Source organism: Diceros bicornis, chromosome 7, assembly GCF_020826845.1.
Source record: "Diceros bicornis minor isolate mBicDic1 chromosome 7, mDicBic1.mat.cur, whole genome shotgun sequence".
NCBI lineage: Eukaryota > Metazoa > Chordata > Mammalia > Perissodactyla > Rhinocerotidae > Diceros > Diceros bicornis.
This window is the reverse complement of record NC_080746.1, coordinates 13,099,521-13,171,609: the sequence shown is the minus strand read 5'-3', so window position 1 is coordinate 13,171,609 and position 72,089 is coordinate 13,099,521. Positions and strand designations below refer to the sequence as shown.

Sequence of the window (72,089 nt, the reverse complement as noted above, 5' to 3'; positions counted from 1 at the left end):
ATTCTACTTTTGATTCTGCCATTGACTAAAGAAATTTCTGAATCCAGTCTCTTAGCCTACAACCTGGTCCTTTGATGGAAGGTCAAGAAATTGGAGGAGAGAAGAAAGACAACACTAGTTGGAATTACATTTTAGTACACATTAGAGGAAAATTGTTAGGATAAAATTCAAGAAGACTTTCTAAATCATTTTACTTTTATAAGTGTGTATTAGTTTAGTGTTGCCATCTGTTGCTTTGCAGTGAGAAGTGGTAAAATGCTGAAAACAAAAAGTGTGCGTGTGTGCATGTGTGTGTGTGTTTAAAGAAGAGAAGAGTGGAAGTTGTAAAACATATGCCTATTTTGCAGCATCGGCATGCCAAAGTGGGAGTGCAGGGAAGAAAAAAAGGAGTGTTTGCATTTAGGAAGATGGAAAGCAATTAGCATGAATCCTTGGAGTCTAGAGGAAGAAAGAGGTTAACAGGCATGAATGCAGCTGATGATATCATGACAGGGCTTAAAGAATAGCAATTACTATTGTGTTTTTCTGTTAACAGCACATTTAAAATGAGAAAACCATTGCTATAATGGAAGTTGTTATTTTTTTGATGCTTATATTAAAGAGATAAGGCAAATTGAGCCATTAATTACATTTTATCCTTTAACATTTGACATTTAATATTTCCGTTCAATTGTTGCTTATCTGGAAGGATGTAACTTCAATGTAACTAATGTTGTGCTATCTCACAAAATTGGGGTTCTCTTGCCCAATGCACATAAACAGCCAATTAATTATGGTATCAGTTTTTGAGGGAGAAATCAGCTTTATTCTGCTAGATCGATCTGCAGGGAGACAGGTGGTGTGTGCCCTCAGATCTGTCATCCAAATTCAGGATTTGGGGCAAAATTTAAGGGAGAACAGGCAGGCACACAAAAATACTGGTGGGACAGGTTTTGATTGGTGTGCTTCAAGCATTTATGGTAATGTTTTAAACATTTATGACAGGTTCTAAACATTTATGATGAGATTCTAAACTTTTTTGATAGGGTACTAAACATTTATGATGAGGTGGGGAAGGAATTTTAACACTGAACTTTCCTGAATGAAGGGCCCCTCGCTTCTGAAAAGAGTCTGACATTTAAGTTCCAGTCATCTCCCAGGGTTTTGGTTCTGTGGGGAGGAAGACCTTTGGTTCTGCAGTCATTTCAGGTCAAGATTTCTTCTTCAGCTCATGCTGTGGCTACATGACTTTGCAGATTTTCTGAAAGGCAATTCTTAGTCACTCTGTTGATAAGAGATGGGGTCGGTTGAACTGGTCCTGGAGGGCCTGCGGTTACAGTTGCTTGAAATTGGACTAGTGTCCTTTTGGTTTCTAGCCACAGTGACTATCTAATTATTTGTAAGGTACAATTACAGCATCTCACATTAGAGATTCTTATACAGCAACCCACAAGGCACTGGTGAATGGCATCTCCTGTCACAGGAGCCCACTTAATATTTTCTAATAGCTCACTCCACACTCAGTGTGATGCTTATAGTTTCTACCTAAAGAACTTATTTTCAATCATCTGTGATGATAGGCAGGAACTGAAGGTAAGAGAAGGAAGAAAATAATCATTCCATTATGAAAAACACTGTTTTACTTCTAAAATACACCTTTATTATTATTATTTTGGTATGTTTTAGTGCAATATTAGTTCTCTGTTTCTTTCCAAAAATGACTTAATGTGGCCTACAAAAAAAAAGCCATAAAGAACTGGAAGGTAAAATATAAAAAGAAACAGAAAACAAAATCAGGAAAAGGAGAATGAGACTATGTTAGCTGTAAAAGTTAACACAGTTTCTATAAATAAAATTTACCTATTTTTTTTCTGTAGCATTATGGAACACAGAGATTAGAGGAATCAAAATAAATTATATAAATCTTATTATGAGAAAGGAAGAAACCGATTGTTTTCAATGGACAGGCAAATTTATTGCTACCTGAATGTAAATGAAAATTCTAACATGGGCTTTCTGTAACAGACAGAGATAAATCAATGTTCGTTGTTTTGGAAAAACATATAGTAACGTATTTAAACTAGATTGTGTTTCTTTTTTGTCTGTTTTCGACTATCTTTTACAAAACTAAAGCTGATTCTTTTAAGGACTAATGAGAAATGATTCAAGTTTATAGCCTTCCAGGAATCTAATAGTGCAGAAAGAATATCCAGATCCCAAAGGAATGTGCACACTAGAAAAATCTTTAAATCACACTAGACTACACACTAAAAAGATCTTACTTGAAACATTACTTAAGTTAGTTTGAATTTTGGTATTGTTTGGCAGAAAATTGGAGGCTATAACCTACAAAAAGAAAGGGTATTGAGTTCTTATATTCTGTGTTAAGCGTGGCTCTCTTGAATGTTTTTTCCGTTCTCCCTTCCCTCTATGTAGATATGCATATACTTTTAACTGAGACTATGAGCAAGAAAATATGTTCTCTTAACTCTTTTGATGACTGAAAGAACTAAGAAATGTTTGGGGGAGGAAGGTGGTGCTGGGAGAGCATCCATGCAGCATAAGAGGCAATTCAATATCTGCTAAGTGACTCTGTTAATCATATTTCATTATGAAACAGGGAAATATGAAAAAAGACATATATTTTAAAAGTTAGCAAGTTTAAGTGATAGATTGATTAAGAGTACATTTAATTTCAACATGCCTTGGAAACTGCAGGTGAGAATTTGTCCTAAGAAACGGAGAATCAAACTTTGTCCAGCAAAGCTTCAGATTTTCTCATTTATTCTCCAGAGTCAAACCTCTCGTGGCAAGTCCATTCCTCAGGGCTGATTTTACGTCCTTATTCCTCAGGCTATAGATCAGTGGGTTCAGCATGGGGGTTACAAGATTATTCAACATCTGAATTACAGCACCAAGCAAGGCACTGGGATTGGGCTGTAGATAGATGATGATTACCGGCCCATAAGCACAAAGAATTGCAGTGATGTGTGCACTGCAGGTAGAGAATGCCCGTTGCCTGCCCTCTGCTGAGCGAATTTGCGATATGGAGATCCCAATACAAGTGTAGGAAACAAGGATGAGAAAAAAGCAAATGAGAGACAAAAGACCAACATTTGTAAAACCTACCCTCTGAGCTAGAGCTGTATCGCCACAAGCTAGAGGTAGGATTGCAGGTATGTCACAGAAGTAATAGCCCACCTCATTAGAGCCACAGTAGGACAACTGGAAGGTGAGGGAGGTTAGGATAATGGCGTGGACAGAGCCACCCAGCCAGGTCCCTGTGGCCAAGATGGAGCAGACCTTGTGGTTCATTATCACCATGTATCTCAAAGGATAACATATGGCAACAAAGCGGTCATAGGCCATCACTGTGTACAGCAAACACTCAGTACAGCCGAGGAAATGGTAGAAGAAGAGCTGGGACACACAGCCCTGGAAGGAGATACTGTGACTCTGCCCTGAAAGGTATAACAGCATCTTGGGAGCAGTTGTTGAAGAGAAACTCAGGTCAAACATGGAGAGATTTCCCAAGAAAAAATACATAGGAGTGTGAAGCTGAGAGGAGGAGATGATAGCTGTAAGGATGAGCACATTTCCCAAGAGAGTACATGAATATAATGATAAAAACAGGAGAAAAAGGACAATCTCTAGGCCTTCTGTCTCAGGGATTCCCAGCAGGATGAATTCAGTCACCATTGTATGATTTCTCATTTTTATGGAAGAATCAACTCTTGGGTGTCTGTAAAAAGAAATTTGTGGTTAAATTTAATATGTATGCAAATGAGTTGTGTTTGAATCAGTGAAATGGAAAAGGAGCAAATGATCTAGATATACGCAGACTAGCGCTTCCTGTTAGAATTGTCTTGATCTGTTTCTTCTCTCCATACTGGATGTCTCTCTGCAGTGCAGTTTCTATTTACAGATGCTCCTTATTACATTCTCCCTAAGAGGCCTTACATGACCAATACCCTAGCTTCCATTCTTCGTGTACACTACTAAATTGCATTAATTCCAAACATGCTTTGTGATTCTAAACAGATAAATATGAAGACTCAGTGTCTTTATAACAAAGTCCCATCCAAGCTTCTTATATTCATCTAAGACAATTTGGTTACATTAAATCTCCAAAAATCACTTATGATCATATAAGCCATACTTAGGAAAGATACAGAATCTTTTCCATATTGTCTTCCTAGATGTGGCGGTCAATAATGAGAAACTAGCCAAAAGAAGGGTCTTAGCTCTTAATGAACAGAAAATTACGTTAACAGGCCCATATGCTCTGGATTTTAGTACACATGAGTAACTGGTAGTCTCCATTTTCCTGAATTTTGCACAATGTGTAACTGGTAACCCCCATTTCATTCTCCAAAATCTGTAATTGTCTAACCAGATCCAAGTTAAGCAATTGCCCAATTTTATGGCAAATCACAGGAGTAGGAGTAGTAGAGATTCATTTCCAATTTCCATATTTTGAAAAATTTTGATGCCATTTCTATTTTTTTTAACTTTTCCAACATAGTGAGATCTGTAAATTATAGATCAATCCATCAATTCTATTGCCTAAAATCCTATCTATATCTCTTTTTTTTTTTTGATGATTTTGAGGGGAGGGACTTAGAGCCAAAATAAAACAAAAGTGAAGGACAAAATTTGGGCACTTACATGGCAAACAGAGAACATATCTGGCTGGTGCTATTGAATGTTGTTTTTCTTTCCTTCTCCAGCAGAAGGAAGAAGCCCTTCCCTGCCTAAATCCCCATCAGTTTGCAGTCTGCAGGTAGATATCTTGAATTCTTGTCTTTTTCAATCACTTTCAAATAGAATGTCACAGATCTATATGTGCTTCAAATCCATTACAATAATTTGCTTTCCAACTCCAAAAACTGCAATAATAATTCCCAAACACAGAAGATTTTAAATAACCTTGGTTTTCCTTTGGGTAGTAATCCCCCAAGTCAGGAACCTGACTGAGCTAGGGAGTGATTAACTACTTGGTATAATTGGACCTTAGAAGTGAGAGACAGAGAGAAGCAAACTGATTAAAGATTAAACTTTTTACGATTTCCTTTGCAAAATATACTTCAGTGGGATAATAATTTTCAAAAAATTCACTTGGCACATATATCACATATATTTATATGTACAGTTTTATATTTACTGCTTTTTCTTATGTATTTGCTGTTTTATAAATAAGTTATGTTATTTTGCTACAGCGTACCAATATGACTGACTTATTGCAAGCAACAGTAACTAGGGTAGTTGAGATAATTAAATAAAGGGATGAAAAACTAAGTTTATTGAAGGGTGGGAACTAGGGCAGTTCCAGGGGCCTCAGTAGTAGGAATTTATGGAGCAGCCTCAGGGCACTGCCATCATGTGATTCAGCCTCAGATGCCTGTGGCTTCTGTGTACCCCAGTTCAAGATTCAAATCCAATTTCCTTGGCTGGGTTGCATGCCTACCCCTGTGGCCAGGGTTCAGGGTACAGTGGAATGGAGATGGGCATTTCTCCAAAGAGTAGGAGAAAGGCCTATTGGTAGGAGAAATGGGGGAGAAATATACAGAAAGGCCAAAAGGAATTTTAAGCTATCACTTGAAGTATCTGTCTTAGAGTAGTTGGCATGTGTTCAAGCTTCTAAGCTAAATGCCTTGCATACTCAAGAAAAATTTGGGGGGAGCATGGATTATCAAATTCCTCATTCAATGCATTCATTCATTTGCTTATTTATGCATACGTGGCTTCATTTATTCCAACAAATACTGAGTACCAATTATGTCAATCAGGGCATTGGCTAATTGCCAGGAGAGCCAGAAAGGTCAGGAGGAGGTGGTTAGGCACAGTCCCTCTGCTCAAAAAACTTAGACTCTCTCTGAGAGGAAAAGAGTATGTTACAGTCTTATTTAAGCCTCAAAGAACACTGATGGAGTCTTCTACAGATGAGGAAAGTCGGGATCAAAGAACTTAAATAACTTGCCCCAAAACATAAAGCTTACTCTGAAAGGAATTGGGATTTGGCCTCTTCTTTAGGACTTTTGGACATAAAGTTTCTGATCATCAAGTTTCAGTGTTTAAGGATTTATACTATTCCAAATACATCTGGAATTTTGATTTAAAAAGTAGACTTAATGCTTCTGTTGCTCAGTTAACTAATGATGAAAGAATACGAAAGTTAATAATTCTACCATCCTACTTATCCTTGACTATTTTTAGTGTTTTGAAGCATGATGACTGACTTGAAAAATAGTCTGTAGAAATAAAAACGATGATAAATACATTTTTGACCAGGAAGTAAAATACCATTAAATTTACCTTGGTCTGGTAAAAATTTATTCAGGTAAAAACGTCATAGATTCTTTTAGAAGTCCGACTTGAGCATTTTAGAATCAAAGTAGCATTTGCTAAATTAATGTCATGGTCACAGTGAAAACACAAACGTTCTACCTTCCAAAAGATCAGATGTTTTCAGTGATGATACTTCTTATAGAAAAAAATGATGATCAGGTCACAATGGGACAGACTAATAAAATAGATAGTTTTCTTATTTTTGTTTATAATTTCCTCCAGAAAGTGTAAAGGTGTTCCAGACTTATCATAAGCAACAAAAGTATAATTGCAAGTTGTATTTTATCTGTGCTTTTTAAGCAAAGATTCAATTTGTTTTTTACAAAAACAAATTATTTTAGATGACTAAGTTTTATGGTTGTATTTTATGCAGCAACAGATAACTGAAACATTAATTCTTGGCCTTGAAGCTGATCCCATAAAGGCAGCTTTCATCCATCCTTCTGTTTTTAACAGCTTTATTGAGGTGCAATTGACAAATAAAAAATGTATATGTTTAAGATGTATAACTTGATGTTTTGATGTATGTATAAATTTTGAAATGATCACTGCAGTCAGGTTGATTAACACATCCATCACCTCATAGCAATCTTTTTGTTTTGTTGTGGTGAAAACACTTAAAACCTACCTTCTTAGCAAACTTCAAATATTCAACGCACTGTTGTATTGTTAACTATAGTCACCATGCTGTACATTAGATTTCTAGAACTTCACCTTGCATAACTAAAACTTTGTACCCAAGTTCTTTGTGTTAAATGTAGAGTTTAGGTGTGTCTGGAATATATCACATATTTATACTTAATAAAGTATAACTTTTAAAATTAGTATTTTATTTACATTTTACTCAGCAAAGCCACGTATTCAGTATTTTCGTTTTCTTTAACAGATGAAGGGCACATTAAAGAAGTGATCACACATAAAATCATTTCATCCTTTAGGAAATTTAATTTACTAAAGACTAACATTTACCGAAAAAGGCTTGCAATGCATAAGCACTGTGCTTGATAGCAAAGGTCATATAGAAAACTGAATGATAGAATGATGTGCTTGATCTAGGTTTTCTGTGTGAGACACAGAAAGGGTGAGGAATAAGGAGCACTAGCGGGAGAAGACGCCGTTCTTCTCTCTCCTTGATTCAGCTTTCCTTCCTGTGACTGGGCTGATATATCAGGTGGCTTCTGTATGACAGGTCCTGCTGTGTCCACGTCAGCCAGGAAAGAGGAAGAGTCTCCACCTGGACTCAGTTTAAGCCACGTTTTCTACTCAGCTTACCAGACAACCCTGTGACGGGGGATATTAAAATCTTGCTGATCTTCTAGTCCTCAGTTTGCTAGTGAATCCGGTTTTCATTCTTTATGAGTTAGAACCCAAGGGTGGAGTAAAGGTCTTAGGCCCCAACCCCATATCAACAATCATTCCAATAGGACATGAAAGCCATTCCAATAGAGAAGAGTAACAGGATTGCTAGCAACCCCTTGAGGTAGGTGGTAATGAATTTACAGTGTTGCTAAACTGCCTGGCTTGTGATTTTTCTCTAACAAAGCCTAGCCAGATGGTGCAGGAAGGGAGCAGGGAGGTGAGTTCACTGAAGACATGACAGAGGGAAAGATTTGAGTAATTTGGAACTAGTTATAATAATGGTCAAAAAAACCTAAACTAGATAAGAAGCTAAGTAAAGACAAGAAAAGACTGACAAGAGGAGAGAAAGTGATGTGAATGAATTAGAAGTTTCAATGAGGTCATCTATTCATTCCTCAAAAATTTATTAGCAGCTGCTATGATGTGCCCAAACCGCTATGTTCTGGTGAAGAGAAATTAGCCATGGTCCCTGCCCTCAAAGAGCTCTCATTCTAGTAGAAGAAAGGCATTAATCAAATAATCATATACATGTTATAATTATTTAATGTGGTAAATACTGAGAAGAAAATTTCAATGGATTGAAAGTGATAATGAGAGAATATTTGTATCCCAAGTAGTTCACTCATGTTCCTCTTTCATGTCAGTAAACATGTATTCACATCTTGATTTTTATGGCTAGATCATGTGCCTGGAGGGTCCAAGAGGACTTTCCTGAGAAAATGTTATCCCAGCTGAGATCTGAGGAGTGAGTAAGAGGGTAGGGAGGGTAAGAAGAAAACATTCTAGGCAGGGGCAATAACATGTGTAAAGGCTTTGCAAAGGAGCACAGCACATTTGATGAACTTGAGGAAAGAAAGGAAAAGAATCGTGAGATAAAGCTTGAGAGCAAATAATTAGTCAGGGCCTGGTTGGTCACTTTCAAGATTATAGTCTCTATATTAGGAGTTTTAAGAAACTTTAAGAGGGTTTAAACAGCATTGTATTTGAGTGTATTATGGGAGAGAGGGATATGAAGAGATAATTCTAGCTATAGTAGGGAGGGAGCTAGAATACATTGAGGGGGACAAATAAGGAAAGATATTGGACTCTAGAATTCTGAGATGCTTGATGTGGAAAAAAGGAGAAAAGATAATCACTAGGTCAGGAAAATGCTACTTGGAATGTATGTGGATTAATGCCCTACTTTAGCCTAATCTGATAACATCAGAACAGAACTTTATTTTTTGTTTTTGTTTTTGTTTTTTTTTTTTTGGTGAGGAAGATTGTCCCTGAGCTAACATCCACGCCACTCTTCTGCTATTTTGTATGTGGGACGCCACCACAGCAGGGCTTGAGGAGCAGCGTGTAAGTCTGCACCTGGGATCTGAACCTGCAAACCCCAGGCCACCAAAGCAGAGGGCCCAAACTTAACCACTACACCACCGGGCCAGACCCTATTTTTTGCTTTTTTAAGTTTCTATACCTGAACATACAATAAGATCCAGACTTCGATTCTAATAATCAGGTGAGGCCCCACACTGATATCTTCTGGGAACACCTAGAAGATTAGAACCAACAAATGATAGTAACAAAATGAGGATGAGAATAATAGAACCTCAATCTATGGGAACTGAACATTTTATTACAAATTAGTTTAGGCATAATTTATAAATAACATAATACATACCATATCATTAGGTTTAGAAATGCCTACTCAGTTCTTTCTCCAAAGTAACTGTTCTCGATATTTTTTCCTTAAAACTTTCTAGTTCAGATAATTAGCCTCACTTGATCCTATACTGATATATCCTTTTTATTCTCTTGAAAATAGCTTTTTTTAAAAAGATAAATGTTGAGAGCCAACCTGGTGGCACAATGGTTGAGTTTGCACGCTCTGCTTCAGTGGCCCAGGGTTGGCAGGCTTGGATCCCAGGCACAGACCTACATACCACTCATTAGGCCATGCTGTGGCAGTGACCCACATACAAAATGGAGGAGGATTGGCACAGATGTTAGCTCAGGGACAATTTTCTTCAAGCAAAAAGAGGAAGATTGGCAACAGATGTTAGCTCTGGACCAATCTTCCTCACCAAAAAAAAATAATAATAATACATGTTAGAACCTCATTGCAAAATCATGAAAGTAAAACAGAAAAAATATAATGAAGAAAGTAAAAATCACCCAAAATTGGATTACTCATTTTTAACATTTGGGTGAATGATCTTTCTGTCATCCATTTATACATAGATACATTTATACATTTACACGGAGATAAAAAATATATATGGTATGAGTATTCACAATCTTTTAGTGCTTCCACCTGCTATGAGATTTCTGTCTTTGACTGCCATAGTCCCTGGGTCTTTATTTTATAGAATCAGTGTATTGGGTAAGGAGAGGACTAGAGAAGTTGGGAAGGAACGATAATTGAAAAATAGAAAAGGAAGAGAGTGACTTGTGGAAAATTAAAAAAAAAAAAAAGAGTTACAGTTGCCTAAAAGAAGAGACTTTCGGAGGACTTGAAGACAGGAATAGGAAATAACGTGGGATTGCTCCCATGCATTAGAGATACTGAAAGGAAGAAAATCTTGGGTAAGATTTTGAGGTGTGTGTGTATAAAAGGTCAAATATTTATTTTTAAACTTTCTGCAAAATTGCTATATTGAGTATAGCTGCATGAGGATCTGAGATGGAATTCTAATTCTATCCAGAAACAAATTGTGTGACTCAGAGAAATTTACCTAATGTTCCTAAACCTTGTCTCACTTTCTGTAAAATGATCTCAGCATCCTTATGTAAATAAATTAGGTAATATATGTAAAGCAATTGCAAAGTGCTTGGTAAGGATTAAGGGCTCCATAAATGGTAACTCCAGGCAGGTCCCCTCAAGATTACCTTAGGCTACATTTTTCAAACTCCTCTCTGCCCACACCAGACTGAGGTATTTAGCAATTAAACAGTAATTTGAGAAGATTCAACAATAGATGTAGTTATAAGAAAAAGGAGAGAACTAGCAAACTCAAAAACCAAGGTTAGGTGAAAACTGGATAAGCAGACATTTTTAAATTGTGATAAAATACACAAGGCATAAAATTTACTATCAACCATTTTTAAGTGTACAGTTCAGTAGTGTTAAGTATATTCAGACTGTTATTCAACCAATATCCAGAACTTTTTCATTTTGCAAAACTGAAACTCGACATCCATTAAATAAAAATATCTATTTTCTCCTCCCCTAGTCCCTGGCAACCACTATTTTACCTTCATTTTCCATGAATTTGACTACTCTAAAAATCTCATATAACTGGAATCATACAGTATTTATCTTTTTGTGACTGGCTTATTTCACTTAACATACTGTCCTCAAGGTTCATTCATGTTGTAGCATATATCAGTATTTCCTTCCTTTTTAAGTCTGAATAATATTCCGTGTATGTATATACCACATTTTGTTTATCTGTTCATCATCAATAGACACTAGGATTGCTTTTATCTCGGCTATTGTGAATAATGCTGCTATGAACATACTATGAATATGAATATCTCTTTAAAACCTGCTTCCAATTCTTTGGTATATATACTCAGAAGGGGAATTGCTGGGTCATATGGTAATTCTATTTTTAAATTTCTGAGGAAGCACCATACTGTTTTCTATAGTGGCTGCTCCATTTTACGTTCCCATCAGCAGTGCACAAGGGTTCCAATTTCTCCACATTCTAGCGAACACTTATTATTTTCTTTTTTTTTTAAACTGATGGCTATCCTAATGAGTATGAGGTGATATCTCATTGTGAATTTGCATTTCCCTGATGATTAGTGATATTGAGCATCTTCTCATATGCTTGTTGGCCATTTGTCTGTCTTCTTTGGAGAAATGTCTATTTATGTCCTTTGCCCATTTTTAATCAACTTATTTGTTTTTTGTTGTTGATACAGTAAGATTTTAAGAAGTGGTGTATGCATATGTCTGTACATGTGTATTTTAAATAAAATTTTACGTGAGTGCTTTGCTACAGTCTTAGATATACGAAATGTTTAAACTGTTTAAAATTTTTCTTTCAATGCCAAACAATCATTATAACACTGATTTAGAAGTGACCAAAAAAGTGGTTGGAGTTCATTCAGATTTCAGCTTTCATATATCTTCAATTTTACTTAAATGAGCATATATACTTAACTTAGTGCATGTTAGTGTTCCGTATCCCAATTATTTCACTCATGTTCCTATTTTTATATGCATAAATATGCAATTACATCCTAATTTGAAAGGCTAAGTAGTACCCATTTATTCATTTATTTAAATTTACGAGGGATGCTTACTATGTCACTGGGCTATGTCTTGTGAACACAATAGTGAATAAGACAAACATAGTCTCTACTCTTATGGAATTTTCCATTGTATAGAAAAGAAATCAATTGAACAAGTTTAATTATTAGCGTGGTCAATATCTGTCCATAAACACTATCCAGGCTTTACCAGATATTATAGCATGTGGATTCTTCTGCCAATATCCAGCATTAATATGACAGTAAACTAAGAGCAGAATTGCTTGAATCTAGCATATGATCAAGGAAAGGCATTCCCAAAGTGTGGAAATAAGATTCTGTGTGATCTCAGATTTGCTAGTCAGGTTAGGAGGGACCATAGAAACCTCATATTGCACCTCAAACCATTTATCAATGCTTAAGTGGGCTTCGTTTTGTCCTTTTTGTCTCATGTCTTTTGTCAAGGCAGCAATTTATTTTATTTGAGATTTTCACTTTTTTGTTTTGTTTTAAAAGTTTCAAATAGGATGGAAACTTTTGGGAGTAAAAATGGAATACAAAAACTACAAATCACTAAAATGTCATAGAAAATAAGGGCTGGTATGTCTGTAGGATCTTCAGAAAACAGTGCCCCTTCTTTCTCTCTGGATTCTGGAGAAAACTGAGAAATAATTATTAACTCCAGTATTATTGGGGGCCAAGTTGGAAAACGTAACTTGGTGAGAGAACCAGAAGAGTGTGGTCATTGAACATAATAATTAGGCCTTCATTTCTTGAAACAATGCAGGATAGAAGGCTTTCCAATCCTTTTCCACTGAAGAGTAATTTGGGATATTGGCAGCACGGTACAGTAGGAAAACCGTAATAGTAGGAGTTAAGAGGGTTTGGGTGCAGGTCTGGCTTTACCATAAGTAGATGCGTTGTGAAGGGCAGGACACTTATTGCCATATCTCAGTGCCACCATCAACAGATGGGTACAATGGATAGTGGCACAGAATAAATGGAGATAATCGTAAAGTCAATACATAAACATGACCTATGTTGGTGCATATCTTACTAGTTATTTATTGAACACTTTCCTTGTATCACAAGCTCTGGAGAGAGGTAATGAGGAGGAGTAAATTGCCAAGCAGGTCTTTTAGGGCAGTCATGTGGTAGAGGGATTAAGAGTAGGGGCTTTGGAGTGAACTGGATCTGAGTTTGAGGTCTGGTTTGCCACTTAATGTGCAACCTTGGGTCCATTATTTGAAGTTTCTGGTCCTCACAGCTCTTTTTACAAAACGGAAACTCTACTTTATGAGGAGTGATGTGAAGATTAAATAAGATGGCATCTGTGGAAAATTTATCATAGTGCCTAGAAAACAGATCATGTTCTATAAACGATAGTGAATACTATTCTTAGCATCATGGAGATACTGAAATGTTTATAGGAAGAAAAGGGGAATAATTACATTCTAAATGGAGCCAGGAAAATTGGCTGCCTATTATATGGATAAGAAATCCCTCTCCAGCTGCTTTCCATACTCCTTGGATTCCTTCCTCAGGGATTAAGGCACTGAGGATAATATTAGTTATAGAGTTACAGGAGTTAGAGAGACACACAAACATACAAAAGAATATTAGGCAAACAAAATATGATGCTTTAGAGGAAGCATTTTCTATTATCTGTTTATCTATTTAAGAAGAGGAAATAGGAGGATAATATTAAGAGACAATAATTTTCTAAAATCCATTACAAAACCCATAATTTATTCCACCACAGTAAATACTACATTGTGGAACACCCTTTTTAGGGATCTTTTCACTTCCTTGTTCCTTAAGGAATAGATTAATGAGTTCAACATGGGTGAGACTATATTATTTAATATTTGCACCACAGCACAAATCAAAGGGTTGGGTGTGGGCTGCAGGTAGATGATGATTACAGGTCCATAGGCACAGAGGATTGCAGTGAGGTGGGCACTGCAGGTAGAGAAAGCTTTCTGCCTGCTCTCTGCTGAACGGATTCTCAAAATGACAATCCCGATATGCGTGTAGGAGACACAAACACTGAACCAAAGCATTAAAGCCAGAAAGCCAACAGTAATGGAACCCACTTTCTGGGCCAGGGAGCTGTCAGCACAAGCAAGGGGCAAGACAGCAGGAATGTCACAGAAGAAGTAGTCCACGTGATTGGGGCCACAGTGGGTTAACTGGAAGGTAAAGGAGGTCAGGATGGTGGCATGAAGAGAACCCACCAACCAGGCTGCCATGACCAAACCAACACAGACTCCAGGTCTCATGATGAGCATATACCTCAGTGGGTGACAGATGGCAACAAAGCGATCATAAGCCATCACAGAATAGAGGCAGCCTTCACTAGATCCCAGGAAATGATAGAAGAAGAGCTGTGCAACACATCCCTCATAAGAAATGGCTCGGCTTTGGCCAGAGAGATAGAATAGCATCTTGGGACAGGTTACAGATGGAAACAACATGTCAAAAATAGATAGGAGTCCCAAGAAGAAATACATGGGGGTGTGAAGGGTAGAGGAAGAAACAATTGCTGTAAGGATGAGTAAATTTCCAAGCAGGGTGAAGAAGTAAATTAATGAAAAGATGACGAAGAGCACAGTCTCCAGTCCCTCTGTCTGAGGTATTCCCAGGAGAATGAACTCATTCAGCTCTGTGTGATTTCTCATATTTCTGGAAGGGAGGTCTGGGCAAAGAGAAAAGATGTGAGAGCATGAATGTGGAGGCTGATTTGTGACAGACACAGTGCCAGAACATTCATAGTCAAGAATGTTTGTTTAAACATAAAGATGATGTTGAATGTCAGAATTAGGAATTCTGCAAAAGACATTTAGGGGTCAGTAAAGCAAATCTATGCCTTCATATCTGGAGATATATTCCTTTACAAATATGAATAAAAAGCAAAATGAAACGTTAACGTGGTGAAATACTGGGTGGGCTAAGAGAAGAAAGATCTTGATACTGAACAGATGAATACAATTCAATTAATGTCCACAACCAATTATACAACAGTAAATGCCCTAAAATAGATCAACCCGGAAGCCTGATCTTCCTGATTCCTTTACAGAGTGTGTCTACAATTATCCAAAGTTGTGGTCAAATACCCTAAATATCCACCAAAGGCCAATTTAGGCACCTATACCTCTGAAGAGAATAATGGATTGTGATGGAGTGCAATGAGCATTGGAATTTGGATTGTATTAATATCATTCTAATTGGATATAGTCCTTAGTTTGAGCATCTTCTTATTTGACAATGTTTATTTGATTGAAAAATTAGTAGTGACAATTTGGATATTATCCCGGGGTTTTAAATTGTTTTGAGGCTAGCAGCTAAGTTGTATTATGCAGATGGTAGGTTTTAGTGAAGTCACATCATGTATTAAGATGTAGTATGGGATATGTAATCTTTGCTAACAATTGGAATTTTTGAATCCTTAGTGTAATGAAAGTACTTCAATTCTGCAACTTTTTGTGTGTTTTATGCTTTAAAAAAATTTTTATTTTTATTTTATTGTGGTAAGAAAATGTGAGATCTACCTTCTTAGATTTTCAAGTGTATAAAAGAATATTGTTAACTATAGGCACAAAGTTGTACAGCAGATCTCTAGAATTTATTCATCCTGCATTACTGGAACTTTATACCCTTTGATTAGCAACTCTCTATTTCCCCCTCCTCCTGCCCCTGGCAACCACTGCACTCTGCTTCTATGAGTTTGACTATTTGCTTTACTTTAAAGGAAAAAGTAACATAGCTGAATACACTGAGAAGATGAAATGACCGCTAGGGTGTCCTGTGGTCAGCCATCTGTTACAACACTTGAGTTTAAAGGTGCTTGTGAATCATCCAAGAAGAGATGACATATTCACTTACAGTTTTTACTTTTATGATCTGGTTTTTGGAAATCCAAAATATATGAAAATTGTCTAATTATAATTGTCCTGACTTCTAATTACAATTCCTGATCAATTTCTCTGATCTCTTTTATAATTATTGGTTACTGATGATAATTTTATCTTCTAAAAAAATTGAAAGTGGTAACATAGGTTAATACTATCCATACAAACAAAAGAAACTCCAGTGAAACTGAGTTCAGGTTCTATTACTGTAAGGCCCCTGAGAGTAAACACTATAATTTGTCATTGAATCTGCAATATTTATCACAGTGCCTGTGAATAACAGGCATTTAAATATTTGTTACATAAATGAATGAATGAATGAATGAAAAGTCAGAAATTAATTTATGGGTATACTTTGACTGTACCTTCCTTGAAGAGACTGTGTCTATTCTTGTTTACCATTGTATCTCCGTGACTTAGGAAATAGTAGCACTCAATAAATGTGTTTATTTGAATAGACTTTTAGAATGCTCTGAAATGATTATTTTTGTCTTTAGACTATTTTAAGCCTTTTTTATTAACTCTGGAAAGCAATGGTTGTACTGAGCCTGCTTTTGGCTTGAGATTCAATGCTTAAAAAATGGAATTTACATATTTGCCCAAAGGTAGAGTATCTAATTCCTAAACTAGGAAAGACAGGATGAGCCCTGGTCATCTTCATAATTGCCAGTAACTGATAATTTGACTCTTGCTGGAGTAAAAAAAAATGTAAATGATAGGTGGAGGTAGAGGGCTAAGGAAGAAGAATGGATCTTCCTAAAGAGAAGGAAGAGGAGAAACTCGTGATTAGTGAAAAGCTCTGTAACAAAAAGAAAAGGATATGAAAAGGAATTGGTGTAAAAACACTTGAAATAGGACAACAATTATTCACACAACTATAGGTTCTCAATTTAGATCATGTATCTCAGTTCATTTGATAATAACAATTAGGATATCCTTATCACAATATATTAATGCAATCGATGTACTTTGTTATTATTGTCTTATGGTATCAAGTCTCTATAGAGATTCTGTTTATTGTATTCGGTTCTTTGAGTCTTTGGGTCCTTTGAGTTTCTTGTTAGAAGAAAGTCACTATCCTTCACTTTTTTCAGACCATTTTTGTCTGCTTCTAGTGAGGGATCATCTGGGCCTGAAGTCAGTTTCTACTCGTGCTAAAGTTGCTGAAGAAAGAGTTCATGGCCGCTGCTTGGCCCCCACAATATGGATTAACCATCTCTTTACATAGCCATCCCTGTAGGCTCCTGAACAATTTCTGTTAAGTGCAGTGAACAGCGGGCTAATAGACTAACTGCTATGGTGGAATGATGATAAGCAAAGACAATATTTTTGAGCCAGGCAGATTTCCTTCTAAATCTAGGCTCTTGCTTAACTATTTTGTGGCTTTGCTATGTTTCAGTTTACTTATCTCCAAAATAGGGATGGAGTTGCATTCTAAGGGTTGTTGGGTAGATTAAAGAGGATAATGCATAATGAGGCATCTAATGTGGTATCTGTCATATTGCAGGTACCCAGCAACTGTTATTTACTCCTTTACCCTGGCAAAAGTACAAACACATTTATAATGTACTGACTTACTATTAACATGAGCATAGCTAATGCTAAATAACTTACAGTTTGGGGGAAGTGTTTAGAAAATACCCCTGTGTACCCATGAAGGTCTCCTCTGAATTATGCTAAGGTCAAAAATAAAACACGCAATGGAGAAGACTGGGAACCATGATTTAAGTGCCTACTTTGGCCCCCACACCTACATGCAAGCACCCATCCCTCAAAACCATTCAAAACACAGTAAAATATGAATCATGCTAATGTGTGATGTCAGTGGTATGCAAGGTGAAACATGAATCACATTTCTATTGGTTCTAAAGCAATGTAAACATTATTCTCTGTAAGATAAAAACTGAAAGCAAACAAAAACTAGGAGAAATATCTCATAAAAATACCATTTTAGATTGAGATTTTACTTACCATTTTTTTTTTCAATTTTTGTCTATAACTTCAAATATTATTTTTTTAGTCTTAAACATTCAAGCTCCTCACCATTTCTAGGCTCACGACCAGATAGGTTCATAGGCATCAAAGATACACAGGAAAAGAGAATGATAATTCAAGTAGTAATTTCGGTTTACACCTGTAGTTAGAAATGGATACAACTTTCCCAGATGATTCAATTCAAATTCAAACTTTTGTCTGGGAAAAAGAAAACATGGCATATTAAAAAGAATTTGGATTAGAGGTCGAAAGACTCAAGTTCAAATTCTAATTTTTGGTGATGTGACTATGGTCAAGGAGTTTATAATCTCTGAACCTCAGCTTCTCATCTTCAAAGAAGCAGAAAGCATTCCCTGCACCAGTAGCCTCAACCTTAACTAATCAGTTAAAATGTATCATTCCAGTTGAGACACTTTTGAAAGTGAAAGGGGGCATTATTAATAATTAAGGCAGGACAATACGGGTAAAATACGAAAGTTCCTGCCAAACCACTAAATAATCTCCCTTGGTATTATGTCCCTCATTTGGGTTTCACAAACCTGTATTTGGACATGTACCACTATAGCTGTGCTCCTTGAAAATGTGTGATGTTCTTATAATTTTGCTTGGTAGAGAGTGAGTACCCACTAAATGCTTGTTTTTGATTAATTGAAATAATATTTACCTCATAAAGTTGCTATAAGATTAAATATCATAATGTTCATAAAAGATTTTTATACATAATAAGATGCTTTATAATGATTCATTATTATTATATTTGCTATAGAGAGCCCCATGCTGAAGAATTTGGGAAGTATTACCTGTACAAAGATTATAGTCAATGTTTAAGCCTGAGTGAGGTCAGTAGGAGAGACAGGGTAAAGTGAGGACAAAATAGGGACCAGAGGCCAACCCTTGAGAAATACTACATTTTAGGCAAAGGAGAAGGAAAGAGAGCCATGTTAGAAGAAATATATACATTCTTTAGAGAATTTGGAAGAGAACCAGGAAAATATCTTCCATATATGTTTCTATCATAAAGACTATTATTTTCTCCATGCCATAGAAATATATTTTCCCCATGTCAGGCAACATAGCCAACTAATATTTTTAATCCTAAGCAATGTAGGTTTGGTGCTTGAAACATGACAGATGCTGAATTCATGATTAATAAACCAAAAAAGAATAAATGCATTCCTGCATGCTGTTTGACAGAGTGAATGGAGGAAAGGACTCTAGTCATTTCATAGAATAAGAAAGAAGCCCTTAATTGTGAATTCTTCTGGCAATCCTTGCTACCCAGGACTGCAGAGTGAGGGTAAAAGTAAAAATTGAGAAAGATGGGGAGATGCTCTGAGCACTCACGTGGTCAAAAGTGTCATGACTGGCTCAATTAAGGAAAACAAATGTTTTTTCCCCTCCTCCTTTTACCTTCAGTTTCTTCTATAGAGTTGCGAGGCTCTCCATTCCAAAAGTTTCTCTTCCCTAGGTTCCATGGACTTGGATTTGGGTACTCCAACTGCAGACCCCAAATGGTCTTTTTCATTTAGAATCACGCAGAGAGAAGATGCTATACATCTGATGGCTGCACTGTCACTTAGGGTGATTTCCTCAGAGTTAGCAGAGGTAAAAATATCTCCTACCTTTGTAGGATTTTAAATCATCTTATAGTCCCTCGGGAGCCCCATTCATGATGTATCCCAAGACCCAATAAGCAGGAGCCCTCTGAGCATAGGGAGCAATTAGATGCTGGATACTGAGAGAGTTTATGAGTGAGAAAATAGTACACAGTAGTCCAGATAATCTTTAAAGGAATTGGGAATCAAAGAGCTTGTGATTCCCCCTGGCCACCCTATTTTTCTATTCTGGGGAGACATCTGATGGACCCCTTTCATTCTTTATAGATCTCAGAGATTTGGCCTGATTATCTGTCATTTTTCCACTTTCTACCTATTTTCTTCCTTCTTATGATTGTAGAATACATTGTAACATAATGAAAAGAGTACCACCTTGGAGCCAGAAGGTTCTGGGAGTGAAAAACAAGTCTGTTTCTCGTTGACTTTATGTCTTTGAGGAGGTCAATGGTCCTCTCTGAACCTTAATATCGCTATTTGTAATTGGAGTTACAATAGTATTTCATAGGGAGATTGTGAGGATTAAATGAAATAATGCTTATAAATTTCCTGACACATACTACTTACTCCTATGATTTTTATTGAAATTGGATGGTACATAGATTTCTCTCCATTGTTAGAATCTTTCTTTCTTTTTGGAAAGAAGGAAAGGAAAGGAAGAAGGAAAGGAAAGGAAAGGATAGAAGAAGGAAAGGAAAAACTTACTCCTTACCTTCCCAATTTTCAGATAAGATTTTGTTTTTTTTGTTTTATTTTGTTTTTGTCTATTTGGTTGGTTTGGTTTGGTTTTAACCACTAGTAATTACAGTGAGAAACCAAACTAAACTGAAACAAATCTAACTAATATTTATAGAGTTAGAAAAAGTGTAAGAAATCTCAGAGTTCTTTTCATAACAATAACCTGTTCTCTATTGAATGTAAATAAGATTTTCCATATTCTCGGGATTAAACCAGGCCAATCCAAGAAAGGGAAAGTGGAACTAACATTTAAAGAGTGAGAGATACCCTTAAAAATCTTATTTTAGTTAATTCTCACAACATGTTTACAGAGTAGATATCATTAGTCCCTTTTACAAATAATGACATGGGTCATCAGAGAAGATACGTTGTTTTGTGTAATCCCAAAATGAGACAACTATTAAGCAGTTGAGGTAGGAATTGAGCCCCAGCTCTTTGAATCTAAAGCTCACAGACTTGATTCTATGGCAGAACCAAGTTGATCCTAATATATCAGAACCTGATTCCTAGATTTCTCTATAATTTTTGACCCTCTGGATGAGCAAAATGTGCCCTTTATAGTCCTCATAGATTTAGACCCATGAGCTTCACCTTGCCTATTTCCTTTTGCACTTATTTATGTTTCTGGTTTGCCCAAATCATGTTTGCTTGTAGTTGACGACAACTGTTAATCTTAAGCAATGATTAACATCTTCTAAGGAATTTCTGACAAACAACTAAGTGGCTTTGTGATGACAGCCATTATTGCTATCTGAAATTAAAGTTGTTTTTCTTACCATGTAAAATACTTAGCACCGGTTTCCAATAAGAACTGAATATATAGCAGCTAGATAGGTATTTTTTTTTCAACCCATCCTATCTCTTACCCATCCATCTAGGACAAATTTCTGCTGAACCCAGTTTTCATGTGATCTCTCCTTCTCAAACTATTCCAAAAAATAGAGGAAGATGGAACACTTCCCAACACATTCTACGAGGCCAACATCACCCTGATACCAAAGCCAGGCAAAGACAATACTAAGAAGGAAAACTACAGACCAATATCCCTGATGAACATAGATGCAAAATCCTCAACTAAATATTGGCAAACCGAATATAACAATACATTAAAAAGATCATACACCGTGATCAAGTGGGATTTATACCAGGAACACAGGGATGGTTCAACATCCTCAAATCAATCAATGTGATACACCACATTAACAAAACGAGAAATAAAAACCATATGATCATCTCAATAGATGCAGAGAAGGCATTTGAGAAGATCCAACATCCATTTATGACGAAAACTCTCAACAAAATGGGTATAGAAGGAAAGCACCTTAACATAATAAAGGCCATATACGACAAACCCACAGCCAATATCATACTCAATGGAGAAAAACTGAAAGCCATCCCTCTGAAAACAGGAACAAGACATGGGTGCCCACTCTCACCACTCTTATTCAACACAATACTGGAGGTTCTGGCCAGAGCCATTAGGCAAGTAAAAGGAATAAAAGCAATCCAAATAGGCAACAAAGAAGTGAAACTCTCACTGTTTGCAGATGACATAACCTTATATATAGAAAACACTAAAGAATCCATTGGAAAACTATTAGAAATAATCAGCAACTACAGTCAAGTGGCAGGGTACAAAATCAATTTACAGAAATCAGTTGCATTTCTATATACCAACAACGAACTAACAGAAAGAGAATCCAAGAAGACAATCCCATTTACAATTGCAACAAAAAGAATAAAATATCTAGGAGTAAATTTAACCAAGGAAGTGAAAGACCTATACAATGAAAACTATAAGACATTATTGAGTGAAATTAATGATGACATAAAGAAATGGAAAAATATTCCATGCACCTGGATTGGAAGAATAAACATAGTTAAAATGTCCATACTACCTAAAGCAATCTGCAGATTCAATGCAATCCCAATCAGAAACCCAAGGACGTTCTTCACATAAATATAACAAATAATACTAACATTCATATGGGGCAACAAAAGACCCCACATAGCTAAAGCAATCCTGAAAAAGGAGAACAAGGCAGGAGGCTTCACAATCTCTGACTTCAAAACATACTACAAAGCGATAGTAATTAAAACAGCATGGTACTGGTACAAAAACAGACACACAGATCAATGGAACAGAATTGAAAGTCTAGAAATAAAACTTCATATCTACGGGCAGGTAATCTTTGACAAAGGTGCTAAGGACATAGAGTGGAGAAAGGAAAGTCTCTTCAATAAATGGTGCTGGGAAAACTGGACAGCCACTTGCAAAAGAATGGAGGCAGACCATCTTCTTTTGCCATACACAAAAATTAACTCAAAATGGATCAAGGACCTGAAGGTGAGACCTGAAACTATAAAACTCCTGGAGGAAAATATAGGTAGTAAACTACTCGTCATCAACCATAAAGGGATCTTTTTGAATTCCATGTCTACTCAGATAAGGGAAAAAAAAGAAAAAATAAACAAGTGGGACTTCATCAGATTAAAGGCTTCTACAAGGCAGATGAAACCAGGATCAAAATGAATAGGGAACCCACCAGCTAGGAAAAAGTGTTTGCAAACCATATATCTGACAAGGGGTTAATCTCCATAATATATAAAGAACTCACACAACTGAATAACAAAAAAACAAACAACCTGATCAAAAAATGGGAAGAGGAAATGAACAGACACTTCTCCAAAGAAGATATACAGATGGCCAATAGGCACATGAAAAGATGCTAAACATCACTAATCATCAGGGAAATGCAAATCAAAACCACACTAAGACATCATCTTACACCCGTTAGAATGGCTATAATAACCAAGACAAAAACCAACAAATGCTGGAGAGGCTGTGGAGAAATGGGAACCCTAATCCACTGTTGGTGGGAATGCAAACTGGTGCAGCCTCTATGGAAAACAGTATGGAGATTCCTCAAAAAATTAAAAATAGAAATACCTTATGATCCAGCTATCCCACTACTGGGTATCTACCCAACGAACCTGAAATCAACAATCCAAAGCGGCTTATGCACCCCTGTGTTCATGGCAGCATTATTCACTATAGCCAAGACATGGAAGCAACCCAAGTGTCCCTCGACTGATGATTGGATAAAGATGATGTGGTATATATATACTGTGGAATACTACTCAGCCATAAAAAAGACAGAAATCATCCCATTTGCAACAACATGGATGGACTTGAGACTTGGAGGGTATTATGTTAAGTGAAATAACCCAGAAAGAGAAAGACAAACAGTGCACGATTTCACTTGTATGTGGAAGATAAACCAACACACGGGCAAATAGAACTGTTTGGTGGTTACCAGGGGCTATGGGAGTGGGGGGTGGGCAAAAGGGGTGGAGGGATGCACTTATATGGTGACTGATAAACAATAATGTACAACAAAAATTTCACAATAAAAAAAAGGAAAAAAAGAAAAGATGACACCAACCAAAAAAAATAAATAAGGGAAGCTGGGAAATGTCTTTATTCTGAATGACAATAGACTTGGCTAAGCTTGGACTAAACTTGAGAATGGATATTGGAAAATACTTAGTAACATTAAGTCACAAGGACAGATTTTTGAGTGGAGACACCTAATCTAAAGTAGCTTCTATTCATTCTCTATTATACTACTTGTTCCATTTTCTTTAAGCACTTTCACTATCAGATATTTTTTGTATATTTATTTTCTTGTTTATTTGCTTATTTGTTTATTGACTTTTGTTCCCTTGCAATGTCAGATCCAGGTGGGTAAGGGTTTTTGTGTCTTGTTATTGCCAAATGCCAACGTCTAGAACACTGCTTTGCGTATAGTAGAATCCCAATAAATATGTGTTGACTAAAAGAATGAATTACATGTTTCTCTTTCAGAAGTTTGATCATTGGGTTCATTAAATAGTTTATATGAAAAGTGTAAAATTATTTATTGTGTTTAAACAAAATATGAATAAACATATAAATAAAATGCACTCATATTTTTAATAGCTATAAAGATCTGTTTAATTGTGTGTATTGTGCCAGGTTCAGAGACTTTTCATATAATTGTCTTTCCAGTAACCAGCATCATAGGTATGTTCCCTGATTCAGTTCCTTCCAACCCAGCCGCCACGTCTAGCCTGTGGCAGACTTCTGGTTCTAGCATCCTTAGTCCAGCTGGAGCAGACGATGAACTCTGCCCACTCTTTCAGCTTCTGCCTGTTGTTGCCCAGATACTTTAGGCAACAAAAACGTTACAGCCAGGAGAAACAATTAACAGACAATTTCTACCAAGAAAAAATTATCATTCCTTCTCTCAGTAAGTTTGGTATATGTAAAGAACATGGTTCTAGGGCCAAATACTGATAAAAAAGAATTTGTGCTTTCATTGTGCTTTATTATTTATGTATATATGTGTGTGCATATATATTTATATGCACATCCATTAAGATCCATTGGATCTTTAAAAATAACCCACGGAGTTAGGTATGTCATTATCCACATTTTATAGATAAGAGAACAAACTCAGAGTGGGTAAATGTGCCAGAACAAATACATCGCAAAGACCAAAATCAAGCTGAGTTTGCCATACATATTATATATTCTTTACCCTATACGATTCTCAGCAGCAATTTAACTTTTTCTTTAAGCCTCAGATTTAATAGGTTATTTTGAAATAAAGAAAACGTAGGAAACGTGATCACTTCCAGTGTCCTTTAGCCAGGAAAATGAGCACAGATATTCTCAGTTACTTACATTGTTACCCCTCAAAACTTGGTTTTATGATCCTGTTGAAAACCCGGTAAGTGAGCCAAGACTGAAAGATTTGGTCTATTGCCCTGACTCCTCATCTTCCCCCCACGCTGTAGGGAGGATACAATCTTGGCACAAAAAACTCAAATTAGAGATGAGGAGTCAATGATGTAATGCCCATAAAGTTCAGGGCCTACCACACAGTATTATTCACGGGGCGTAACACTCAGTAAGCCCTTGGTAATTAAGTTTATTACAGAAATGTGTCGTTCTTGATGTCATTGTCGATGTTACTGTTACAGCATTTTCACTTGAAAAAAAATCCTTTCCCGTTGCCTATCCTCTGATTAGTGCTTGGCCAAGACCAGGCAAAGGGAAAAAGCAAAAGTTCCAGGGTGGAAGAATTTCCTTTCGATCCAGAGAAAGGCAAACGCTAGAATATTTGTTTAAGAATTTCCCGTCGATCCCTTAGTCTTGTAATCGCTACTTTATAAACGGTCCCTAGAAGGGGGTGGGTCGTCCTGGAAATTTTGCAGCTATTTTGTCTTTGCAGGGACTCGGAGCGCTGGGACTTACAGCAGAAGGTAGGGGGTCAGGCTGCCGGGGCCCGGACTGGATTCCACCTCTTACCCTTGGCGACTAAGACCCGCTTTTTCTTCCTTCCTTTCTCTGTCTCCAGATCTGTTGGGGCTTCTTTAAACTGCAAGCCCAAGGGGTGGGGAATTCAGTCTTGGAGTGCGATACGGGGGCTTTCTGCAGTTTTGGCATTTTAGGGGAAACTTTGTGGAGGCTGGAAGGGAGATTTAGCCATCTCCTAACAATCTCAAGGTTCATCTTCCTACTTTCCTTTCCTTTTGCTTTCATTTTCTTTCTTTCTTTCATGTGGACAATTGATGTTTTCTCGATTTTATGTAATTTTATGTTGTGGAAATGGAGCTTCAAGCCCCCCTTCCGCCAACCTGGTCGGATTGCAGCCCCTCAGCTCTTCTTTATAGAAATGCAAGGGACTGACTCTGATCCCATCTGTTAACACTTGGACCCTGAAAACCTAGGACTGAAAATTAAAAGATTAAATCACTCTCGGTTTCTATCCAAACCCCACTCCGCACCCAAATCGCCTGCTTGTTTGGATCCCGGGTTCTCCACTTCTCCCACGCAACAGGCTGCAGGGGTGTGGCCCACTGGGCCACCCTGCTCCTCCCTCTTCCGGTGTCGCTGAGCGATTAGGTCCCAGCACTCCTGGATCCCTGAGGGTCCACCTGATGCGCAGCCCTTCTGGCTCTGTGAGCTGCCCTCTGTTCTCCCAGCTGCCTCAGATTCAAGGCTTTGACCTGTTCAGCTGCTGTGACCAGTCTTTGCCTACCTGTTGCTAGGTGCATTTCTGAAATGCATCCTGAGGGACAGAGAACTAATTCTGACCCAGCATAGTTTGTCTTTGGAGTGGTGGGAGAGAGGGTGCAGAATAGCAAATTTTCCTCAGTGAGGGGTTTCTTCTGGGGTTAGAATCAGGAAAGAAGGCTGTTTCCTTGTGGGAGACACCGCTCTGCTTCTGTCTCCTTCACCTGAAAGCCACCCTTGGTGAGTACTGCTGAGCCTTAGAGCTTTGGTAGGCTGACACAGTTTCTTCAGCTGTTGTACTCCTGTGTCCTGTGTCCTTTTCCTGCTTTAAGCTCCCTGCTGGTGTTCTTAGAAACTCCTCCCTCCCCCAGCACCAGCCTGTTCTACCAGACAACTTACCAGTCAAGTGTCTGCATGGAAACTCTTCCTGAGCATCCTCTCCTCTCCCTACAGCTGCTACTGCCCTCAGTGTTTCTATCAAATGTGAGCCATTTTGCCACACTCAGTTTTTACTCAAATCCTCAAAATAAAAATAGACATGGAACGAAAAGCCTGATTTATTGGCGATGATTTGTGGGGACGGAGCATGGTGTATAAGAAACATGATTTCCATCAAATGAGTGAGCAACATGGACATTGCTTTGGATTGGGGTGGGGTGTGATGTTCTAAATGGTGTTTGGGATGAGCACAGAGGTCCAGAAACTAGAAATAGTCTTGCCAAAAGCTTCAGAATCCTTGATGGAGGGCATGTTCTAGGAAGGAAAGTTGCCTATCTCAAGAGCCCACATGTTTTTCTCGCCTGTAGGATGCTTAGTGCAGGTTGTGATTCCCAGTGACTCATCGGCTCCTGGGACTCTGGATAAGGAAATCAGTTTCACTTTTCTTCAACATTCTTTATGCACCAGGCAATTCCTTTTTAGCTCCTTAAGGTGTAAGTTCAATGAGAATACCCCTCATTGTTGCTGGAGGTTGCAGCTCAGGTCAGCCTTTGACAGGACAGGGAGAGGCAAGCTCACAAATGATTCAGTTCAGAATGGTCAGAGAGGAGCTTCTAGTGGTATTAGGGACAGTGACTAAGACCAGACCCACCTGCTGATTCTCTGGATAAAAGAATCATAATGTAAATCATAATCTAAGTACATAAAGTGTTTGTTACCATATCATGTGAAATGGTTGTCTAAGATTATAATAAAATTTGGAAGATATGTTTAGGATGGCCTGAAATAAAATAGAGGACATGTTGTATATGTGATATTTATATTTGTTGGAATATTTTCGACAGAGGAAACAGACAATGGTTGCAATTATGAGCCCCAAAAGAAAAGTCACAAGATAAATGATCTAAGTTGCAGGGGTCCATTTTGAATCAGGTAGCTTGTTGTGTGCAGGTCTCTGAACAGCATGATCCAAAGCAACAGCCGAGGTCTATTTAACAACAGTAACAACAATAACAGGAACAATACTTAGGTCTGTCATCATTGATTAAATGCTTCCTATAGGCCAGGCACCCTTCTAGGGACTTCACATATATTAATTCATATGTGCATATAGGACATACAGGTAGTATAGTTTTCATTTTAGAAAGAGAATACTGAGGTTCAGAGGGGTTAATTACACTTTATCAATATACCTAAGGAGTAGTATATCAAGTACACTTTTTTCAAAGTGGAGCTAGTGTTTGAACCAGCCTCAGAATGTGTTAGAGAGTTCCTGTTTAATGGGTACTTAGTGAGTCTTACAGCTTCCTCACTTGGGTCTGGTATTTTAAAGGATTCTTACTATTGGCATCTTTATCTCCTTCAGCTTCTTTCTCCTTCCCAGCTCCATCATTAACCCTCTGAATATATACTTATGCCAGAGAAAAGCACATAAGGTACTAGTATTTGAATAGATAATCCCTAACGTGTCACCTGTTCATGATGTGTCTTTCCCCCAGTAACCCTACATCGCCATGGTGCGCCCTTGTGGCCTCCTAACCCACCAAGAGGAGCCAGGTAAGCCTGATTGGTGAGTCTTACTTGCCGTTGTATCTTTGGCACCTAACACAGTGCCTGGCCTGCAGGAGGCATTCTATTAAAATGTGTTGATCCCTTGAACTCGTCTATCTCCAGTGCCACTGAAGAGCATCTCTGTGACCTTGTCAATTTGTGAGTTTGTGGCTGGTGTGTCTGCTACCTTAAACTATGAGAATGAGGAGAAAGTTCCTTTGGAGGCCTTCTTTGTGTTCCCCATGGATGAAGACTCAGCTGTCTACAGCTTCGAGGCTGTGGTGGATGGGAAGAAAATTATGGCAGAATTACAGGACAAGATGAAGGTACTTTATCTCTTCCCTTCTTATTTCCTTAATGCGTACTCTTTAGGATCCCTAGCAAATGCAGCTTCACAAAAATGCTGATGTTTGAATGCTCTTCCTCCACACTCCTCTAACCACTATTTTTCTAAAATCATTTGAAGGGAAAAATCAATCAGAGGCATTCAAAGTATAGCTGTGAATTGGGGAAGACCAACAAGGTCCCTCCCTACGAGTCTTTGTTTTCTGTACCACTCATTTCTTCATCAACCATGTTACCTTTGAGACCACCTTTGTTTCCCTTTTCTCCTTAGGCCCACACCAACTATGAGAATGCCATCAGCCAGGGCCACCAGGCCTTCCTATTGGAGGAGGACATGAGCTCCAGGGATGTCTTCTGTTGCAATGTGGGGAACCTTCACCCTGGATCAAAGGTGGCACTCACCCTGAAGTATGTGCAAGAGCTGCCCCTGGAAGCAGATGGGGCCCTGCGCTATGTGCTCCCAGCTATCCTGAACCCTCGATACTGTCTCTCTGGTGATTATCCTCTCCCTTAGAATACTAGTGTTGGGTAACATAATTGGGGAAACCTCGTCAAGGTTGTATGGGTGCTAAAAAGTGTAGAAAGGGAAAACAGAACTAAAGTAACTTTTTGTAGGATGGCCTGAGAACAGTTGCCTTAATATGAAGACTCCTGTAGTCCCTTTGGAGGACCTGCCCTACACACTCAGCCTGGTTGCCACCATCAGTTCCCAGCACGGCATCGAGAGGATCCAATCCGACTGCCCCTTGAGTCCTATTGAGTACCAGGGAGATGATAAGACTTCTGCTCAGGTAATGAGTAAGAGAGCACTGTTGTTGCCAGCACCCCTGTTCTTTGTCCTGACCTTGTTCCTCACTCAGTCTTTCCTAAATGTTCCTAACTTTTCTGTGTTAATCCAGAGGGAATCACACTATGTTCCTTCTTTATCTCTGTTGAATCTCCAGAGCCTTCTCTCCATTCTTGCTGCTGCCCCTGACCATGCTCACTCGTAGAAGATGCCTGTAGCCCTCAGCTCTGGCCCCAGCCCCAGGCAGCAAGTGTGATAATTCTAACATGGCTCCTTTGCCTGTTCCCCACTCAGGTTTCCCTGGCTGATGGACACAAATTTGATCGAGATGTGGAGCTCCTGATTTACTACAGTGAGGTGCATACCCCCAGTGTGGCTGTGGAGATGGGGACGCCTGAAACGAAGCCAGGTATTTTCTTTCTCCCTCTATTGATACCTCCTAAAGGGTAACTCTTGTCTTGGAATTACCCTCAAATTACCCTCACTCTTTTATTTTTTTATCCAGTAGTGGGTAAAACATTGAAATAGCTTCACTATGGCATGTAAAAATGGTTAGGTTCAATGAATATCATGTAGTTATGTCTTGTAGGCAAGTTTAAGTAGATCAGTAGATAATTGGACACAGGACATGAACAAATAATTCACAAGAGGAAACACAGCTAGTTTACAAACATATGTGACAATGATCAGTCTTGACAAGTGCAAATCAAAATAAAAAACAATAATGATGTGACATTTTCACTTTTCAAATTATCGAAGGTTTCCAAATTTGATAATGCCTCATGCTTCAAAAGGAGTGGTGAATTTGGCACTCTCATTGATTGCTTGAAGCAAAATAACTTGGTATCAAACTTTTCAGAAGAAATTTGGACATAGGTGTCAGTCAAAATAAATGTTCATTTTGGCAATTCCAATTTTGAGAATCTTATCTAAGGAAATGAATGTAAATATAAGTAAAAATATGCACTGAAATGTCCTCTGCCATTTTAATAATAAAGATTAGTAAACAATCAAAATGTCTTACAATAGCTAAATTCACTATGCTTGGTATACTTGATTAATTAATATGCAGCTGCTAAAATAATGTACATTGACAGATTGAAATAATATGGAAAAAGTCTTCCAAAGAATGTTAAGTAGTAGTTAAAATGAAAAGAAAAGTAAGTTATACCCAGACAGATGCCCAGAAAAAAATAACTTATGCACTGGGAAAAACATTTAAAAACACAGGAAATATGCAAGTAGTTGTTGTGATTAGATTAAGACTAGGTTTACCATCTTAATTTCTTTTTTTCTATCTAATAAATATCTTTTATTGATTGATTCATCACACCTACATATAATCTCATCTGGAGTTCTTTTTTTTTTAAATTATAGCTCGTTAAATCATAACTTTTAAATCGTAACTAAAAATAATTATAAAATCTCATAACTGTTTTTAAGTATACAGTTCTGTTGCCTTAAGTACATTCACCTTGTGTAACCATCACCGCCATCCATCTCCAGAGCTTTTTCATCCTGCCCTAGTTTCTTAATTTTTAAGACTTAGCTTAGTTTCTTAGGTTTAGCTCATTAATTTATTTAATTTATCCTATTTTCTAAATTTTCCTTAATATATGTGTACTTTTCCTTGTCATTGTAGCTGGTGTAACTCATGTCAGTCTTGCTCTCTTGGGGCCTTCCTGGGCTGCCATGCCCTTGAATTGCTGGGACCATGAAGCATAACCGGAGAGACACTGCCACTTCTGAAGTATTGTCCACATTAGTGGCATGGGAGCATCCTTGGGCACAGTCATAGTCAAAATGTTATGGCCTGGGTTAGGCTCTTACTTCTATAACTACAACTGCTGTGAAGACAATTCCCTGTAGTTGGTCTTTAATAGGCCATCCTTCTCTCTCTTTGGTAATGTTTGGCAAAGGTAGCTTCATACTCAAGCTCACAAATTTGAACTCCTTGGTTTGCCCTCACTTGTTCAACCATTTTTTCTCAGGGCAAGCTGTCCATGCTAAAGTCATTAGAGGGGCTCCCAGCCTCAACCAGATTTGCTCCATCCCCTCTTCTTTGAAGCCACATGCTCTATCTTTGTACGTTAGTTACCTGGTTTTGTCCTTCCTTCCTGTAAGTTCCCCCATGAAATACTCCCACAACAGTGACCTGGTGTTCAGTCAGGATTATTTTAATCCACCAGAGAAAGTTTTATAATGTTGGGTCTTAAAAGATAAGGATTGAGATCTCAGTCCCTTTCTTTCCAAGAAGTTGCCTTGGGTCCTGTGCAGATTTCCTCATATGTTCCCTGTGACCAGCTCTGCAGGCCATAGGGGAACATCAGGGGCAGCCTTTATGAATCTTGTGAATTCCTTCCAGAAGGGCCACTCAAATCTTCCTTTCCAGATCGTATGTTTGGTCAAGATGACTTGCTATTCCCATCCATACAAAGAAACAAATGACAAATGGCAACTTGGCTCACTAAAACTGTTTAGAGTTCTGCCGAACAAAGCATACCACTACATGATGAAAATACAAAATATGTTTTTTAAAAACCTAGAGTATACTGACCATATTAAGAACATGATGCTTTTTTAAAAAAATATATTTGTAACTGAATAAAAATAATTTCATAATAACAAAATTTATGAGAAATTTCATAAAATTATTATTACAAGCTTAATCTGAGTTGAACCCTAGACTGAGTTCCTTACATGTATTATATCACTTAACCCTTAAGATAATCCTGAGGTAAGCATACTACCTTGATTCTTCAGGTGAGGAAACTGAGACTAGGAAGCAGAAGAACTTGCTAGGGTTTGAAATGCCTCCTTTAGAAATGAGGAAGCTGAGACTCATGGAAGTGAAAGTAATTTGAGCCAAGGCATAAGAATTATAGTAGATAATACACATATAGTGGTTAGTATGTGTCTGACAGTGTTCTAAACAGTTTAGATATATTAACTCATTTCCTTCTCATGGCAGCCTTTCTGCCTTCTCAGTACAGTGCCAGTCCCACTATCACCAGCTGTCTCTCAGAATGGAAAGGAATCCACTTTGTCCGTTAAGATAGCTACTCTTCTTCCCCCAGATATCCAGAGATCTGGATTGTGTAGAAGTTATTTTTGAACTAATGTTCTATCAAACATTTGCTGAGCCACACCCATTTTATTTGGAAGCCAGTTTGGTTTTTGGGGTGTCCCATGGGTAAAAGATTAAACTGAGGCAGGTCCTGTAATCACTCTGAATCCCAGGGCTAAAGAGAAGTTAAACCTATAACCTGGAATCACTTTATAAAAATAGGATATTAGAATTTAATTCTATGTCCTCTTATATTCTCTGAATTGTAAAACTAGGGTTCATATAACCCAGCCATTCTCGTTTCATCTCTGTGTCAATACTAACATTTCAATTCCTGCATCAGATTTCTCTTGCTCCTCAAAATAAAATCACAGCTATGGCTTTGACATCTTGGTGACATGGGCCAGTCTCCCATGGTCTCCTCCATACTATCGTTTGGATTATGCTATTCGAGTCTGACACACATCCCAGTGCTTCTCTTTCTTTGTTCTGGAGAGCATCAGTAAGTGCTTCATACATAAAGCAGATGGACTTTCCTTGGTGTGTATGACACTTACTACACTCTCATCTCATGTAAATTGTTGACATAAGAATGTCCACATGAGCGTCATTTTTTGAAGGCTGTAATTAAAGACTCAAGGACCCATGTGATAAATTCCCCATTGATTTGTTTTGAAGAGAAAGTATCTCTCTGCCAATAAAATAGCTTCGCTCTTCTGGCAAATGCTGGAACATTTTAACTTAATGTATTTCACTCATTTGCCTAGCTGCTAGGAAACTAGCATTCAATTATGATTTTTTTTTTTTTTTTGGTGAGGAAGATTAGCCCTGAGCTAAAATCTGTTGCCAATCCTCCTCTTTTTGCTGAAGAAAGTTGGCCCTGAGCTAACATCCGTGCCCATCGTCCTATACTTTATATGTGGGACGCCTGCCACCACATGGCTTCATAAACAGTGCATAGGTCTGCGCCTGGGATTTGAACATGCAAACCATGGGCCGCTAAAGTGGAGCACGCGAACTTAACCACTACGCCACCACGCCGGCCCCCAATTATGATATTTTACTTATTGCTTGTGCCTGGTAACCTCTACCTTCTTTCTTCTCTTTTATATGTGTTCCTCTTCTATATCTTTTATATGTTTATAACTCACTTCGAACTCTTTGCCAGCAGATAGGAGTATAAAGATCAAACTCTATATTAGATTTGGGTTTTCTTAGCTCCCTGTGTAACTCACTACAATTGATTCTTGAGATCTTTAGGATTCTTGAGTTCCTTTTTGTCTTACAGTGTCCTTATCCTTTCTGAGTAGATTGTTTGATGGGAGATCCATCTGCGATGGTGAGTTTCTACCCAAATATCCCAGAAGCTCAGCCACCAACTACCTGTGGAGAATTTGTCTTCCTCATGGACCGCTCAGGAAGTATGCAGGGCCCCATGAGTAAACAGGATAAATCTCAGCTGCGCATAGAGGCAGCCAAGGTAAAACTAGTTTCTTTCTTTTTCTGGTCACGTGCTCAAGTGGGGATGAATTTCAGGAGTTAAATCAGGTCCGTCTGTTCCCACCTGAGCTACAGCTAACGTGACCACCTCAGTTTAGCTTTGGGACATAAGGGCCTGGAGGCATGGAGGAGATGAAGGCCCAAACCTTCAAGAATGAGACGGGCAGGGTCTGTGTGTCTGAGAGGATCCCTCTCACTCTGTCTCCTCATACTCTCTTCCTTCAGGAGACACTGATTTTACTGCTGAAGAGTTTGCCTATAGGCTGTTATTTCAACATCTATGGATTTGGATCTTCCTATGAGGCATTCTTTCCGTAAGTTAGTAGAAAGGCTATAGAGAATCCACAAAGATACTTTAAAGAAAGGACTAGCTTGTTAAGGGGGTTACTGCAGAATTGACTTTGCCATTGGCGGTTTCAGGTAAGGTTGTTTGCCATGGGTGTATCACAGTTCAGGAACTCAATACTGGGCCATGTCCGGTAGCTATCATGTCACTGGCTGTGTTTGTTTTTCTCAGGAACAGTGTGAATTACAGTCAGCATACCATGGAGGAAGCACTGAGGAGAGTTAAGCTTATGCAGGCTGACCTAGGGGGCACAGAAATCTTGACACCACTCCAGGCCATTTACAGGGGAACTTCGATCCCAGGCCACCCCCTGCAGGTAAGAGTTGAACAGAGCTAATGGAAAGAGACAGAGAATGAAATCTCTGTTCAAGAATCCATAGCTCAGAGATTCATTGCAGGATCATTGAAATATGGTACGTAATTGAGAATCTTCAATCATGTAATAAAGACAAAAAGATAAGAAGCCTTTCATAGAATTCTTCTTCCTTAGCTCCATGCTGTACACGGTGGAAGTTCTTTTTCTAGAGTGCTTCAAAAGCTTTAGATGAAGCTAGTAATAGGAGGTGCTGAAAATTCCCAGGGTTCTGAACAGACCATGCAGTGCAGGTGACAGTGGAACATTAGGGGTCTCATGCCTGTCTGAAGATGCATCAGAGTCTCCAGAAAGAAATAGTAGGGGTTTTTAAGGGCAAATTCTGGTATCTTAAAAAACGAACTTCACAGAGATTTGAAGAATGTCTTCTTTGTTTCTGCAGCTTTTTGTCTTTACAGATGGGGAAGTTACCGACACATTTAGTGTAATTAAAGAAGTTAGGAGCAACAGTCTGAAGCACAGGTATGACGAGCATGTCATTTCTGGGTGACTTGACCAAGTAGTGCCACCTGTAATCTAGTGCCACATGATACCAGTGTTGACATTCCATTTAGAGGACAGAATGATTCAAGACCTTTAGCTTTACCAGCTGACAATTTTTTTTCTATATCATTTTTTCCCTCTCTACTAAAAGATAAAAGTAATTTTTTAAATAACATCAACAACACAACAAAATCATTGTTGCTTATTCTCTCTAAATCACAGTGAAAACAAGAATCTAATAAGATTTTTTTTTACTATAAACATTTTTATTAAAATAAAACATACAGAAAACTACACAAATCATAAGTATGCAGCTGGATGGATTATCAGAGTGAACACGTGTAATTCCCACATAGGTCAAGAACTAGAATGTTACCGTTACCTCTCCATCTATACTCTTTTCTGTCACATCCCATTTTTAATCACTACCACGTTTTCCTCTCTGACGGAAATAGCTTTCCTTACTTATAACACCATGGATTATTTTTGCTTGTTTTTGAATGAAAATGAATGAGTTATCCAGTGTAACTGTTTCTGTGTATCTTGCTTCTTTCCCTCAGCGGGATGTTGAGATTCGTGTCTACACTGCATGGAGCATAGTTAATTTTCATGACACTGATGTTGAAAGAACACTTGCTAATTATTTTTGTCGAATCTCCATTTATGTTTGTTTGTTTAAATTCAGTAATATTAAATATTTTTGAAAGAAATATTCTAAAAGTAATGTTGGGCCTCGTGATAAGTTTGACCACTTAATTAAAGGTTGTATCTGATGATAACTTTCAGATTTTGTAAACGTCTTGTTCTCAGCAAATGTTTACTCAGTTGTTTTAACATTCACTCTTGCTTATTGCCCAAATAAAATGGTGATTTTAAAATTCTGTCATCTTTTACATATTTATTACTTAACATCCTACTGTAAAGAAGAGCTTTCTCTTTCTCCTTCCTTCCTTTTGTTATATAAATGTGTACTTTTTTATTCCTTCATTATTTTTCAATTTTTTAAGATATATTACCCTGATTATTCATTTAGAGCCTCAAAATTTCCAGATTTGGCCAGTGGGAGCCCCTTCTAACTTGCTCCTGTCTTTTTCATATGTCTCTTTGGTTTATGAAGACCTCCTTTCTTTCTTAGAAAAAAGTATTTCTGATTCACCTATATTTTCCCATCCCTGTACCTTGTTCCTTTTAGTGAAAAAAATAAATAGAAGTCAATATTTGAGTGTTAGGTGTAACTCTGCTACTGGGCTCTTATTGATTCTAGGGATATTCAGCAGACAGAACTAGCAAATATTTTTAAAAAACACAAATTTGTACTAATAGCCCTACTTCCAAGGTAACAATATAAGATTCTTTCTCTTTTTTTCTCCTATTCCATATTTGAGTCTTCTTTCCTCCATGGTGAGAAACCTGGTTTCCCACAAAATCAGTAAATTGACTCGTTTTCTTAATCTTACAATACACACAAAATCTGTCTGTAATGTTTTATAATTCTCCGTGTCTTCATGCATTTTTCATTAGATTTTTTTCCAGGGTGTTTGATGCTATTTTAAATAGTATTTTCTTTTTTTTTTTTTTTTTTTTGCTGATGATGATTTGCCCTCAGCTAACATCTGTGCCAGTCTTCCTCTATTTTGTATGTGGGTCACTGCCACAGCATGGCCACCTACGAGTGGTGTAGGTCCGTGCCCTGAAACCAAACCCGGGCCGCTGAAGTGGAGTGTGCTGATCTTAACCACTATGCCATGGGGCTAGCCCCTTAAATAGTATTTTTTAAACATTTTATTTACTAGATGTTTGTTTCTGTGTATAAATTGATTACAATTTACAATAGCTTTTAAATTTACAGTGACCTGTATTCAATAACTGTGCCTAATTTAGATATTAATTCTAATAGGATATTTGTATATTCTTTTAGATGTTCTATGGATAGTCCTTTTTGCAATAATGTTAGCTTTATTTTTTTCCTTTCCGATCCTTATATCTTTGTTTTTCTTCCTTTCTGTGTGGCCCTGGAAAGGACCTCTAGCACAAACCTGAGTAGAAGTGGTCAGAGCTGGCGTCCTTGTCTTACTTTGGGCTTCAGGCAACATGTTCAACGTTGCATCAATAAGTGTGATTGTTTTCTTTAGTTTTTTTTGCAAGTGAGGAAATTTCCGTTTATTTCTGTTTTGAGAATTCTTTTCTCTAATTTTTTTTAAATAATGATTGTTGAATTTCATCAAATGCATTTTTTGTATCTATTGAGATAAGTGTATGATTTTATCATTTATTGTTTTAATGTGTGAATTATAGTGACTATTGTTAAATATTAGACCAACCTTGCATTTCTGAAATAAACCCAAATTAGTTGTGACCTATTAGCCTTTTTTATATGTTTTTGGATTCAATTGGCTAATAATTGTTTAGGATTTTTGAATCTATTTTCTTGAGAAATATTGACATATATTTTCTTTTCTTATAATATTCTTGCCGGGTTTTGATATCAGTGTTATGCTGACATCATAAAATAAACTCAGAAGAATTGCCTGTTTTTCTACTATCTGAAAGATTTTCTGTCTTAAATGTTTGCTAGAAGTTGCCAGGAAACATTTTTTGTGGGAAGGTTTTTAACTCTCTTTAATTGAAATAAACTATTCGTATTTTTATGTTCTTGCTTTTTGTGGAAGTTTGTATATTTTATCTAAATTTTCAAATCTCCTGGAATAAAATTGTTTGTAGTATTGCCTTATGATGTTATTAAATTTTGTAGAATCTGTGGTAGTATTACCTTTTCAATCCTGATGTTGCTTATTTGTGCCTTCTCTACTTTTTCCTTGCCCTAAATGCTTGTCAGTTTTAATAATCTTTTCAAAATACCAGCACTTTTAAGTTTGTTGATCCTCTCTATTGTATGATTGTTTTCTATATCAATAATGTTTGCTTCTATCTTTGTTATTTCTTTCTTTTAAATTCTTTGGGTTTATTGACTGTTCTTTTTCTAACATCTGGAGATGGATGCTCAGGTAGTGGACTTTTAGACTTCTTTCTCTTTTCTAATATATGTCTTTAGAACTATAAATTTAAGCATATCTGTAGCTGAATCCTGGATTTGGATATGTCATTTTCCACGGGCATCCACTTGAGAATATTTTCTCATTATAATTATGATTTCTTTTTAAAGCCTACGTTATTCAGAAGTATAGTGTATAATTCCTCAATATATGGGGATTTTCTATTTCTTTGTTAGTTGTCTGATATTTTATGTGAAATGTTATAGAATTTCTTTGAGCCTCTAGATGATGTTATCTTCCCTGTGAGGATTTATTCTTTTCTTCTGACAGGTTGCTAGACTAGAAGCAGAAAATCTTAGTCCAGTTAGAGCCTAATGAGTTTCAGTTATTTGACAGATGGTTTATTTCTGATTTACTTGTACCCCTAGAGTGTGGTTCTACAGGGTTTTATGAAAAAACCTGAGGTGTCTACAGGACATCTTCTCTTTGGAAAGGCGAAATCTGAAACTGCTTAGCTTTGCAACCCTTCAGCCATCTGTTTTGTACTTGGCACTTGCTTCATGGTGTAAAGGGATACCAGATGCCAGGCTCATCTCTCTTGGCTTCCCTTCTCTCCCAGGTCTCAACCATAGATTCCAATTGTCTTGGTAGCCTTTTGATGTTTTCGGAGAGATGATTTAAAATATTGTACACAGCTTTTCTAGTTCTCTACTGGTTTTGAAACAACTTACTCTGGCATTGCTATGAGCAGAACTCTTCTAGGATATTATCCTTTAAGTCAGAAGTCATACATTTCAGTTCTTCTGCTTCCCAGCTGTTTGGACAAATCAACTAAACTTTCTAAGCCTCAGTTTCTTCACTTAAAAATGGAGATAATAATAGTACTTACCTATGTTTTTATTGTAGGGTTAAAAGAGTATACCTAAGTAAAGTGTTAGGAATCATGCTTGGCACAAAATAAGTGCTATATAAGTTTTTGCCATTATTATCCTTATTATCATCCTCATGAATCACATAAGTTCTAGGCATACAGTTATTCATCAATATATATTTTTTAGCTTTAGTTTTATATATAAAAACACTTAAACATATACATAAAAGCCCTTTATAAGTTGTAAAGAACATAGGCTACAGTTCAAAGATCATGTTGGACATTTAAAGGTGATAATATCAAGAAAATATAAAGACTGTGGTCCCTAGGGAGCATTGTCATAGTTAGGTCACCATAATTAGAAATCTTGTTCTTAGCCCTACAATTTTAGAACATTAATCCTCATGCTGATGTTACTAGACTTGGAGATGATGAATCACACTAACTCAACTCAAAAGAGACTGATGCATAAGCCAAAATTCCAGTGTATTAATTTACAATGAGAACTATCCCTGTCACACCTTCTAAAAATGGTTGTATTAGTATTACCAACACATTTTCTGTTTATAGACAGTTTTATTTGGGAAGCCAAATTGTGATTAAAAAGCTATTTGGTGCACGTGGGCTAGCACAGGGAGAGAACTCTCCAGTTAGACAGCAGGAAGCACTCTTTCCCACCCTGAGTCTGGCCTTGCCAGTGCAATGTTAGTCAAGCGCTGATGATAGTGTCAGTTTTTCCCTAATTCTCCTACCTTCTGATCAATCCATTCTTTGGATTGATTATTAATACAGTTGATGAGGATGTGGTCCTGTTATTTTGTTTTTTCTGCTTCTAGAATCAGTATAATATGTAATGTTTTGCCAGAGTGGTCTTGTAGTCAGACAGATGAGTGCTCAACTGCCATCTCTACCATTTAGTAGGTGTGTGATCTTGGACAGATTTCTTAAATTATTTGGGCCTTGGTTCCTTATCTGCAAAATGAAACAAGGCTGCCTCTTAGGAGTCTTGCGATGATTAAATTGCATCATTAATTTAGGGCTTTGGGCCTCCGGAAATACGGAAAATGCTCAATAAGGGGTAGCTATTACACTTTTGGTCAATGAAGTAGACTATCTCTTTATGTATTTTCTGACCATTATGTATTAATTTTGTAATTTCACTCTTTCGTGCCTTTCTCTAATCTCTTATCCTTTTGCAATTGCAGATGTTTCTCATTTGGTATTGGAGAAGGAGCCTCCACCAGCCTAATAAAAGGCATTGCTCGGGTAGCAGGGGGTACTTCAGAATTTATCACCGGCAAGGAGAGGATACAGTCCAAGGTGAGGGGCAGGCTTTGTATCCTGATGTGGTGGTCCAGAGCGAGTGTGGAGCAGGGGGGGTACTGCTGCAAGGGCAGAGGCAACAGCTTGTCTCCAGGGTTCATTTTCTTATATCCCCAAGGCCTTGGGCTGTATACTTAGTGGGGCTTCTTTTGGTCTTATATAAAAGGGACCCACTGTAGTTTCTGGAGAAATGGCCTCTGGTCCTAGTAGTTGGAACCCCAGGGACAAGATGCTGGAAGAGGTTAGGGCTTTGTATATAAGACCAGAAACAGAGAAACTAAGAATTTTGACCGTCATGATTGAGACTGTAGGTGTGTGCTGGAAGAGGCAGTAAACTGATATTCCAATTGGTTAGTATGCACAAAGGAAGATATCTTCCACCTTTGGTTATATTTCTAAGTTCCTCTTTCATGGTTGGTGCCGTCTCTTATCTCTACTTCTCCAGGGTCTCCTTTCCCAAACATTTCCTTCGTTCGCACTTATGTTGTTAAATCTCTCAGCTTTAGCTTCCTTATATAAAGCAAGAATAATAGTATGCATCTCCTAATACAGTATTAAGGAACAGGCACAGCATGTATCGTGTCGCATAGCACCTGGTGCATAATAAATCGTCAGTTAGTAGTAGTTATTGTTGCCATTATTGTTTTTTGTGCTTATTTTGTTCTCTTTCCTCCACCAGGCTCTTAGGGCCCTGAAACGTTCTCTACAGCCTGTGGTCGAGGACGTTTCTCTGAGCTGGGATTTGCCTCAGGGTCTATCTGCTAAAATGCTTTCCCCAGAACAGACTGTCATCTTTAGGGGTCAGAGGTTAATCGTCTATGCCCAGTTGACTGGGATGATACCGGTGAGTTCTCATTCTTGCTTATACCTTTAGTCAGAGTAGCTACTGCCCTGAACTCTGTTCTGGACGATTTCATTAAAGCTGGTGGAGTCTCATCAAGAGATTGCACTTCCAGGTGGAGCGAGCCTGCCCCCTTCTCCATCATTTCAGGTCTCTGATTTCCTGAGCTACATGGTTCTTAGTCAGAAATGTTAATGTGTTGTGTTGGGGAGCTGCCCCAGTTCTGACCTTTCTCTTGGTGATCTCTCCCGTCCATTATTTCTACTCTTGTCTTATTTGTAGCCAGCAGAGGCAACAGGAGAAGTTTGCCTCAAGTACACATTCCAGGGCAAGAGTTTTGAGAATAACGTGACATTTCCTCTACAACCCCAGCTCGATGCCAAGTGAGAATTCAGTTTTCCTTTGCTATTTTCTTTCTTTATTTCTTTCTTTTTTTTGTCTCTGCTATCCTTAGGCATTGGTTTCCTTCTTTTAATTTTGAGCTTAATTGTTTCCCTACAATCACTTCTCCTTTATAACCCAGTCAAATCTTATCTATCCCGTATCTGGCTTTTTCCTCCTTCTGCCATCCCTAACTTTTGAGGTCCCTGAGTAACTGGCACATATGTGCTTTTTGCTAAGTCACAGGAATTTTTTTCCTTTAGCTTCACTATTCACCGCCTTGCTGCCAAGTCCTTTCTTCAGACCAAGGACATGGGCTTCAGGGAGACTCCAGCAAATGATAAAAAAGACGTGTTGAAAGTCAGCATTGAGTGTGGAGTCATAAGCTCCCACACAGCTTTTGTTGCCATCAACAAGGATCTCAACAAGCCCGTTCAGGGGCCCCTGGCTCATAGGGACATTCCAAGGCCAATTCTATGCGGTGCTTTTCCTGTGCTATCAAGATGTCATCAAGGTGGTGAGTTTTACCCCATTCAAACTCATATAAAATAAGGGGTTCTGGGTATGTGAACACATCATTTAAGGGAAAAGTTTGTGAAATGTCCTTAAGTTGCATTTTTTCTTGTCTCTCCACATCTAAGATTTCTGGCTGGTGATAAACTTTTCTGTTTTAGGGAACTAGAATATATCTCATTGACAAAGAGATTTAAAATAATTCAAGGGAAAAAAACAAAGAAAACACACATACAAATGAGTAGTCACACTGTCTAAGTCTGATGGTGATTTATCCTATTGATAATTGGATGGTTAATGATTACACAGATGGCTGATGAACAACCTGGTAGTGTTAGGGAATGGGTGCTGATTGCTGGGATTGTCTCAGGCATAAAACAGGCAGGCTTGATTATAGATATTAGAGGCTTGAGGATTAGGATCAGGTAGAGAAATTCCCTGGGCAAGATTCCACGGCTGGAGGGGAATGGATGATGTTAGTTTTAGAGGCAGGCTTCAAGGTGAGCCTAGATTTCCAGTTGTGCAACTGGGTGGATGATGGTACCGTTTATTTAAATGAGTAACAAAAAAACTCAAGTTTAGGGGGTAAATTGCTGAATTATTTTTAGAGCATTTTGAACATGAGTTGCCTATGAAATATCCACAGGAAGAGGTCCAGTAGAAAGGGAAAAGAAGGGTTTGGTGGTCAGAATAGAGGTCAGCGATGAAGGTATACCTTTGGCAATATTTAGTATTTAGGTGATAACTGAAGTCATGAGAATGAATGAGATTATTCAGAGGACAGGTATAAAGTGAGATGAAAAAGGGGGTAAGAATACCCAGTATCTAAGGGATGAGTAGCAGATGAATCCCCAAACCAGAATAAAAAGGAATAAAATAGGAAGAAAAGAAGTGACTACATACTCAAAACAAAAAGAAACTACGATAAAACAAAGGAAGTTATCAAAGTATCAGAAACAGCAGAGAAGTCAAAGTAAAAACTGAAAAGAGACTATTGGGTTAATACCAAATAAGTCCTGCTAATCTCATCAAGAGCAGTTTCATTGGCTGAGATCAGGAAAGAATCCATATCAGAGAATTTTAAGGAGTAAATGAGAGGTGGGAAATGAGGGGCAGCTTGTATAGACACCTTTTATAACTGTTAAGCTGAAAAGGGGAAGGAGTAGAGAGTGATATCTATAGAAGAGGCTGTAGAGTTGAGGTGGTTTTTTGTGTGTTATATCTCTTTAAAATTTCAGAATGGGAGAGATTTGAGGATGTTATGATGCTAACAAGAAAGTGCCCATAGAGAAGTTGAAAATATTGGGGGGAAAAAGGGTTGCTGATTGAGTAGGGTATTTGAGGAAGTGAGAGAGGGTGAGATCTAGAGCAGCAGTGGACGGATTAGCCTATAATAGGACAAGTATTAGGACATTCTCCTGCTATTGCCAGGAAGTAGACGAAACTTGATGGGATTAGATTTTAGATTCATAGGCTGAGAGGCAAGTTTTTGGAGTTTTTGTCTGATAGTTTTTCTATAATTTTAGTGAAAGAGACAGTAAGATTAACTAACGGGTATGAGACTAGAAGTGGTACAATAGAGAATTTGAGGAAAGGGTTTGAAATAGCCACTGTGGACAATTGGAGAGTAAAATGCCCAAGGAGAAACAGCATTTGTCAAGGAGTGTTAGTTTTGATAACTTGACTTTTTTAGTGGCACCAAACTACTAAAGGGAATCATGGTTTGTGTGATTCATTTCAGCAGTACTCAGTAGCTTTGGTATAAGAATGAAGGGAGTAGAGTGTTGGCTCCATTTTGAGGTTGGGGTTTTGCCAGTCAGGTGTGATTAAAGGAAATTAGGGACATGGAATTGAAGATGTTGATAAGAGTGTAGTAAAGTGTTGGACCTGAGATTTAGTCTAAATGGAGAAGAGAGTAAAGATGAAAGTTGATATATAGGAAAAAAGCAGAGGAGACTAGGATTTAGAAGTCCTAATGAGGTCAAAAACCAAGTAAAATAGGAATTTCTGAGTTAGAAACCTGGAAAAATTGGATATTGTATTTAAAAAGCAGGGTTTTTTTGACAGGTGAAACAATTCCAGTAGATAACAAAGTCCTGGCTTGGGAGGGAATGGCTGAAGTAGGATGGAGGCTGAAGCCATTTGATTTGAAGAAGTTAAGAAGCTTTGAATTAGGGTGTTGGATAGGTTATCTACACGGCTACTGAAATCTGTCAAGATGATGGCAGCTTCACAATGAAGTGGAAGTCTATGATCTAGCTTTCAGGTACTTCAGTGAATGATGGGAAGTGACAAAGAGGTTGGAGGTTGACAGAAGTGAGGATATGAGGAAGGTAATCCAGTAAGGGTGGAAGATCTGCATATGGCAATTGGGACTGATGAGGTTGCCAGCCCCACCTCCCAAACCTGGGTACTTAGGGTGTGATACCTTGAGCAACTACCAAGGGATACCTCTATCCCTCCCAAAGGAGGGATAGAGAGAGAACAGTTTTTTTGGAAGGAAAAATTAGTTTTAAAGTTAAGATAAATAGTTAGAAGAAGCCTCCTGTAATAAAACTAAAGATGCAGGAAAGATCATTATCATGTATCAAGGGTTCCAGAGGACACAGTACAAAGAGCTCAGAGGGTGAGGGTGTCTGTAGGAGGTGGGCTTATGAGAGAAGAAAAAATGCACAATAAAGATGGTGACAGAGGCTGACATGGATAGGAAGGTATGTGTCTCACATTATCAGGGCCCTTCGCCTACAACAGAGAGCAGAGGGAGCCTCAGGTCAATGTCTGTACTGGTTTTTCAGCTCATTCAAAGACCTCGTCCTCCTACCGTCCTCCTGCATCTCGGCCCACGAGGAGCACTTCTTATTACTCGAGGATGTCATACCAGCGGAATGGTCATGATCCCTATAAGCCCATGATTAACAAGGGCCTGTACTCTCTAGGTGAGCGTCTTTCCAGGGACTTTTTCTCACCAGTGTTTGTCTGTCACACATATAGGATTAGATAAAACCCAAGCTCTTGGTCATAGACTAAAGAGGAAATGCATGCCTCTCAAAGAGACCTCTCCTGAGATGGAAAGGGCTTGTTCTTCCACCAGCGAGACCAACTTGGAAACTCACCATACAGGTGAGGTGGATTTCAGTTCTCTTCTCTGGTCTATGGGGACTGAAGATCTAATCTTCCATGCTCTGCTATCTTGTGGCTTTCTCTACCCAGGAGGTAATCTGTTTGAAGAGCATCAAGCAGAGGGTGAGATTTGTCCGCTCCCTACATTTGCCAGAGCCAGCACAGCTTCATTAGTCTACAATATAGGACCTTGAAACCTACCCCAGTGGAGTCTGGGTTGAGTCCCAGTTAAACAAACTGCTTTTGCCATCTCAGCTCACACTTTACCTACAGGCTGGGGCCCTCCTCCTACAGAACTCTGCTGCCGCCTTGTTTGGTCCCCTGCTGCATTGGTCGTCTTTTTACAAGTTGGGTTTAAAGATAGACGTTCCTGATGTTATCTGATGACTCTGTCTGTCACCAGGGTGTTCCTTGGTCATTGCCTTGTGTTACAAGCAACTGGGCTTCTCATGTACATGACAGATTGAGTCAAAGTACATTTCACCACTAAGGGATGCCTTTTCTACTAAAACAAGCTTTAAAGCAACTTCTTTCTAGTCGCCAATTATTGTAGCAAGAGTTTGTGGTGTACAATTGTTTAACTGTTTAAACATCTTCTTTGCCACTTATTCTCGACTTATCCATTCTCCCTAGGCTCTAGTTAAAGAGAGGGCTTCGAGGTCTAAGGTGGATTCAGATCGGTGTACTCCCAATTACTGTGGGGTTTTAGGGAAATTAATTCACTTCTTAGAGCCTTAGTTCTCTCAGCTGCACAACTTCTCACCTCATAGTGTTGTCATGAGAACCTCCTTAATGTTATCCACAGAGTAGGTTCTCAGTCTGTGTGGGTTTTCTACGCTGTCCTAATATCCCAGTAACTTAGAATATCCCAGTAACTTAGAATATCCCCACTCTGAGCTTTCTCTCTTATTTCCTCTTACCAAAGTAGAAAGAAAAATTACCCAGCAGTGTTATGCTGCTGGTTTTTGTGAATGAATTAGCAACTACTATTTGTGGTGAGCCACTTAGAGGCCTTCTCAGTACTTTATATTCTTTCTCATGCATTAGGCCTATTGTCTCCAATTTACAGAGAAGGCTGAGATTCCCGTTAGTTAAATAACTATTGCATTCTGAGTCTTACCAGAGCTGAGATTCAAACTAATGCTGTTGAAATTCAGAGCCTTAGATTTTTTTTTTCCCCATTGGAGTAGAAATGTTTTTCTAGCCTACTAATTTCTAAGTTGCTTTAAGTACATCATCTTGTATGATAGAAAGTCAGTGTGAGATAGTTTCTATGAAAATTGTGTGGTCTTTAAGTAATTTTCACACCACCAGGATTAGACAAACACTAGACTATTGTTTGAGGTAGACTGCTAACTGCTGGACAGTTATATCTGCTTTGTTTTGAAATTTTTGATAATTAAAATTCAGGCTGTATTTGTCTAGAATTTTTTAATATACTTGAAGTTTTAAAGACCATTTCAACAAGAATGGATAAGATTTTAAACAGCAGTATCCTGTGGGTTCTTTAGTACCCGTATCTTTTTCTTGTTGCTGAATTTTTATTTTTATTTATTTATTTATTTGGAGGAAAATTAGCTCTGAGCTAACATCTGTTGCCAATCTTCCTCTTTCTTTTTTCTCCCCAAAGCCCCAGCACATAGTTGTATATCCTAGTTGTACGTCCTTCTAGTTCTTCTGTGTGGGACGCCACCTCAGCATGGCTTGATGAGCAGTGAGTAGGTCCATGCCCAGGATCCAAACCAGCAAACCCCGGGCTGCTGAAGTGGAACATGCGAACTTAACCACTATGTTACTGGGCCGGCCCCTGTTGCTGAATTTTTAAATGCAGCTCCCCTAGAGTCGGTCCCTCACTCAGGTGGCCTACGTTGTCACAGAGAAAATGCATGTCTCCTAGGGGAAGGACTGAAATCGAGATCTTGGTAGGATTTGCTTAGCTCTGTGCTATCACTACAGCCTGTCCCTGAATTCAGACCTGTCTCTCTCAGGTGTGCTAAGGGGCCAATAGCTCCCTAATTCCCCATCCTCTCTCTTTTTTTCTCCCCCAAAGTCTTTGGAAATAATCACCTTGTGCAGCTGATTTCCCTCCAAAAGGCAGATGGTTCCTGGGATCTGAATGAAAGTCTGGCCATGGCCCTCGGTATGAGTTTGGAAGACATACTGGCTGCACTCCCTGTCAAGGTGAGATTCAGAGAAGAAAAAAGCAGTACGTATGTTTTTGAGGGATTGGAGTCATTAATGAGAATTGGGATGAATCATGACTCACCAGAGGAAGGAAAATATAGGAGGCCATAGACTAAATTAATTTCTTATAAATAGAGGCTGAAGATTTTTCTGGATGTGTTAGAGCAGAAAGAACAAGAAACTAATGGTATAGCTAGTAGGGTTAGTTATAGTTATATTAGTTATAATAACTAATGTTTATTGAACAATTACTCTGTGCCAGGCACTGTGCTAAGCACTTAACATTCATGATCTTATTTATTCATCACAACAATTAGTTAAGGTAAATCCTATTCATGTTGCTGTTTATAGATGAAGAAACTGAAGCCCAGAGAAGTGTAATGATGTGTCTGAGTTTACCCAGCCACATCATTAGTGGCAGAGCTGAATTCAATTCTAGGATTATCTGTCTTCAGAACCCACATCTTTGTATAAAAGGAAGTACTCCAGAAATTAGCAAAATGTCATTGAAGTCAGAATAGGTGAAGTATTAATAGGCATGACTTAATTATTTCAAATGTGTTCCAGTATGCTAACGAGGACAAATTACGTTCCAGAATTTCAAGGTAAATACTAAATCTTCTAATTGAGAAATTGTTAAATATCAGACAAATGCCAAAAGCCTGAAAGACAAGTGTCATTCTGAATTTTCAAAATATGGGAGGTGATTAAATAAACTTCCGATATCCTATAACTGCACCATCCAGTACGGTATCCACTAGTCACATGTGGCTCTTGAGCTCTTAAAATGTGTCTAATGCCAATGAGGAACTAAATTTTTAATTGAATTGAGGTGTGCTATAATTGTGAAATACGTACTGATTTCAAAGACAATATAAAAAAAGAATGTAAAATATTTCATTGACAATTATTTTTACATGATTATGTTAAAATGATATTTTGAATATATTAGGTCAAAGAAAATGTATTAGTAAAATAATAGTACCTCTTTGTTTTTACATTTTTACATGTGGCTACTAGGACATTTAAAATTATATGTGTCTAGCATTATATTCTATTGAAAAATACTGTTGTAGAACAAATAATAAATAATTAAAATTATAAACAATCAGAAGAAAATACAAGGATCGTGAAGTTCTAACTTAGTTTCATTGAGAACAAGACGTGTCACACTAACATTTCCTTCTTTGACATGGTAACTGGGCCAGTAAATCAAGGGAATCAAGAGCCCTGGTGTATCTGAATTTCAGTAAGGAATTTGAATTTTTTTTTTAATGATGAGTATGTGGATTGAGTGCAAACTAGTTGAAAACCCACAGCACTGAATAATGAATTTATTCAAACTTGAAACAGCATTTTAGACCCACCAGGCTCCGAATTCTCTAGGGGTACATATTTTAAATGAAGATTTATGTGAAAATGTAGACCAGTGCTTTCCTACTTGTATATGACAAAACTGGGAAATAGAGTATTAGACAAGAAAATCAGGATCCCAAAAGACCTTGAACAGTGACTTGCAATTTTCCATGGGGGAAAAAAAAAACTTAGTAGAAATAAAAATACTGTTTTTGATTCTAAATTCTCAACTATACAAATAGAGAATAGAAGCAAAATGAGTTAAGAGCTGTTGCCCATGAAAATCAGAGATTTTAGATGACCATAAACAATATGAATCTGCATATTTGTAACATGATCAGTGGAAAGAACAGAATTGTCAGAAAAGCTATATGTCTCATGTATTTTTGGGCTGTGGTAATAGAATTTCCAGATGTGACCATTTAAGGAGATATATGTTAAAAATCACTGTGATGTTTGTTTCTAGACTAGGAGAACAAGCGTGGGGATTCTTCCTGCTTTGACATAAGCACTCCTCTTAAGGAAGAATTAAAGGAACTGAGAATTTTGATCTGAAACAAGACTTCTCAGAGGGGACATGATAGCTGTTTCCAAATTTTAAAAGTCGTGATATAAATGAGGAACTTTTCTTGATCTGTTCACTCTAGAAACTAAAGTTGGGAGCTGTGGGCGAGAAGTCACGGAAGAACATTTTCCATTCTATAGCTGAGACTTTCTATTGAGCAATATGACTCAAATCAGAATATTTGGCCTCCAGTCCTAGCTCTGTCATTTGCTAGAGCCTAACTTTGGGCAAATCATTTCACTTTTGTACGAATCGGTTTTCTCTTTTAAAAATGTGATTATTGGGGTCAGCCTGGTGAGGTAGTGGTTAAGTTTGCATGCTCCACTTTGGCAGCCCAGGGTTCGTGGGCTCGGATCCTGGGTGTGTGCCCATACACCGCTCATCAAGCCATGCTGTGGCAGCCTCCCCCATTCAAAAAATAGGGGAAGATTGGCACAGATGTTAGTTCAGCGACAATCTTCCTTAGCAAAAAGAGGAAGATTGGCAACAGATGTTAGCTCAGGGCCCATCTTCCTCACCAAAAAATAAAAAAAGTGATTATTGATAATTCTTCATTTTTTGTTTTTTTTTTGGTGAGGACTCAAATAAAAAAACATGAAGGTACTTTATAAAATATGTAAGCAACTATGCATGTGTTTTTCTTATCACAGTTGGGTAATCCTTGTTGGAGATGTTTTAGGAGTTTCAAGCACTGTCCTGGTGGTTATGCTGGATTTAAAACTTAAGACCTTTCTACCCTAAGACTCAGTGGATTGTTGCCCTGAGGTTCAGACACTGGCATTATGCCTTGCAAATCGTAGAGCAGTAAAGAGAGACCAGGTAATCCCATTTAGCAGCAGTTTGAGGGATGCTAAGTGAGGAGGGAGTGGAGCTTTTTGCATCTCCTTGAGGGGCGTCCTGCTCTAACTTGGAGGTTTCAGAGAAGTCTCTGTCTGTTGTTCAGAATGTGGATTCCTCAAGCTGGGCCACAGTCCTGGCAGTGCTCTGGCTGCATACCAATGGTAAGGACTCGATGTGTGAATGGGAGCTTCTGGAAAGGAAAGCGGTGGCCTGGATTCGCTTCCATGCAGGTAGGAGCATAATCCTAAGACTCATCTCTTTCCCTCCTTAGGAAGCTAGTCATCTTTTCAGGCACTGAGCCTCTAGGCCTGACAGAGGGTGACCAAGAGAGAATCCCCATAGTCTCCTCCCCTGACCATCCTGGTTCAGACCTTTGCTCGTCTCTCAGATAGTTCTTTCCTTGGCAGCATAAGTGTGAAATCTTAAATTGGGGGAGGGGAGAGGTGAGTAAAGCGGGAAAAGGATGGGGATGAGGAGTGTGAATTGTGAGAAGGACATACATAAAGTGGCATTTATTTTACTCACTATCTCAATCCTGTACTGAGTATATAAGACTGGACTTAGATGTTTATAATCTCACTGCTACTGTGTATGTCTGGGACCAGAGAAGACTAAAAGGAATCTGGGTAGTAGGAAGAGATAAGTCAGGGGCATTGAGGAAAGGTAAAAGCAGGATTCAGGGGAGATGATCAGGAAGTTTAGGGGAGACTAGGAGAAGAGCATTTGCTCTCATGGCTGTCCCTCAGCCCTAACTCTTGTTTTCTCCTCATAACAGGCTCCATCATGCATGTGCTTGTGAAAGCTGCTGTTGCTTTGCTGAAATCAACTGTGGATCCTGCCATCTTTACCTTTTGAGGATATCATCCAGAAAAACAAGTGCCTCTCCTATGCTACTGTCCCTTTCTTTACTCTTTCTTCTGCTGTGATGTGTTTTGTGTTTTACACCTATCCTGTCAGTTTCTTGTCATAAAGGTAAAGGATGCCCACCCCACCTTGCCTGTCCGTTCCAGGTTCCCTTTGGATATGAACTTCCTTTCCCAACATGTACCCTCAGCCAAGTGTCAGTGGTCCCAGAATCTCCTCCCTTTCTTGGAGGAATTCAAAGAATTCATAGGCAGTAACGTTCCTCCCAGGTTTTCTAGAGTGACAACATGAAAAACAGGTAACATGGACTGCAGACTAAAGGTTGCAGTATTGATGTTAGGAAATGCCTGAATTAGAGAATTCTCTGCATCATATTTGGCTATTCACTTTTGGTCTTATATAATTATCAGGACCAGACTGGTGAGCTATACAGTTTTCTATTCTTAGATAGGGTGAAGAGCTGGAGGGGAGGTTGAAAGCCAACATCAGGATCAATATAACTTCAAGATCACAAAGAAAGAGACTCAAGGGGTCTGCTGTGAGAGTTGGCACTGTCGGCGACCTTCTTGATGGATTCCGCTTGGGTTTTGCTAGCCTATATTACATGCCTTTCTTCCTACTGCCTAAGGGGCTTGGGTTGAGTTGTAGTTGTTGGAGACAGATGTTTCTCCTTAATCATTAAACATCTTAGTAAGAGGGTGATAGTGGAATCCTTAGTCCTTGCGTGAAACCGTGGGGCTTCTAAGTGAGGCTCTGATCTAGTATAATAAAGGGGAAAGCAGGTCTAAAGGCAGTTTTACCTGAGACCCGAACCTGTATCACTCACCTCGTGAGGAGGAAAGGTGCTCCCTCTAATTGCTTCTGACCCTTATGTCCCACATACTCTGTCCTAGTGGAAATGACCCCATTTTATGTTGTTGTCCTCTAAAATGCTGTTGTATCAATATTAAAATGACTATATCTACACTGTACTTTGTTGTATCTGATCTTTTATAGATATATTCATTGAACCTGCATTGGTTTTATTATCCCTTGTTTTTCCTCCCAACTTTTCTGATGCCTCCACTATTCATACTGTGTCCTGTCCCCATATCCTCTGTTGTAGGCTGATTTCCTTTCATATATGAGGCAAGTAAAGGACACTGACCAGAAAACTACTATTAGAATCCTGACCGTACACTTAAATAGTTATGTGATGATGACAAATGATTTAACCTCTCAGAAGCCTGGTATCCCCATCTGTAAAACTAAGGGATTAAACTAGAACTCTATTATCACTTTCATCTTGAATACTCAAGAATTCTGAACAGGACCTCAGTATCTGTTCACTGAGGTAGGGGATGTCCTAGACCTGAGTTCTGTTAAGCTGTTGAGTTAACTGGCATTAGGACGATTTGCCTGACTTGCATAGTGGATGCTGATCTCCCAGAACTTTCTTGCAAGTTTGCTTACGGCAGAACGTGACCTGTGGAATAGGGCTGTTGCATCACTCGGAAGCGTGTTAGAAATGCAGAATTTCAGGCAACCCCAAGATCTACTGTATCAAAGTCTGCATTTTAATGAGATCTCCAGGTAATTCATATGCACATTAATCTTTGAGAAGTGAGGGCTTAGACTTTTCGTGAAATAGGCTTGTATTCAAGTCTGCCATCCAGATAGGCCCTATCGATGTAATGACAGAAGAGACAGCTTCCTAAAGACCATGAAACTTGTAGAACTACTCTCTGCCCACAAAAAGATGGCCTTTTACATTTATTATGCAGAGCATATTATTATATTTATTGTTCACCTCCCCTTTTCCCATCCTTCAGCTTCCAGACTAAGCTAAGGCTTGGGGACTTCTAAAGCTAAAAACAAAACAAACAAACAACGACGACAACAAAAAATCGTCTTTTTTGTCTTCTCCTTTAAAATGCAGAATCAACTACAGTTTTAAAGCAGCATGGTTTTATTTTTCCATTGAACTCTCATGCTATAAAATGTACCAACCGTAAATTTCTCAAATCTAAACACATCAGTCTACATAATCAACAAGTATGTGTTTTGGCATATTTATTGAAGCCCACTTTCAGGGCTGGTGATTCATGTTTGAAGAAAATATAAAGCACCATCTGTGCTTTTAGGAACTGATGATCTGGGCGAGGATCCCAGGAGAGAAGCTGCTCTCGTCTCCAGTTGCTTGTCCCCACCTGCAGTTGTTTCCTGACTGCTGCAGACTTGGCCACAAGAAAGATGGCAGATGGCGTTGCCTCAAGATTCTCCCCCTCCAACTGAGCCCAGTGCCTCCAGTGCAGGACACCATGTTCTACGTAGACTTCTTAATGAAACCCATTGCCTATTTTCCCCAGTTCCAACACAGTCATTTAGCATTGCTGTTCTCTCAACTCCCAGCCATTGCTTTCTTAAAAACAGTCCATCTGCTTGAAGTAGCAGATTGACCAGAAGGAAACCAAGAAAAATCCCATGCGATGAGCTAACTCCATGTATTCTGTTTTTCCTTTCAGTTCTATCGGTTTTTGCCTCACATATTTTGATGTTCTCTGGTTAGGTGCATACACATTTAGGAATATTATATCTTCTTAGACAACTGACCCTTTTATCATTATGTAACACTCACTTTTATCGCTGATGATTTTCCTTGTTCTGAAATTTGATTTGTTTGAGATTAATATAGCCACTTCAGCTTTCTTTCGATTAGTGTTAGCATGGTATATATTTCTCCATCCATTTGCTTTTAACCTATTTGAGTGTTTATATTTAAAATGGATGTCTTGTAGACAACATACACTTCAGTCTTTTTTTTTTGACGAGGAAGATTAACCCTGTGCTAACATCTCTTGCCAATCCTCCTCTTTTTGCTGAGCATGATTGGCGCTGGGCTAACATCCATGCCTGTCTTCCTCTGCTTTATATGTGGGACACCTGCCACAGCATGGCTTGATGAGCAGTGCATAGGTCTGCACCCAGGATCCCAACTCACGAACCCTGCCTGGGCCGCTGAAGTGGAGCATGTGAACTTAACCACTACACCCCCGGGCCAGCCCCAGGTCTTAATTGTTATCTACTCTGACAATCTCTATCTTTTAATTGGTGTATTTATATCATTCAAATTTAAAATAATTATTGTTATAATTGGATTAGTATCCACCATATATTTTTTTAATTTTTTCCCTCTTATTTTACCTTCACTAGTTTTAATTATGCATTTTATGTGATTTCATTTTATTTCCATTCTTAATATATCAATTATATATTTCTAAAATTTTTTTTAGTTGTTGCCCTAGAATTTGCAATGTATATTTAAAATGATCTTAAGTTCACCTTCAAATAACACTATACCACTTTATGTGTAGTGCAGGTATCTTACAACAGAGTTTTCCTAATTCCTCCCTCCCATCTATTGTGGAATTGCTGTTACTCATTTCTCTTATCTATATATTATAATTATCCACTGCTTTACTATTATTTCTTTAGTTATATTTTAAATCAATTAAGAAAAAAAATTTACTTCACTTTTATTTATTCCTTCTCGTGCTCTTTCTTTATGTAGATGTGAATTTCTGACCTATATCATTTTCCTTCTTCCTGAAGAATACCTTTTAATATTTCTTGCAGAACAGGTCTGCTGGAAATATTTCCTTCAGTTTTTGTTTGGGAAAGTCTTTATTTCTCTTTCACTTTTGAGGGATAATTTTACTTGATATAGAATTTTATATCCTATACTTCAAATATTTCAACACTTTAAATATTTCCCTTTACTCTTTTCTTGCTTGTATAGTTTTTGGCAAGAAATCTGCTGTAATTCTTCTTTTTTCTTTCTGGGTAAAGTGTTTTCCCCCACTCTGGCTTCTTCCAAAATTTTCTCTTTGTCTTTGGTTTTCTGCAATTTGAATATGATACTTATAAGTGGAGATATTTTTGTATTTATCCTGCTTGGTGTTATCTGAGCTTCTTGGATCTGTGGTTTTGTGTTTGTGATTAATGTTGGAAAATTTTTGGCCATTATTACTTTAAATATTTCTCTGCTTTGTTCTCTCTTCTCTTTCTGATATTTCAAATACATATATGTTATACCTTTTGAAATTGTCTCAGAGGCCGGTTTTTGGATATTCTACTCTGTTTTTGTTGTCGTCGTTTTTCTCTTTGCATTTTAGTTTGGGAACTTTCTATTGGCCTATCTTCCAGCTCAAAGACTTTTTACTCAGTCATGCCAAGTCTAACGATGAGCCCATCAAAGGCATCCTTCATTTCTGTTACAATGTTTTCAATTTCTAGTGTTTCATATTGATTCCTTTTAGAGTTTCCTTCTCTCTATTTACATTGCCCATCTTTTCTTGTACATGGTCTACTTTTTCCATTAGAGCCATTAACATATGAGTCATAGTTAATTAATTAATTAATTTATTTATTTATTTATTTATTTTTGGTGAGGAAGATCAGCCCTGTGCTAAGATCTGCCAATCCTCCTCTTTTTTTTTTTTTTTGCTGAGGAAGACTGGCCCTGGGCTAACATCCATGCCCATCTTCCTCCACTTTATATGGAATGCTGCCACAGCATGGCTTGCCAAGCGGTGCGTCGGCACGTGCCCAGGATCCAAACCGGTGAACACTAAGCTGCCGCAGCGGAGCCTGCACACTTAACCACTTGCAACACCAGGCCGGCCCCGAGTCATAGTTATTTTAAATTCCCTGTCTGATAGAGCCAACATTTTAGTCATAACTAAGTCTGGATCTGATGCTTGCTTTGTCTCTTTAGACTATGTTTTCTCTTATCTTTTAGCATGCCTGGGAATGTTTTGCTGAAAGCCAGACATAATGTATTGGGTAAGAATTGAGTTAAAGAGACTTTAGTGTGAGGTTTTATGTTAATCTGGTTACGAGTTTGGACACGTTTAATGTTTTCTCTGGCTGTAGCTGCCAGTGGCTTCAGATTCCTCTAATGTCCTTGTTTTCACCTCTTCTATTGACTTTAGGCATCCTTAAGTATTTCTCAGAGAGAATCTGTGCCTTGTAGCTGTTTTAGCTATAATCTACTGTTATAATGAAGCCCTGTTGATTTGTTGGTAAGGTGTGGGAAGGGGAAGCATTCTATTATCTTATAATTAAATCTCCATCTTCAGTGGTCCTGTGTCCCTCACCTGGGACCTTCACAAGTGTTCTCTAGCTGCCCTCACCCTTTAGGTGAGACAAGAAAGCTAGAGGAGACTGGAGTGGGAGAAATGCTTTCTTCCAGGTGGGATAAGGGCTCTGATCAAGTTGTTCCCCTGGAAACTTTATATAGCAAATTTATGAATTGAACTCCTCAGGATCTTTAAGATCATATTCCACAAATTGTGATGAATGAAAAAACAAATTGAGATCGCAATATAAGTTCCAAAGTGAATTTTAGTATCTCACATTACTCATATTTTAAGTCAGCATATCTTGGACTTAGGCTCAAATATCATTAAAATTCCTGAAGCTATTTGTAGGTGACTGACTGGGTTCTCAAAGAGAAAAACGTACAGGGAAGCATTGGATTTTATCTATATAAATTTAAAAAACTATCATTTTTTTTTTTTGAAAGTGGTTCCCAACTGTCAGCATTGCCCAAGGAACTTATTTATTTATTTATTTATTTTTGTGAGGAAGATCAGCCCTGAGCTAACATCCGTGCTAATCCTCTTCTTTTTGCTGAGGAAGCTCAGCTCTGAGCTAACATCTATCGCCAATCCTCCTCTTTTTTTTTCCCCAAGGTCCCAGTAGATAGTTGTATGTCATAGTTGCACATCCTTCTAGTTGCTGTATGTGGGACGCGGCCTCAGCATGGCCAGACAAGTGGTGCGTCGGTGCGCCCTCGGGATCTGAACCCGGGCCGCCAATAGTGGAGCGCACGCACTCAACCGCCAAGCCATGGGGCCGGCCCCGGCTCTGCTTTTTTTCCTTCACGTTTGCAAATACCACTCCAGGCTCTATACTCTATTCTCTAGCCATTCAGAACTGATTTAAGTTCCTAGAAGGAAGTTTGTTTTTCTTTTCCTCTGAGCCTCTCTGTAATGTATGTTCCTTCCTCTGAGAACCCTGTGCAGTCCATCCCATTGAAATTAAGTAATTAAATTGCCTACTACATGCCAAGCACTATTCTAGGTGTTGGGGATACAGCGGTGAACAAAACAAACAAAACATTTACCCTCGTGAAATTTACATTTCTATCAGAGGAAGACAGATAAACAATTACAGAAATAAATTAATTAATTCATTAACTTAACAAATATTTTAGAGCATTTACCATGCGCTTGGCATTGTTCTAAGAAGAGGAGAAACAACAGTGAACTAACAGACAAAAATCCCTTTCTTCACGGACCTTCCACTCTTGTTGAGGGAAACAAACAATAGCAAATAAAAAATAGATAGATACCATGTGTGGAAGGTGGTGGTAAGAGCTCTAAAGAAGGTTATAGTAGGAAATGGGAGATAAGTCATATGGCATTGGTGGAGGGCTGCTAGTTTTATATAAAGTATTTTAGGGAAGACTTTTCTCATGTAATTTGGACTAACTAAATATAAGAAAATGAACTACCTGGGAAAAGACAAAAGAAATAGCACTTGCAAAATCCCTGAGGCAGTAAAATATTTGGAGTATTAAATAATTAGGCAGGAAGCCAGTGTTGCTTAACCAATGACAGATATTGATGGAAGATTGTCAGAAATGTAGCAAGGAGCCAGGTCGTGTAGTGTCTTACAGGTCATTATAAAACCTAATTTTAACCTGAGTGAAATGGGAAACCATTCAAATATTATTAGCAGAGGAGCAACATGATTGACTTACGTTTTTTTTTTTTTTTTTTAATTTTTTGTTTATTGCAGTAACATTGGTTTATAACATTGTAAAAGTTTCAGGTGTACATCATTGTACTTCTATTTCTGCATAGATTACATCATGTTCACCACCAAAATACTAATTACAACCCATCACCACACACATGTACCGAATTATCCCTTTCACCCTCCTCCCTCCCCACTTCCCCTCTGGTAACCACCAATCCAATCTCTGTCCCTATGTGTTTGTTTATTGTTGTTATTATCTACTACTTAATGAAGGAAATCATACAGTATTTGACCTTCTCCCTCTGACTTATTTCACTTTGCATTATACCCTCAATATCCATCCATGTTGTCACAAATGACTGGATCATATGATCCAGCTATTCCACTGTTGACTTACATTTTAAAAGAACTGTTCTCACTTCACTGAGGTGAATAAACTTGGAGGTTTACGGCAATGAAAGATTCGTGGAAACTAGTTTGGATGCTATTGCCCTAAGTGGAAATAGTAGGATAGTGCAAAGTGATTGCTTTCTGGATATATTTTGAAGGTAGAACTGACAGGATTTGCTGATGGGTTGCATTTAGAGTGGAAGAAAAGAAGAGAGAAAGATGACTTCAAAGTTTTTGGTCTGAGCAGTTGGAAGACTTGAGTTTTTATTTACTGAGATAGGGATGGCTGTGGGAGAAGTTTGGAAGGGAAAATCAGGAGTTCCCTTTTGGTTATAGTAAATTTGAGATGCTTACTAGGCACCTACATGGAGATATTGAATAAGAAGTTGGATACATGAGTCTGGAATTCAGGGGAAAATTCTGGGCTAGAAATATAAATTTGTGAGTGTAGATAGGATTTAAAATTGTGAGAACATGGTGGGAGTGAATGTAAAGATAAAAGACTTAGCACTTGAACCCTTGGGCACTCCAGCATTTAGAGGTTGGAATAATGTGATGAAGACAGATAAGAAGATGGAAAGATAGAGCCAAGAAAGAGTATGTAACTGGAAGGCAAATATAATAAGTAGTTCAAGAAGAACATAGTGAACTACTCTGACACATGGTCCTGATACATCAAAAAACATGATGAATTAGAATTGACCACGAGATTAATCAACATGGAAATTATTGGTGGTGGAGAGAGTTGTTTTGGTGGAGAAGTTAGAATGATAGTCTCATTGGAGTGGGTTAAATAGAGAATTCAATAATATATTTAAATGAATATTTATTGAGTGCCTACTATGTGCCAGACACTCTTTCATATGTTGGGGATACTGTGGTGAACAAAACGAATAAACCCCTTACCCTCATGGAATTTACATCCTAGTGGAAGAAGACAAGCAACTGCATAAGTAAAATATACAACAAATGAGATGCTGTTATGTGATGTGAAAAAAACAAAACAGGAAAGTAGAATAAGAAATTCTGGGATGATATTGAGGCTTGCCTCACTACCAAAAGAGTCTTGTAGGGATTAGACGTCAGAAGATGAAGAATGATTTTCTAAAACTGAGCAAGGGTTAATGTTTATGGAGCAAAATATTTTTAGTATTAATCATATACAAGCTGATAGTGGTACTTTGGCTGTGAGTTTGAGATCTAGGGACAGGAAGGGCTTCACTAAGTGCACATAGAATTCCAGGGCCCTTTTTCATTCTTGCCAATGGTGAGAGGGAAGCCAGAGAAGGGATGGTCTTACCAAAGCCTACTGAGCTTCTGGGATGTCTCTGCACTACTACCAAAGAGAATGGAGGAAAAATGGTCTGTCCTGGAGCACAGGGAGCTCTTGCAATCCTTCTTGACCTTCCATGAGAAAAGAGTGAGAAATGTAGAGTCAGTATGAACAACTTTTTTTTTCTTTTGTGGAGTCTTGCGGTAAATGAGAGAGATATTTGAGAAGTGAAAAAAAGGATCCATTAAAGGAAAAAAAAGATAAAATTGCAAGGAAGAGAAGGGATAATTCTTGTACTAATATCCTTAAAAAGGTATGGTCAGGAAATTACAATGTAGTGTGAAAGGTTTAAGATAAGGGAAGTACATGTTGAGAGAAAGCTTTGTGGAGTAAACTGTAAGTAAAATTTAACTTTAAGCAAGAAACTAAAGAATAATAGCCAGGAATAAACAATTCCAACTCTGGTTAAATCAACTTCCGATTGTCTTCAAATCAGCTTGCTCAGGACACAAGTTGGATGGGTTGGCCTTGGAGAAAAACAAGCAGAATTCAGTCCCAATAGCAAGAAGAAAGGTAACGTGGGTGAGTGCAGATAGGGGCAAGTTGGGAGATGTGGTCTAAGAATGTGTGCCATTTCTCCTCTGATTTCTTCTGTTTTCCCAGTAAAATAGAAGCAAAGGTCATGGGCTTGCAATGAGGAAGGAAGGAGGCATTTCTGTGTTCTTTTTATTTATTTTTTCCAGTTTTATTGAGATGTAATTGACATATAACATTGTATTAGTTTAAGGTGTACAACATAATGATTTGATATATGTATATATTGATATTTCAGACAGAAAGAGTGAAGTGGTTGTTAAGGAGAGTAAATGTGTGGGTGGACCAGGAAAAGTGAGTTTGTGGGCAGCTCCAAGGACTTGCTTGAGTTAATGGTTACAAATTTCAAGTAATACCAGTCATCATAGTTGGGTATTTTTCTCCAGCTATGTTCAGCTGCTTGAATGCAGGAGGAGAGTAAAAGGAAAGTTGATTTAACCAGAGTTGGATTTATTTCATTCTAGCTAATATCTTTCAGTCTTCAGCTTAAAGTCTACGTACCCTGTACAGTCTTTTCTGAACCTTGTATTCCTCTTACATAAACTTTTTCATACTGAATTTTAATATCCTATAAACTAGTCTGTATTTCCAACTTATTTTATTGTGTATGAGAGTAGACCCAAATAACTTCAGCCTCTAGTTCTGTGAATTGTGTATTTGTCAGGATAAACTGGGTTATGATACAGTAGGAAAGAGAGAAAGGGAAAAAGGTAGAGAGAAAGAGAGGGACAGAGGGATTAAAACAGGGAAGAAGAAAGGAAGGGAAGGAAGGAAGAAGAAAGTCAATGGTTTAACATACCATAGAATTATTTCTCACTCACGCAGTGACTACTTTATGTCTAGGTGACTGTCAATAGTGGCTTAGTATTGTAGGATGCTTCAAATTGATGGCATCTCCATAATAGCACATGCATCAAGATGATCTAGGCAGAGGAAAAGAAAATATGATGAATTTCACATTATTCTTAAATGTTTTTGCCTAGAAGTGAATATATTTCATTTATGTTTACATCATTGGTCAAAACATGGCCACGACCAGTTTTAAGGGGCAGGGAAGTGCAGTCCTCTCCTGTGCTTGCAAGGAGAGGAGAATCAGACAGATTGGTGAAGAGCATTAATATCTAACAACAAGTGTTTTGCTGTTGGACTGTTCAGGAAAACCTGTAAGTGTTACTTGGGGATATTAGAAATCTGATTTGTTATTCATACATCCACTTTTATGGATCAAACATTTTTTTGTACAATGAATTGTGCTAAGTGCTAAAAATACAGCAGTTAACAGGAAAGATGTGATTCTAGCTTTCAGGGAAATTATTTGCTGGACTTATGAACAGGATGGTAATATAATGCTAAAAAGTATATTTAGCATACCCAATCCAATTGGGAAGAGAAGACTTCAAAGAGAAAGTTATATATGTATTAGGACTTAAATTATCCAGGCAAAGAAATGGGATGCAAGCATTCCAAGCAACACAGAAAAGGTGAGCAATGACATGAAGGTTTGAGATACCGTGAAGAATTCCAGGAACAACTGAGAGTTTGAAATGCCAAGAATTTATGGTAAAATGGCAGTGATAAAAGAGGTCAGAAAACTAAAGGACAGTTCTCTGTCTATTCTCTTTCCAATTTTAGCTATTGCACAAAATAATTTCAAATCATTTTCAAACTCATAGATTCATTATCATTATAATTATCTATTAGTAAGTAGATATTACGTATTATTATAATTACTATTTGTGACATCCCATATTGGCATAATATTATACCTTTTTGTTATGTATTTAGGAAATAATAAACATTTATATAATAATAAATACAGTCATTATTAATCATATAGCTTTTCAGAAGTACATTCTTTCCATGGTGAATTTGCTACTCAGTCCAGTGGAGTAAAATAGAGCAGGACAGACTCTGCTTGGGGTTCTAGCATATTTTTAGTGCTCACTCTGGCAGATTCCCAAACTGTACTACCCTCTTCTTCTCCTGCCTGGATCTCTTGGAGCAGTCTTTGTAGGCACAGCCTTGCCTCAGCTTTGAGGACCAGTATTGCCCTTTGGAAGGAAGCATTTAAGCTTTAAGCAGCTGGGACTCAAAGCAGCTTTGTCTAGGCCTCAGTTTCAATTCCCTTGCTATTATGTTGCTCTCTCCTTGTGTTGCAGTTCTGATAATAGGACCTTTCCCTTGTCGTCTGCGCTCATATCTCGATTTGGGTCACTTGGTCATGAACTTGGTCTCCCTGGATTGGAGTTCTGCTTATTTTTTTCAATCCTCCTTCATGAGGTCCTGCAACCTGTCCCTGGATCCAAGTCCAGAGGATGTATGAATATATCTCATATGATACATATATGATATATGATATACATGATATGATATATATGACGTGATATATATATATATAACATGGAGATACATCTCTCTCTATATATATGGTTTGTCCTTCTGTAGGGATGTTCTACTGCATCTTCTAAGATATCTGTTACTTATTAAAAGTTTTACTCTTCCTGAACATTGACCTACTTGTCTGCCTGTGCCATGGAAATTGGATACTGTGGTTTGCTTAACGAACTGGGCTACATCTCAGACTCTGCTAGATTAGTGATCTCTCTCCTAGTACCTAGTCTGCTCCATCTGATTTCAGGGGCTGTTCCAGTTTTCCAGCCTGCTGTGGTTACCTGAACCATATCCCATCAGTCTATAGGCTTTGATAGTGAGAGTGGGAACCAAATAGAAGCAAGAGAAATCACTTAGGAATTGGTGATGACTGAGGATACCACATCACTCAAGAGAGTTTCCAGGAATTCAAGTCCCTGATATTTCTGTCATTCCCATCTCTCCCCAATAAAAATGCAGAAAATATAAGTTTTATTCTTATATTTATGACTTTAACTCCTTCGTTAGGTGGATCACACTTTTTCCATAGAAACCATTAAATTGTCAGGAAGGCAGGCAAAGCAATTGAGCCCTTTCCCATGAGAGAAAAAAAAAAAGAGAAAGAAAGAAAAGAAAATAGCAGCTTAAGAAATTTATCACCCAGTAAGTAGCCATCATTTACTCTCTTCCATTTTTGGCTCACAGTCCAATTCTTCCCCACAGAGTCTTTGCAGGTAAAGGAAGAAATATGCTTGGCCATTCACCCCAGACCCCAGTCCTGCCAACAAACAATCAAGCACCTGTTACTGGACCAAGAATGCCTAGACTTGGCTCTGTTATTTATAATCAGAAAGTTTTGGGCCGGCCCCGTGGCTTAGTGGTTAAGTGCGCGCGCTCCACTGCTGGTGGCCCGGGTTCGGATCCCGGGTGCGCACAGATGCACCGCTTCTCCAGCCATGCTGAGGCCGCGTCCCACATACAGCAACTAGAAGGATGTGCAGCTATGACATACAACTATCTACGGTGGCTTTGGGGGGGAAAATAAATAAATAAAATCTTAAAAAACAAAAAAAAAAGAAAGTTTTGCTGAATGATTAGTTGAGAAACCAGTTGTTGCTGGAATATGCCAGTGACTGACTTGAATTCCTGGAGTGGAGGAAAAAAAAGTTAAACGAGGCAGGCTGTTTTCTCTGACTAAAACAAGAATGATTCAAGCATAAGGAAAATTTCCCTGCAAGTCTACCGTAGCAACATAGCAAGACAGCTCTCTTGAGAAATATCTACTGAATTTTCTGCAACTCATTCCCTATGAAACAGGACATGAGCTGAACAAGCTTCTCTCGTGTGTGTGCACACTCTCTCGTACACGCTCTTGCTCTCACTCTCGTTACAGGTTGTCATAATTTTATTAGGGAATACAAGATTAAACCAGTAATGTCTGGAAGGGTATACATGAGTCTTCCAAATCTTTAAAATGAGTCTATTGATAATTCTCAACTCATTCAGGGACAGCTGCTTTCTGTATGGAATTGGTTTGGGAAGCCGTGATGACGTAGTGGAAAGAGAGCTAAGCTTGAGAATGCCTGGGCTCTTATACCGTCTAACTTTACAAAGTCACAATTGGTCTGAGTTCCAATGTCCTTATTTGTAAAATGGGGTTAGTAAGAACCACCTTACATAGTTCTCAAGAGTAGTAATTAAAACACCATAAAAGTTCGTTGGAAAATTGGAGCAACCACAAATGTAAGGTGATATTAGTTATGAATGAGTTTTGGAAAATCAAAATTAGCTATAAAGATTTTTTTCTTTATAAGTCAAAGGGAGCAGTAATATCATCCTGGATTTGAGATACATCTCTACCATTAACCACCTCTATTACCTTGCTTAAGTTGCTAAAACTCTTTGAGACTAAATTTTCTGCTAGAAATGGGGGAAATTATACTGCCTGCCTAGTAGATTTCTAACGATAATTGGAAGAGATAATACATGTTGAGCGCTGAGCACAATGCCAATGTATAGCAAACGCACAGTAAATATTAGCTATTATTAAAACTGTGCTCTGGTCACTAAGAATCCCAACAGGCCACTTGAGACCCTGTCTGTGTAGCATCTGGACTCCCTCTATGACACGTGTTTCTCCTCTCCTAAAAATGTTTTCACAACAGTCTTGGCATTACAATAGTTACTTTTGTAACCACTATAGTCATATTCATAATGCATAATTTCTTTTGCATAGAGGTTAGTAGAATTATCATCATTAAATTAAAGCTCCACTTTTATTGTGTAAGGTCAGTATCATTGAAAAGTTTTACAGTATAAATAAAATCAAATAATTTTAGAATTAGTAAGAACTTTAACTCAAATGTTTCATTCAAATTGAAAATATTCTTAATGGCATATCTGAAAGATGATTCCCTTTACACCTTCTTGGATATTTCCAGTGACAAGAAGCTAACCACTCCACAAGGTTGCTTGTTTCATTGATGTACCTTTTTTTTTTTTTAAATTAAATACTTCCTTTCTACATTGAAAATAAATCTGTCTTTCTACTACATCTGCCCATGATTCCTGAGTCACCACATGGAACAGCTGCATATCGAGTCTATCTACCAGCCCTGCAAGCATTTGAAGACCACATTACATCTCTGTTTCTCTTTGAATGCAAAGCCCAAATCTCTGGAATTTTTCATAGGATCACTATCCTATGATTGTGAACATTGGCTTGGAAATTAAAGGGTCAGCTCAGTCACTTTCTAGATAAGCAGTCTTCAAGTTGTTTAATCTGCATTTCAGTTTCTTTGTCTGTCAAATAATACCACCTACTTTATAAAGTTTCTTTTGGATATTAAATGTAATAATTAATTTAAGATTTATCATAGTGCTTAGCACATGGTAAGCGCTTACAATGAATTGTTAACTGAATACTAGCTATTTAGTCAATCATTTTTCTTTTGAAATGGTTTACAAACACTTTATTTATACTGATCACCCTCCTACAAATGTGTCCAGTGTGTGGCTATTTCTCTTTAGGGGTACTGACTTGAAGGACACATAATGATAGTTGATGCATAGTAAATAATTACTAACTAATTGAGTTTCTATCTTGAATACTGATGTTTATTAGAGATAACTGTATAGTCATGTGAAAGTATAGATAATTTCAAAAGCAACAAGACAAAAGATATCACAAGCAAGGGCTTGCAGTTGTAAAAGGCAAGCAAAAAATGGGCTAGCATTGCAGATGATCTAGAGTTAGAATTGAAGCTCGTTCTACCACGCCAACAATCTTGGAGGAACATAGATATTTCCCACCTTACAGTAATAAGTAATTAAAATCTTATTACTATTGTATCATAGCTGGATGATGAATAAGGTTGACAGACTAATTGCTCCCTCAGAACCATCACTGAGTCCAAAGTAGGGCTTAGGGAATCTGAAAAAACTTCCAAGGAGGCAACCCAGGGAGAGTGAGTGTGTACAGGTCTTGATTGCACAAACCCTATGAGAATCAATTCTTTATAAGTAGGAGAATTGAAGCTCCTTTGACTGGAGTACTCTGTGCTCTGCTCAAAAACAGGAAATGTGAGGTCTTTCTATAACACTTTGGAAAACTTGACTGTGTTCTCAGGTGGACTGTGTGAGTGTTCACACTGCTGCCCATGTTTCACTGTTAGCCTCTGCCCCTCACGCACTAACAGATCCACACATACAGCCCTTCCTGGTCCTTGGGGACTTCTTTTTCCTGACATGGACTTAAAAAGCAAACAGGATTATAGAGTCGTATGTTATCATGGTGTCTGATCAGAGGCAAGGACCCAAGACCTCTGAGAGCCTTTGCTGACCAAGGAAAGATGATCCAGAGCTCACAGAAGTTTGTATTGCTCAGAGACACTAGTCAAGTAAGGCAAAAATTAATAACAAGAAACAAGTTGTCAGCAGCATTTCTCCCCCAGAATGTCACTGTTTCTCTCTTTGCCATCTGTGCTTTTGTGCAGTTCTAGGGTGGTATGTGCGTTACTCATTTAGGCTTGGTCATTTTCTTTTGATAATTTTTTCAGTGGCACTTGCCACAGTTTATGATTGGAATCTCCATGTTGAATGTGGCATTATAACTTGAAAGCTCCTATACTGGAGTTGATACTAAGGTCTAGTGTCAAACTAGTGTCAAAGGGATGGGAAAAGCCTATTGTCTGATTTCCAAAACTAAATTAGACACTAAATGTGCTCTAAAGTCAAGACCGGAAATGACCAGATAGCATTAAGGCAAGAAGACTTTTCCCAGTATAAAATGATGATGTGAACCCATCTAGAAGGGCGTCATTGCCTAGCAGTGGAACAGGCTGTCTTAGAAAGCAGATGCAAAGGGAGGGTAATTTTCCTAGTGATTAAGGGCACAGACAACGGAATGTAACAAGTCTGAGTCTTGGCTCTGTCACATACTAGCTTTGTAACTTTGGGCAACCTGCTGATTTTTGTAAGCTTCAGTTTCTTGATCTGTAGATGAGAATAGTAATAATAGTTTCTTCTTATAGGTTTCTTTAAAAATATGGATCATATTTTGAAAGTATTGAACCCAGTCCTTGGAACACAGTAAGTATTCATTAAATGATGTGTGTATATATATATATGTATGTATCTATGTATCATTATTATTATTATGTGAGTACTGAGGAGAAGAGGTCCTTGTGTCTTCCAGGCACCCATATTCTGCTCTTGACTTGTTTAACGTTCTTCATTGGAGCTGGTTTTTGACTTTCTGCTACATGGCTCACTGTATTTCTGTCTTCATCACAGTAACACAAATTTGATGTTTTCCTTGCTGTTACTATTTCTTTTGTTTACTATTTCAGAGTTTCCTCAAGTCCACTTAGAAAAGGCTAAAAGGATCCATAGAACCAGAGTAGCATCTCCTGATAGAGTTGGAGATATTAGACCGCCCAAGTCTGGAAGGATGCAATCTGAAGAGGATATGATCTAAGGCTACCAATAATGTTATTAAATAAAACATTTATTTGCAAGTAATTATATAATGCCAACATTAAAGGAAGGCACTTAAAGAAGTAAGTTTAAGATACACAAAATAAAAGAACATTTTTTTATTAGGATTTATGTTTTTGTCAGATACTTTCGCAGACATTTAATAAATATGATGAAATTTATGATATTTACTATGATACCACGGTATATTTGTTGTTGATGTTGCTGTTATAATAATTATGATTTTCATTTTGTAAATGATGAAACTACGTCTACGAAAGATATTGTGAAAATTGTTTTAACTAGTTTAGCTAAAAAGTGGAAAAACCAGGATTCAAATTAAGGGTTCTGATTTCTAACACAATGTTTTTTCCTATTATTTTACAGAGAGTAGTGAATAGTAGGAGTTTGTTGCTCAAAGATATCATGAGTGTTCAAAACACAAAAATGCCTAAAGAGAGTAAATCCATGAATTAAACAACTGTAAAAAGGTTCCTAATTTAACATGAGAATGTTTTCAATATATCTCCAAACTTCTGGTCTTGTCATAGAGGACAACCTTCAGCCTCTGTAAAACATTCCTCCAGGAGTTGGATAGACTGTGCCTCTGAAATAGACATTTTTTATCACTTGATATTTTTATATAGATCTTGCCACTCTTAAGAAGGATACTTGTTGCTTGTTAAAAACACAGCCAAAGCACTCATCAGCAAAAACACTTGATAATTTGATGTTGATGTTCAGACTTTGGTGTCTTAGGTGACTTTTTGAGGTCTGACTTTCTCACAGCTATGAGGAATGCCTCGGTGGTAACTGAATTTATACTTCTGGGCATCCCACACACAGAGGATCTGGAGGCCATGCTCTTTGTCCTGTTTTTGTCCTTCTACATCTTCACTCTTATGGGGAACCTGCTCATCCTACTGGCAATTGTCTCCTCCACTCGGCTTCACACCCCCATGTACTTCTTCCTGTGTAAACTGTCTGTGTGTGACATGTTTTTCCCTTCTGTGAGTTCCCCTAAGATGCTCTTCTACCTCTCGGGGAACAGTCGAGTCATCTCCTATGCAGGCTGCGTGTCTCAGCTCTTCTTCTACCATTTCCTGGGCTGTACGGAGTGTTTCCTGTACACACTGATGGCCTATGACCGTTTTGTTGCTATATGTTACGCTCTACGCTACACGATAATCATGAGTCACAGAGTGTGTGCAATCCTGGCCATGGGAACCTCATTTTTTGGCTGTATTCAGGCCACCTTTCTAACCACTCTCACCTTCCAGTTGCCATACTGTGGCCCTAATGAGGTGGACTATTACTTCTGTGATATCCCAGTGATTCTGAAGCTGGCTTGTGCAGATACGTCAGCCCTGGAGATGGTGGGGTTCATCAGTGTGGGCCTCATGCCTCTCAGCTGCTTCCTTCTCATCCTCACCTCCTACAGTCTCATTGTCTACTCCATCCTGCAGATCCGCTCTGCAGAGGGCCGACGTCACGCCTTTTCCACCTGCAGTGCCCACCTCACTGCTATCCTGCTTTTCTACATGCCAGTGGTCCTCATCTACCTAAGGCCAACCCCAAGTTCCTGGCTGGATGCAACTGTTCAGGTCCTGAATAACCTGGTCACCCCCATGCTGAACCCCTTGATCTACAGCCTCAGGAATAAAGAGGTAAAATCATCTCTGAGGAAAGTCCTACATCAACTGGCCTTCCTTCCTGAGCAGTTGTAGAGAGAGAACAGTAGCTAACACATCAACCACACTTCTTGTCTTATAAAACATTTTTATGTGGTTTTCACAAATATTTTTGAATTTGAGAGCATAGGTATTATTATGATTATCTCCATTTTATAATATGAGGACTAAGATTTGAAGAGTTAAAGTGATGCGTTGAAGGACACATAAGGAGTGGATGTCAAATGAAGACTCGAGGGCTTGTTTTCTGACTCTGGGACCTGTGCTCTCTTGAGGATATACTACTGATGAGGGAACGAGGAAGTTCTCCCCAGTAGGCAGAACGACCTGGACCTTCTGCTTCTCACTCTTTATTTTCTTCATCCTCCCTCATCCCTTTCTCCTCTTTTTCCCCTCACCCTGGCACATCTGCATCTTGGCTGCAGTGATTGTCTCCCCAAATGCCTGCATTGGATAAGCTCTCATTTTATTGGTCTAGGCATTGTTGAAAAAAATGAGAGAGGTGCATCCCCCTGGCTTCAAGTAGCACCCCAAAAAACACAAAGAAATTGTATAAAGAGAAAGACTTCTGGCTGGGAACTGAGGCAGGCCCCTTACGAGTGAAGCAGAGGTACTGGTGAACTGTACCACCTACAAACCCTATATGTTGGGCATAGACCTGAAAACAGAGGCTGGCTATAGAAGTGCAGCATGTGCACAAGAATGTGGAAAGTCAGATGGGGGAACCTACGGAGGGGTGACTGCTGTGACTCTCGTGTTAGAAAATCTGGACTAGGCTTTGTATTGCTCAGTATAACCAGGGGGCAGATGCTGGGTCCAAGCTGTCATTGTTTTGTGTCTTTGGCTTCTCTGTTTACTGAAAGAGTTTCACTTTGTTCCAATTGCTACGTCTTTTTTTTGGCTAAAATATGCTAAGAATGAAAAATGTGCTATTTCAATAGAGTGAGCTGTCGTTTCCATGACTGAATTCATTGAGAATCCTATCACATTTGGGGAATATAGTCGCTATAAACTTTGTTCTAACAGTGATGTAGAGACAGAAGGACACTGGGAAGGTGATAATGGAAGAGGATGGGGCAATGGCGGAGACCAGTTTTTTTCTCCTGCCTGTACTTCTCAGAATCAAAGAGCAATCAAAGAACTCGCCAGATCAAACCCGCTGTGTCTGTGCCTCCAGCCATTTGGTGAGCCAGCACCTGCTCTTGCAGCAGAGACAAACTCTTGCCTAGTCACTTCTCTTAAACTCCTAAAAACCTCAGTCCTGTTTCTCCCTTGTTTCTCCGTAAACAAGAGCCTAAATGGGAAGGTGGAAATACATCTCAAATTATTTCAAATTTAGCATATCCCAAATCCTTCTCAAGCCTCTGTGAGTCCATTTGAAGATCTCTTCCCATTCCTCAATTTCCTGGTTACAGCTGCTCAGATGATCAAAATAGAACAATTTGTAAGAATAAAAGATGGCATCAGATTTCTTTTCATTCCCACTCATTCAGACGTCATTTGATGAATAACTCTGTGCTAGGGATGGTGAATGCACAGATAAAGAAGACACGATCCTATCAGAATGAAGTCAGAGTCTTCTGGAGAAAATAAACAGATGTACAACTAACTAGAACATCTCATGATAAATACTGTGATCAAGGTATGAAATAAAGCAGAAATTGTGGAGTACTTTTTCCTCAGACTGGGGAGGGACCTCACAGAAAAGGCGTTGAAGGTTGAAGTTTTGGGTTTTTTTCTTGGTTGTTTTATTTTGTTTTACCCCAGATGAAGAGTGGCTGAGAAATATTTTGCAAGGAGAAGCAACACTCTTGTCAATCTTTTGTTTTGGCGGGGGCCAAAGGACATGTGAGAGATAATTCCTCTTAACAATTTGCCATCTATGGGTGAATGCCTTTGCAGGAAAAATAAAATTCATTTGACCTCTTTTCAGGGGTTTTCCTCCAGCTCAGCTCTTTGCTCTTGGATTGAAGGAATGCCTTGCACAAAGGGATTCTATACCTATCTCCCTAAATAAATTGATCTCTCTCCTTGTCCCAGGGTTCTGAGAGATGCTGGCAGCTCTCATGTTTCCAGGTAGTGTCTGAACTCTCTTTTAACCTAAGCAGGAGCCCAGAATGTGAGGCCCAGCCTAGGGTGTGGAGGCCCAGGTTAGATTTGATGGTGGAATGAGGCTTTTCTGTGTTCCATAATTAAAGGGACAATGTAAGAAGAATTTGAGAAAAAATGTCAAGGGGAGAAACCCCAAACCAGGTAGACCATCTAGCAGAATATTTAATCCACAGGAGCGGAGGAAAGATGGAGGATAAATGCCCAAGATCAGGGATGCCAGAGAAGAATAAGAATATTGAAGCAGAAATTCACAGTACTTTTTGAGCCAAGTAGGCTACATTAGCAGCATTTCCTAGGACACTGGATTCAAGCTTGGTCTAGAGTGGCATTCAAGACCTGACCCCAGGTAGATTCTGTTCTCTAAAGGCTTTTCTGTTAATCCCAACACTTTCTGCAACATACCATTGTAGTTTCCAGTCACTGTTCCTTTTTGCTTCTCTCTAAATTTGTTACATAACCAACGCCTGTTCTGAATTTCTCCTATGTGTTTTGTTTTACCCACAGCTCCAGCGAGAGAAAGTGTCATGTAGGCATCTAAAGTGGAAACCTGTAATGTGGACACTAAAAGTGGAGCTGAGATATGGCTACTCACACGGCATGGGGGGATTGTGGAGAGAGGTTTTCAAAGGAGTGTTCACAGGAGTAGAGGCCTGTTCTGTGTATTTGTTGCTCTCCCGGGGATCCTGCTGATTTGTTCTAAATCAAATTTATTGAAATGAATCAATAACGAGTCAGAAATTAGCGTTTCCATCACTTGATTTATAACTTTTTTTTGGTCAAGAATACTGATTGTGTCTTTATAAAAATAATTATTCACGCTAAGAGAATAGCATTATTTATGTTTTGCTAGTTCACTTAAGGTAAGGGGAGCAATAGTGCCTG

At 38.3% G+C, this 72,089-nt stretch overlaps 4 protein-coding genes across 6 annotated transcripts; 2 read left to right on the top strand and 2 right to left on the bottom strand.

The window, feature by feature from the left end:
- Positions 1–2,757: 2,757 nt before the first annotated feature.
- On the bottom strand, positions 2,758–3,696 carry LOC131407865 (putative olfactory receptor 10D4). Its single transcript, XM_058544465.1, has one exon. It carries the CDS (start codon positions 3,691–3,693, stop codon positions 2,758–2,760), a length of 936 nt encoding a protein of 311 aa, XP_058400448.1. The 5' UTR covers positions 3,694–3,696.
- A 9,983-nt stretch (positions 3,697–13,679) lies between these two features.
- LOC131407864 (olfactory receptor 10N1-like) lies at positions 13,680–14,612 on the bottom strand. The gene has a single exon (XM_058544464.1). It carries the CDS (start codon positions 14,610–14,612, stop codon positions 13,680–13,682), a length of 933 nt encoding a protein of 310 aa, XP_058400447.1.
- Positions 14,613–25,436: 10,824 nt separating this feature from the next.
- On the top strand, positions 25,437–51,964 carry VWA5A (von Willebrand factor A domain containing 5A). Of its 3 annotated transcripts, none has more exons than XM_058544949.1 (18): positions 25,437–25,498; positions 28,190–28,247; positions 28,365–28,567; positions 28,858–29,080; positions 29,202–29,377; positions 29,668–29,782; positions 33,751–33,920; positions 34,166–34,254; positions 34,458–34,602; positions 35,042–35,121; positions 40,212–40,326; positions 41,009–41,173; positions 41,453–41,553; positions 41,815–42,068; positions 45,056–45,184; positions 47,283–47,365; positions 50,233–50,359; positions 50,905–51,964. In XM_058544949.1, exons 2-18 carry the CDS (start codon positions 28,205–28,207, stop codon positions 50,982–50,984), a joined length of 2,298 nt encoding a protein of 765 aa, XP_058400932.1. In that variant the 5' UTR covers positions 25,437–25,498; positions 28,190–28,204; the 3' UTR covers positions 50,985–51,964. The 3 variants fall into 3 exon arrangements, with proteins under 3 accessions (XP_058400932.1, XP_058400931.1, XP_058400930.1); XM_058544948.1 differs by having other exon boundaries at positions 47,235–47,365; XM_058544947.1 differs by lacking the exon at positions 45,056–45,184 and adding an exon at positions 44,860–45,000 and having other exon boundaries at positions 47,235–47,365.
- A 16,231-nt stretch (positions 51,965–68,195) lies between these two features.
- On the top strand, positions 68,196–69,131 carry LOC131408334 (olfactory receptor 10D1B). Its single transcript, XM_058544951.1, has one exon. It carries the CDS (start codon positions 68,196–68,198, stop codon positions 69,129–69,131), a length of 936 nt encoding a protein of 311 aa, XP_058400934.1.
- Positions 69,132–72,089: the final 2,958 nt, after the last annotated feature.

Excerpts from the sequence above, each read along its gene's own strand:
- VWA5A (XM_058544947.1), top strand. The coding sequence starts at position 28,205 with ATGGTGCGCCCTTGTGGCCTCCTAACCCACCAAGAGGAGCCAG. Across the intron at positions 28,248-28,364 it reads AACCCACCAAGAGGAGCCAG|TGCCACTGAAGAGCATCTCT; the intron begins GTAAGCCTGATT and ends GTCTATCTCCAG. Across the intron at positions 33,921-34,165 it reads TGCGCATAGAGGCAGCCAAG|GAGACACTGATTTTACTGCT; the intron begins GTAAAACTAGTT and ends CTCTTCCTTCAG.
- LOC131408334 (XM_058544951.1), top strand. The coding sequence starts at position 68,196 with ATGAGGAATGCCTCGGTGGTAACTGAATTTATACTTCTGGGCATCCCA.
- LOC131407864 (XM_058544464.1), bottom strand. The coding sequence starts at position 14,612 with ATGAGAAATCACACAGAGCTGAATGAGTTCATTCTCCTGGGAATACCT.
- LOC131407865 (XM_058544465.1), bottom strand. The coding sequence starts at position 3,693 with ATGAGAAATCATACAATGGTGACTGAATTCATCCTGCTGGGAATCCCT.